General features: G+C 40.0%; 2 protein-coding genes across 2 annotated transcripts in view; both read right to left on the reverse strand.

The window, feature by feature from the left end:
• Positions 1-25,988: 25,988 nt before the first annotated feature.
• LOC125383467 (serine/threonine-protein kinase 26-like) lies at positions 25,989-55,621 on the reverse strand. Its single transcript, XM_048401647.1, has 12 exons — positions 55,099-55,621; positions 52,969-53,244; positions 51,720-51,820; positions 50,869-50,965; positions 49,025-49,132; positions 48,553-48,666; positions 46,675-47,274; positions 45,245-45,308; positions 35,661-35,719; positions 34,088-34,263; positions 28,289-28,373; positions 25,989-26,430 (listed from the first exon to the last, which is right to left on the reverse strand). Exons 1-12 carry the CDS (start codon positions 55,189-55,191, stop codon positions 26,350-26,352), a joined length of 1,854 nt encoding a protein of 617 aa, XP_048257604.1. The 5' UTR covers positions 55,192-55,621; the 3' UTR covers positions 25,989-26,349.
• A 12,769-nt stretch (positions 55,622-68,390) lies between these two features.
• The window catches only part of LOC124118664 (serine/threonine-protein kinase Nek6-like), an 11,527-nt gene continuing 7,828 nt past the window's right edge, over positions 68,391-72,089 (reverse strand). Inside the window, exons 8-11 of the mRNA XM_048401648.1 lie at positions 71,744-71,837; positions 71,199-71,244; positions 70,326-70,410; positions 68,391-70,078 (exon numbers count right to left, since the gene is read on the reverse strand). Coding sequence (XP_048257605.1) covers positions 69,962-70,078; positions 70,326-70,410; positions 71,199-71,244; positions 71,744-71,837 — 342 coding nt within the window. The 3' untranslated portion in view covers positions 68,391-69,961. The remainder of the gene's footprint in view (positions 70,079-70,325; positions 70,411-71,198; positions 71,245-71,743; positions 71,838-72,089) is intronic.

Below are 72,089 nucleotides of genomic sequence, written 5' to 3' on the forward strand. Positions count from 1 at the left end.
CACGTAAAATGCTTAACTTAAGTAATTATCAGAGCTACACTTCCCGTCCCGTATTTTAAGCAGACGTTATGTCCCGCGTAAAGGTGAATGCGAAGACAGCTTGCTGTCTGTATGCAAACAGGTATAGTGAGCAGTCACACAAGCTATAGACTACGAAACTGATGGTCAGAATTGAAGATATCGAGGACATCTTCTGACTTCAGAAAATGCGTGATTTCATAAAAACAACAACATGAACATGCCAAAATGTCAATTTAAAAATCAATAGCGTGTGTGTCCACCTCTGGTTGCGATGCAAGCAACACATCTTCGTCTCATGGAATGGACCAGGCGTCGCACAAAGTCCTGTGGGATATCTTTCCATATCTGCTGGAGCATGTTTCGACGTTCCTGGAGTGTATGTCATCCCACATGTGTTCGATTGGTGAGAGATCAGGGGAGCGAGCCGGCCAGGGGATCACGTTCACGTTGTTTTGTTGAATCCTGAACAAGTCGAGCAATATGAGGCCGGGCGTTGTCATGTTGAAAGGTAATGCCTGGGCCATGACGACGCAAAAACGGTAGAACAATAGGGCCGATGATCTCGTCGCGGTAGCGCGGTCCATTGAGATTTCCCTCTACCACTATCAAACGGGTGCGCTGTCTTGCTGTAAACCCGCCCCATACCATAACGCTGTCGTACCCGAACCGATCTTCTTCCATGACACAATGATTGACGTAACGTTCACCTCGACGTCGGTACACTCGAATCCGTCCATCGCTACGTCAAGCATAGTCGCCTTTATACAACTGTCGTAGTGTGTAACCATGTGAGTTACTGCAGTCCTAGGGGTACGGTCGCTTTGTGAATCGGGGCCCTGGTTTTAACATATGTCAGTGGGTCGTTTAAGGAGACGCATTATGATCGTTTGTTTGATCAGCATACTCAATCACTGAACATATCAGCAGCAAGATGGTAGTTTATATACATTTTAGGTCATATCTCAAAGCGGCTTCTTAGAGGCGAAGATTCAGTGGCGTCTGGGAACATTCAACTGCGAGAACTGATACAGCTGCTGTTTGAGATGCTCCTGTACATACCAATCAGGCTTTAAACTTCTGTCTAATTTACTCGACTCCTGCTTGAAGTATTTAATAATATCTGACAACCATTATCATGTCCAGGCGAAATAATAGCAAGCAGGATTTGTCAGCGCCTATTTAGATTTAGAAATGCTCTTCAAAGGGTTGACAATCTTATTACATATGTTATTTTAAATTATATGTGTTGGCCAATTGACTCGTCTGTGAAGATGAACTCTTTAATTTCTAGTAGAAATTGTACTTCGTTGTTTACAAAATGTGATGTGGTTTCAGGTAGAATTTTCCGAGGAATGAATAACTGTTCTCTATAACGTTAACAACCAATCCCTGGAGGCGCCAACATTCTTAAGGCAGCTCATGGAAACATAATTGATCATAACGTTAAAGAAGGCTGGAGAGCTCCTACACCCTGACACCCCTACCAGAGAAAGATGACCTATTTTCACTGAGAATTTCTTACAGATAGGAGTGGATACATTTGAAGTCCCCATCTGCATTGATACGATTGGACAAATACTCTGACACGAGGGGTCTACCTTTGGTCACTGGTCGCGAGAAAGATGAGATTAGGGGCGGTACGTATATTCCCCCAAGGTGGTGTGGCAAAAGCGTGGCCTCTAAAGGGCGAAAGGTCCCGTTCCATGGACAAAACGCTTTAAGCCGATTAGTGATGCCGAACCTGATTGATATGACTTACATATTGCTAAAACTGGCGTCACATCATTTTCACTCACTCACTCACTCACTCACTCACTAACTATTTGGAATCCTCAGCATACACATGGGCTCACTGCAATGTCTGGGTTTAAACATTTAATGAAGGATGTCCACCCGGCAAATTAATGTGACTTGGTCAGAAATGTTTATGTGTAAATGGTCGAGTGGTCGATGAGCTATTTTTCAGAACACCATAACAGTCACATATAGTTATATATATATATCTTCTATAATGATGTAACAACATCGTCCACTATATCTTTACAGACAAAGCTTTCATTTCAGCATCTGAAAGGTCATTATTAAGAATCGGGATCAAATTGCAAATGGTGGCGATGCTATTGCCGCCACTGATACTGATGTCAAACTATAGTCAATGTCAGTACTAATATATGGACTAAAACCTTATCTTAACTTTTAACAACCAATAACTTAATTAAGTCACGTACTTTTACCCTTGCCTGCGTTCATTTGTACCCAGGAGGTAATGTAAATTTAAGAGATAGATTAATGCAAATATTCCGCAAATCAATTTACATTTGGTAGCCTTAATATACTGAACAACAAAAGTTCCTGTGACATTGAATAAGATTTAATGCAAAGTTATGTTTTGTACCAAATCTGAAACAATTTCGGTTTGCAACAGATAAAAGCCTCCTGTAAGTGTTCAAATGGTTTAATTTGCCATACTGACTTAAGAAAATGCGTGATTTCATTACCAAAAACATGAACATGCCAAAATGTCAATTTACAAAACAATAGCGTGTGTGTCCACCTCTGGTTGCGATGCAAGCAACACATCTTCGTCTCATGGAATGGACCAGGCGTCGCACAAAGTCCTGTGGGATATCTGTCCATATCTGCTGGAGCATGTTTCGAAGTTCCTGGAGTGTCTGTGGAACACGTGGTTGACGTCGAAGGCGCCGATCCATCTCATCCCACATGTGCTCGATTGGTGCACTCGAATCTGTCCATCGCTGTGGCTGAGGTGAAATCGAGACTCGTCAGTGAATAGAACTTGTCCCCACTGCATGGCCGCCCAGCGTTGATGTTTTGCAACATCACGTTGACTCGATCCTGCTTCAAGCATAACAATGGCTCGCAGACGCTCATTTTCGGACAGGCGTGGCATTTCGTAATGTTGAATAATTGCGTAATTTTGTTGTTTTTCTGAGTGGTTGTTGTCAGCACGATGCTAAACAATGCATATAGAATCCCGTTAACGCACATGTTTTTATATCCATTCTTGGGTAGTGAAATGCATGGGGCTTGCATAAGTCAACTTTTGCATGGAATGCATGCTTTTCTGTAGCAGCTGCGTTTTTGTGACTTGATTCTATGCATGAACTACAATATTGAAAACCAAACTAGTAGTATAGGTAATAGGGGTTCTGGACCACTTCCACTGGAGCAGGATTCATATACCTATACTGCTACTACAGGAGGAATTTTTTATGCCAAAATGATGATGCGATTTAATGATAGTCATGAGATTAAGTTAAATTGGCTCTAGCTCACCAATACCTGGGGCCAATCATTGCTTTAGATGAGCCTAAATGGTAATAAAAATATTCTTCATTATTTTTATCGATAAAGCGATATTCAACATTTTTATTAAGTTCTTCGTACATTTTACTAGGAGACCAGACTATATAACTACACTCTTTTTGTAAATTGATAAGAAACAATTGATAACCGTATTTGGTTGGTTTGGCATCACTGATATAATAAAAACCTTGTGGTAATTCTTTCCATTGAATAGCTTTCTCCATTATTATATATTTATGTTAGCATTTGTCTAAATGTAATCACACGATAGTAAGCAATCTATTTTTAATCTCCAACCAGTTCTTTGGTTTTGGCACGGAATAATTGACGAGCTTGTTGCCCCCCCTCTTCTATGAACTTTTTTTTCTCGTCTTCGCTAATACCACTGGTCTTACGAGATTTTGATCGAATCTCCTGCTTCATTTCATTGTATTTGTTAAGCTCCGACAGCACTAAACGAAACTCATCCTCGGATATCTTACTATCGGCCATTGCTGTCGAAATATGATCCTCAATGCTGTTCAACTTTGCTTCGGCGAGTATCCGAATACTATCGTGTTTTAATGCTTTCTTTTGTAACCTACGAGAAATGAATTTTATCGCTATTCCTGCCAGTCCCGATACTCCAGCGGTTATTTCCATGCCGAGCACGATAGGCGCGGCGATTATAGTTGATAGTAAACCGATACCCGCTACACCGAGTCCCATGCCAGATACTATAAGAGCGGTGTGAACTCCGTCCAGAGCATTCACGGCTCTGCGATACCTTTTATACAATCCAAGTCTCAACTCCCTATCCTTCTCTATTCGATGTTTTATGTCGCTTATTTGATGTAATCGAAATCCATCAACAGTTTCCATCTTTTCAAATGCTTCATTGAGCGCCGGATATAAACTCATAGTGTATATAACGATCATATAATAGTCTTTAATTGGTCTTGCTTAAATGTTTTGAGACTATACATCAACCTTATTAAATGTATATTATACGGCAAGAATATCTTAGAAAGAGAAATACTACCACTTTTAATAATTTGGACCCCCTCGAGGGTTGCAACGGGCGATGCTCCGATATGAATAATACTGCAACGTTGACGCTCGTGATTCTTGAACCATTTAATCGATAGACCTGGTAATATTTCGAAGGCATCTACCGGTACATATCCGAACAAGACTTCAATAATAAGCGTAGAAATATTAGGTATTGCACTCAGGTTAACTTTAATATCTTCGAATTCAGTAACCAAATTTAAACTAATGTTTTTTAAGGACGGACGACTATATAACATATGACCTGGGTTTTCTGGCAGGGGAGTAACCAACACACTTTTTCGTTTTGACGGGATATAAGCCGCGAGTACGATGCCACTATTTATTATCTTAGTTAAATTATGTCCCTTACCCATCATCACATAAGGTGGGATAATGACGATATTCAGTAGCCACTCGATGTTTGCTTCGACCATAGTCCATTTATTATCATCGTTGCGAGTAATATTGTACGAAGTGTTTTTAAGGAGTCTACTAACATCGACATCGCTTAAATCTCCTAGATTACCCGTGAATGTGACTTCTTTCCGCTTGTATACATTATCGTGTAAGTGTAAAGCGTATAACTTACCATTGTAACCGGGTTTATCAAATCCTTCTGTGTCTCCGAGATCGGAAAGCGCAATTGTATTACATTGTCTTACTGTTCCAGGGCCTGATGCATCAACCATTATTTTTAATATGGAGTGTTACACTTAAGTATCCTATATGTACAGGTTGATGTTTTACATCTAATATAGAAATTTTGAGGTCTGAAATAATACCATGCTTCAATTTTTTATATTGTAATGACGAGAAAGATTCCGTTCTACCGCTATTATATTTTTCATTTTTCACTGGAACACTTCTGAGCAAAGTTGAAGGACTTTCTAGTTGAATATTATTTGTCGTACTGATTTGATCAAGATGGATACACAACTCTTTATAGGGAACTAAATCGGACAATGTCTCTCCATCAAATGTTGCCTTGAATATTGATAAAATTCCGCGTGTAAATCCAAGTGTAGCTGATAAGTTCCCTACAATCCGTACACCTTTTTCTCCAGTGTCAAATTTCAACATTCCATTGGACTCATTTTGTGTTAGACTAATTCTATTAGACTTAAAAATTTCATCATTGAGTGAGCATACGCTGTAATACCCATCAGGTATAATAATGAATTTTTCAATAATATTTTGTTCATCTAATATCCATATCTTATTATTACCTCTCGCAGCACTTATATTGGTCCACAGTGGGTAATATGTTACGTCGCATAGAGCGACTTCGAGTTGTCCATCCGAGTTATCGATAGTATGAAGCAGTTCAATAGACTGGCCATTTGTTATTCCCGGGAGTGTAACATACATATTAAATATACAATGATACTATATCATAACTTAAATATGGAATCAACCATTATATAATATGGAGTGTTACACTTAAGTATCCTATATGTACTGGTTGGTGTTTTACATCTAATACAGAAATTTTAAGGTCTGAAATAATACCCCGCTGCAATTTTTTATATTGTAATAACGAGAAAGATTCCGTTCTACCGCTATTATATTTTTCATTTTTCACTGGAACACTTCTGAGAAGAGTTGAAGGACTTTCTTGTTGAATATTATCCGTCGTGCTTATTTGATCAAGATGAATGAACAACTCTTTATAGGGAACTAAATAGGGTAATTCATAATTTCCAGCCACTGATGAGCCGCGTGATAATGTTACTCCCTTTCCCAATCCAATTGTGTATCCTAAGTTATCACTAATAATTATTTTTCCGTATCCATTGATGACTTTCACTTTCCCAGTCGCCTCATTTTGTGTGATACTAATTTTACCAGTATTATCAAATTCATCATCATCCTTAAAATAATCATTGAGTGAGCTTATGCTGTAATACCCATCAGGTATAGTAATAATATTATTAATTCTATCTTGGTCATCTAATATAAATATCTCATTATTATCTCTCGCAGCACTTATATTGGTCCACAGCGGGTAATACGTTACATCGCATAGTGCGACTTCGAGTTGTCCATCCCAGTTATCGATAGTATGAAGCAGTTCAATAGACTGACCATTTGTTATTCCAGGTAGTGTAACATACATATTAAATATACAATGATACTATATCATAACTTAAATATGAAATCGACTCACATTACTAATCAATCGATTATGGTAACTGCCTCCGGTGCTGAGTTTACCGTTAAATTCCACGATATCTTTGAAAAATACAGTTTCACGGCAACTAACGATACAATGGTGGACGATTGGTTTAACCGTCCGATGCAATTTTGGCAGAATCAGTTAAACTTTGCCGTATGGTGTGCCACAACGGGATGTGGTGTATCTGTTAATGCCCCAGGATTTAAACTATATAAGTCTGTTATATTATTTCACGTGTACTATCAGATTAGACGTATACTTAAAGAAATTAGTGCTCCATTACCGATGGATCCAGCATGGAATCATGCAAATAATCATTATAATAAGAGGGCCTTCGAACGTATTTGTAATGAATTTAATGTTTCTACGAGTAAAGATTGGCGCATTAGTGGACCTAGCCATGGTCTAGGTATTCCGTACAATGGACAAAGAACTATTAAAGATAAAAGCGATTATTTAATTAAAGCGGGTGTGATCCCTTCAGGCTTTGCTCTCTCGGATAAACAGTTTAGAGCAGATCGTATGAACTTTGAGAGTGGCATTCCTTATCTTATAACAAAGTTTGTGCATCCAAACGATACAACAGATGCTTGGAATGAATTTCTTAATGATAAAACGGAAAATAATTTTACTAACCCAGGATTTGAAAGAGTTAATGAATCGATAAGAACTTATGTATGGGCAATTCTCGGTGCACAATCGCAAACACGAACATCCATTATCGGTACTGGGACGGCGTTTGATGCGCAAAAACAGTTTGTCTCAAACGTGGAGGACGCCATTAATTCACCAGTTGACATACCATCGTCTATAAAGCGTTTTCAAGATGCATTACAGTACGCTCAATCAAAAGTGGACTTCGTTTATGCGCCGGGACTATACATGTCTCCGAGTAATATGGAACTTAAGATCGGTCAAGTGATAGGCTATAATAATAAAATTGTTATCACTACCGATCAACAAAAACCAGGTATAAATTCAGATATTAACGTTGAATTAATAACGCAAACGATCACGGGCGAAAAGGGAATAGTCAAGCCGCAAACACCAACTATCGCTCAACCATCTACTAATGCACAAGTACCACCGCATATTGAGGCTAAAAATCAACAACATATCGATGAAAAAACAGCGCTTGTAGTGGGTGGAGTCTCGGTTGGTTTACTCATGATTTGGTGGATAAATAGTTCTTAGCGAACACGTACAACAGCCCTGCAATTGCTACGATCAGCCCCCACAAGTTTTGACTAAGCCAAGTGGTGGTCTTAGCTAATAAATTCAATAGCCAGGAAACAACACTCCCTATTATACCGGGAAGTGCGGCCGCGGCTTTCTCAGCAAGCTTTCCCAGTGCTGAACCTAATGCTTTTAAATGCTTTTTTATCCACTCTTTTATACCATTTTTATCGTTAGGCGGTGATCCGCCACCAGTACTGTCACCTGTTAACGAGAGAGTCAAAGTCGATATAATAAATCCCAACGCGGTTAAAATACTGGCAATGGTTATTCCCTGTTCTCTGAACAATGTTTTAATTTTATCGGCCAGTGTAGTGTCATCGTTGAGGACTTGATCGATAGTTTCTCGAATACGACTGATTTGCGAACGAAGTGCCTTTCTATTACTGGAAGCTGCTTCGAGGCGGGCCGATCTTTCATCTTCTAAGTTACGCAATCTTTCCGCTACGCGGCGTCTACTGAACTCATCGCCCGCCTGTTCGAGTTTTGTTTTCTCTTGAGCTATATGCTTGTCGATTTCGGATATCTTGGCTGTATTATTGATGAGTTCTCCCCGCATTGTTCGCATTGCCTTGTCAAGACCTCGTAATTCCCTAATACTGAACTCTGAATATGGTGATACACTGACCGTGGAATTATCGTAATAGGTATCTAAGATTTCTCCGAGTCCGTTCGTGGCCACGTTAGAGGCTTCTTCCAAATCATCTGTATTACCGAGTTCAGTACGCACGGTTCGAAGAACTTTAGTAGTCTTTGCGGGAAGTTTTGCTCGTCCGTATTCTACAAAACCTAATTTATCACGAACAAACTCGCGACTATGTTTACCAGCTATAGTAGACAAGGCTAGGGGCTTACGAGTACTATAATGCATAAGATCAATATGCGGAGAGTCACGCAGTCGTAATATTCCTTTACTATCTAGCATAAACTTTGAATACTCACGACCTATTGGGATAACATAAATTTTATCATCTTTTAAGGCATCGTAATAATCATTGACGGTTGATTGTAAAATTTCATCGTTAAGATTCGTGCCACCAAAGTTGGTTTCATCAGTACCCTCTTCGTTTGGGTTATCAAAGTCATCAAATGTACTTAGATCTAAGTCATTATGTTCAAAATTAGCCATTTTTATATTAAACATAGGGTACATAATTTCAATATAAACAATGTCTTCGCAATACGGACGCAAGTTAAACCCACAACGTAGACTTCGAGATCCATTAGGGGTCAAAGCAATTCGTCAGTCTGTAACTATAACTAATAACCCTAGTACCATAGATCAGAATCAAACGCTTCTGGTTCGCTTTCCTAATCTCGGCGCACACGATGTGTTAGTTCCGGGAACTGTCCGACTAGCGTTTACGATTAGTTTGACTTCTACAGACGTTAACAGGGAGCCCGTTCAGAACATAGGTCGTGCTATCGTTAAGAAAATCGCCATTAAAATTAGCGGTAATGAGGTTTTGAGTATCGACGATAGCGATGTATACTATTGCTACATGGATCTCTGGAGAACGGATAAAGAGCGGGAAAACTTACAGTACCAAGGTATTTGTAATAAGAACACATTGAGACTGCGCGTGGGTGCTGAAAATGGTGTTGATACCAACGAAAAAGATAAGGCCGTTGCCGACGCATTAGGTAACCGATTCTATATTCCCCTAGACTTTGAATTACTAGATTCCCACATGCCCTTTTATCAAGCATCCCTAGGCGATAGGTTAGAATACGAACTCACTTTTAATGACTACGGTAGAGTAATCAGATCTGCTAATGATGATGCTAGCTATTCCATTGACAATATCTCGCTGGAGTACGATATGATAACGGATCCCGAATTAGCCAGACAAATTCGTAACCAGTATACCAGAAGTTTAGCCATTTTGTACGATCGCGTGCTGCGACACCGAAAGATCACGAGGGACAAAAAAGATACGATGTGGAATATCAATCTAAACGTCCCCACGAGGTCGCTGAAGGGTATTTTAATGTTGTTCGAGGACCCCTCCGATGCGTTTAAAAGAAATACCGAGAAGTTCTACAATCCCAAGATTACAAAAGTAGAATTGACTATCGAGGGCGTTCCTAATCAACTATATAGCCAAGGAATGCTAGCGTATCACCAGTGGGATGAGATTAAAAAACTTCCTTCTATAAAACGTTCTCCGGAAGTTAACGCGGTCGTGAAAGATCTGTCTCTCGGGAGTGTATCGATGGGTGAATACCTAACCACAAAGTACGCGCTATGGCTCGACATGCGAACAACGGACGATGACCAATTACACGGCAGTGGGAGGAGAATAGAAAATGCTAGCGAGGGTGCCACCATACAGATATCGAAGCTCCAGGAAGCAGCTGGTAAATTAAACATATATTTGTACGTGATTATGGATGCGCAACTTAATATACAGAATGGGAGATTCGTGCAAGCAATCTATTGATAATCTTTTACCTAAAGATCCGCACTGCGCTATCATATGCGGGCAAACGGGCTGCGGAAAAACAGCCTTTATTCTAGATATTTTAGAAAGTCATTATCGGGACGTTTTCGATCATATTATTATTCTGTGCCCGACTATAAGCGTTAATAAAACATACCTATCGAGAGATTGGGTAATGAATGACGACGGGGTACACAGAGTCGATCCGGGCGATCGTTTACAAGACTGCCTCCGAGTATGTCACGAAAAATACAAAGGAGAATCGACCCTTTTCGTAATAGACGACTGCAGCGCGAGTAAAGAACTAACAAAAAAGAAAGATATGCTTTCGTATTTAGCATTCTCCGGTCGGCATACTCAACATAGCGTTTGGGTACTTACACAAAAATACAACTCTGTCCTGAAAGATCTCAGAGAGCAGACCAAATGGGTAGCGCTTTTTCATTGCAAAGATCGAGATTCATTCGAGGAATGTTTACGCGAAAATGATGTCATTTATACCAAGGGCGAACGAGACAAAGTCAGAAAAGTGTTAGCGGCAACGAAGCACTGTAAACTCGTATTAAAAACCGATCAACCAGCTGCTTATGCAATTGCTTAGCAAATTATAGCAAATTGTAGCAAAATTATAGCAAAAATGTAGCAAATTATAGCAAAATGTAGCAAATTATAGCAAATTGAACATTAGCGGTTAATATTACATAAAAATGTGGTTCGAAATCCTCATTCTTTCACAACAGTTCATTATTACGGGATGTATTGGATATGTCATATTATATTATGTTAGACTTAAATATCTCCTTAGGTATTACATTATGGAATGCGACGAACTCATCGAACAAATGCTCAAAGAATCTGATGCAGATCAAAATGTAGATAAATCTTTAGATAAACATAGAGAAAGACTCGCCGCTTTGGTAGCCGGTGGAAAATGTTCCCAATATTTGGGAGAAAATTATACCATCGAAAAAATTGATAACATGACCGACGAAGAGATTAAAAAACTGTACGCGCGTTACGAGTCTAGACTGGGAGCTACCGTGACTAAAACGATAGGGTCTTCTATATTACAACTATACACAGCCGTAGCTAGTACGTTTCTCCCCATCCCGGCAGAACATCGCCTGTATTTATGCGAATCTCTAGAGAAAGACCCATTCATCGAACACGCTATAAGCGCAGTGAGCTGTGAGTTTTATCATAGATACGGAATGTTCTTAGCTCCGTTCACCACAGCTTTAATAACGGCTAGGTATTGTCAATTTAAACATACGTGCCCACTTAATAATATAAATGGAGACACAGGTGACACCACAGATTGTGAACGAGGAACCACAGATTGTGGAAACGCAACAGATTGCGGAACAACAAGTGAATGAGGAACCACCACCAGTGAATGTGAAAACAAAAAAACAACCCAGAGTTACTAAGAATCCTTTAAAAATAGCTGCAGGAAGAAAGGGTGGGCTGGCGCGCAAAGCGAAATTAATAAATAATTCAAATATTAATCCGATTAAAACATGGGCACTAGTAGGAGTTGCTGGTATAGCGGTTGTATGGTTCTTTTATAAGACCGGAGAAGAGAAATCGTCACCCCCGCCGCAACAACAAGTTCAATTAGAGGTTAGTCCTCATATAATGCTATAAGAAGCATGACTACTCCAGCTACAGACGGTAAAATGTTGGTAAACGCGACGTATCATTCAGCGGTGGTCACCGGCTTGGCCATTGGATATGCCCGTATGGCTAAAATGATTACTAAAGCCACACCTCCCAAGCTAGATTTTAATGGATATGACATACCAATGATGGTTCTGGATATTGGATTAGCTATGGCAACGAAGGATATGCTCATCAAACAAGGACTTATCCCGGAAGACATAATGAAGTAATTAAACATTTGAATATTTATATTCATATAAACATGGCATCAATTGCGATGATGGTCGGTGGAGCTGTTGTTAATGCTCTAGCTTTTTCGGGGAGTAATTTTTTATTTTCCAGTATGAGGGAATCAAACGCTAAAGAAGTTGAAGAGGAGCGTAAACGACATAACGAAGCTTTAGAACAATACCAAGCAGCCCAGTTACAATATACACAGCAGAGAATGAAGAGATTAGACTTTATTCATGAACAACTGATTAAGGAAGGACATTCAATTCAAACCTTTAAGGATGTCGAATCTGCCATGCACGAATACTTCCTCGTTTATGGGAAAAAACTAGACCCAATACCGAGACCAACAATGAGTCAGTTTTATACACCGTCAGAGGAACAAAAGAACCGAGAGATCACATTTATCATGTTGGGATTGACTTCTGTATTGATTTTCAGCTATACCATGCATAAGTCGGAGTGACAGCTGTGGCTATGCATAATCAATATCTCGCAGTGTAGCTGTGATTTGCATTTAGACAAATGATATGATAGATGTATATACCATGAATAACTGCAAGTTTACACTCATGGGAAAGACTACCCTTTGTAACCGGCGCTGTGTTGATTTTTTTTACTGCGGGATACACAACTATTACATCAGGCGCGGAAACATTAACTATAAGTGTTCTGTATGCGGGATAGGGGTCAAAGGTCGTTATTGTTTATGCAAGGAACACGGTGCTGATAGGGTCAGGAACCAGATTATTTATGCTAGGCAGAGAGATTACATCAATGAGAGGAATAGGTTGGGGAGAATATGTATTTAGATATATGAAAACAACCAATTAGACATTTGTCTCATTTTGCATATACCATTCAACCACAATGGTTTTTGTCAGAGAATTAAAAGCTATGGCAAAGCAAAGTGGACTGCTTGGATATTCTCGTATGAGAAAAGCTGAATTGATGGATTTACTCGGTTTGGAATACAACAGACCCCAGACTGTTAGAGAACTCAAAGTTCGAGCGAGAAACGGTGGGCTGAGAGGTTATTCTCGAATGAGAAGAGCTGAATTGATCGCTTTACTAGATAATAATCAACCTATTGATAATGTTGATAATGATAATGATGATAATGATAATCAACATCAAGAATTAATATTTGTACCCACATCCGCCGGCGTTGGTAAATATCTAAGAGGTTGGAAGATGGATATTAATTCCAACATGGATGTAAACGATATTAAGCCCATCATATCGAGTAAAATTAACGAGGAATTAGATGATTTACATAGTATAAAATACCAGCTGACGATTAAAATGACATTGAGTAAAAGTAACACAGACGATAGCACCGAATATACCGAACCATATTTCCGTAGCAATCAAGAAGTTATAACCGAATCCGATACTATAAACTCATCATTAGATACATCAATTCAGAGGATACAGGAAACTTTAGAACGCTGGACTAATAGAGGTTCGGGTTGGGGTGTTGATAAAATCGATAGTTTATATTTAGATATAGCAAATTATATGCCCTTCAAAGGTGGATCTTATATAGATTTACCTCCGTATTATAAGAAGAAAAAAGCCATAATTAACGTAAAAAATAAATCCGATGACTGTTTAAGAATGATGATAAGATCTGCATTGTTCCCCGTAGACAAGCATCCGGATAGACCTTCTAGCTATCCTCAAAACGATGGACTCAACTTCGATGGTATAGACGAACCTACGCCAATATCACAAATTGATAAGGTAGAAAAGCAAAATAATTTAGCTATAAATGTTTTTGGACATTCTAAAGGAATTGTTGTACACAGGATAAGCTCCGCTCCGGAAAATATACCCGGAATCAATTCATTTCTGATCGAAAAAGATGGTAAATATCATTATACGTGGATAAAGAGTTTAAACAGGCTGCTGTACGATCAAACTAAATATAAGGGAAAGAAATATTTCTGCGAAAGATGCCTGCATGGGTACAGCAGACAAGATCTATTAGAAGCGCATAAAGAAGACTGTAGAGGTGTTGGACAGAATGCTATCAGGATCGATATGCCTAAAGAGGGAAAAAATATATTAAAATTTGAACATTATTGTAATCAAATGCCAGTACCGTACGTAATTTACGCCGACTTCGAAGCGCTTATCAAACCCATAGAAAATACCAACCATAATAATCAAGATAATAGTTTTACGTACAAAACTCAAGAACATATTCCTTGTGGGTTTGGATATATAGTTGTAAGGTATGATGGGAAAACAAACACTCCCGTGATTTACAGAGGTCCCGATGCAGCGGGAAAGTTCCTAGAATATCTACAAAATGAAGAGAGAATAATCAGGGAAAAACTATCGTGTAAGATACCCATGCGTATGACGAGGGATGATTGGAGTGCCTATAAGAAGTCAACGAGTTGTCACGTTTGTAATAAACCCCTAGATGGGGATTCCGTAAGAGATCATTGTCACGTCACGGGTAATTATCGGGGAGCCGCTCATAACGAGTGTAACTTGAAACTAAAAATGAATGCTCAAACAATACCCATCCCCGTTGTGTTTCATAACCTTAGAGGATACGATTCACATCTCATTATGCAAGCTATCTCGAAGACCGACGGCGGTTTAACGTGCATTCCTAACAATATGGAAAAATACATATCGTTCTCGTTGACTAAACCTATACATTATAGGGACAAGGATGGGAAATCTAGAACAAAGCAAAGTAATGGGCTTAGATTCATAGACTCCGTACAGTTTCTGTTATCTTCCCTGGACAATTTAGCTAATGCGAACAATCCCGATGACTTCGCGATAACAAATAAATATACCGATAAGATAACTCGTCATTTGTTGCTGAGAAAAGGTGTATATCCTTACGAATATATGGATGATTGGTCTAGATTCGAAGAAACTGAATTACCAACCCTCGAATCATTCTATAGTAACTTAACAGAATCTAGAATAACAGATGCCGATTATGAACACGCTCTGACGGTGTGGGATAAATTAGGTTGTAAGAATTTAGGCGATTATCACGATCTGTACTTAAAAACAGATGTACTGTTACTCGCCGATATATTCGAGATATTTAGAAAAACATGTTTCAAACAATATGGCTTGGACCCGGCATGGTACTATTCCAGTCCCGGACTATCGTGGGATGCATTGTTGAAGAAGACCGGCGTAGAACTAAAACTACTCACAGATTACGATATGCACTTGTTTATTGAGAAAGGATTAAGAGGTGGTATAGCGATGGCAACTAAAAGGTATTCTAAGGCTAATAATAAATTAGTGGAAGGATACGATCCCAGTAAACCCGACACCCACATATTATATCTCGACGCTAACAATTTGTATGGATGGGCTATGAGTCAACCTTTACCCACGGGTGGTTTTGAATGGGTCGATGATATTAATGTGAATAATATCCATAATATCGAAGTGAATAAAGGGTACATACTAGAAGTTGACTTGGAATATCCAAGTTCGTTACATAAAGATCATAACAGTTATCCGCTAGCTCCCGAAAGATTAATGGTTAATAAAGATTGGATGTCGGAATATCAACGCTCCTTGATGGGTAATAGTAGGTTAGCTAACGTAGAAAAACTCGTACCAAATTTGATGGATAAAACAAAATATATAGTTCACTACAGAAATCTCCAGTTGTATATATCGTTAGGTATGAAACTTAAGAAAATACACAGAGTTCTAAAGTTTGATCAAAGCCCTTGGATGGAGCCCTATATAAGGTTGAACACAGATTTAAGAAAGATAGCTACCAGCGATTTCGAAAAGAATCTATATAAGCTCATGAATAACTCGGTATTTGGTAAAACTATGGAGAATCTAAGGAAGCGTGTTGATGTTAAATTAGTCAGATCTAATGAGGAAGAAAGACTCAGGAAACTTATAGCCAGTCCGGCTTTTAACAGAAGCAAGATATTTGATAACGACTTAGCCGCGTTGCATATGCAGAAGAGTAATATAAAATTCAACAGACCGGTGTACGTCGGTATGAGTATTCTCGACTTGTCAAAACATTTAATGTATGACTTTTATTACAACGAACTTAAGAAGCAATACGGCAATAGATGCGAGGTGTTATATACCGACACAGATTCTTTGTTGATGGAAATACAAACCGAGGATGTGTATAAAGATATGGCAGAAAAAATAGATATGTACGACACGAGCGATTATCCTAAAGATAATCCACTGCACAGCGTTGTAAATAAAAAGGTGTTAGGTAAGATGAAGGATGAATGTGCTGGGACCCCTATAGCGGAGTATGTGGGATTAAGACCTAAGATGTATTCTATAAAGAAGTCCGATAATGGGGAGATAAGAAAAGCTAAGGGCGTTAAGAAGTACGTTGTAAAAAAGCATATCAAACACGAACAGTATAAAGAATCATTATTCAACGGTAGAACGTTCAAACACGAGATGAACTCTTTAAGAAGTTACGATCATAGGATATATGGATTAAGAATGAACAAGACATCATTATCCCCCTTAGATACAAAGAGATGGATTGATAATGATGGTGTAACTACCTATGCTTATGGTTATGGTGGTAATACCGTAACGTCGGGAACTATGAACAACTCTTCTCGTACAAATGCCCTACCCGGTCCATCTTGAAGATAATAAAGAATGGGCTCTCCTTCTTCCGTAACCAATCTACTAATGTTATACGTCTTAAGGGACCATATGGGATCGGTTGCGCGACGTAGGCCTCCTTCGAGTTCACCGGGCTGGTATAAATATCTTACCCTTACTCTATCCGGAAGTTTTCGTTCTTTGCCTCTCCTCGGTGCTGAAGATTCGGAAGTCACGGATTTCATTTTAATCGCATCGGATGGTTTCTTCCCTATTAATCTCGTCACTTCATTATTCAGCGCTGATACAACGGCTGATAATCGTGTCACCCATTCGGTTGATCTCAATCGCTCGGATTTCATTTCGATCCCATACTGATAGCCAAACAAACGTTCCGCTAATGTCCTGTTAAATCTTTCGACGATAGCTTGACTGCGGTGGGCCTCTCTTTCACCACGGACGATTTTGACATCGTTCTTTGTTAACAGTTTAGTTACCGATCCCATAAACTCGCGACCGGGATCTACTTGAAATAGCTTAGGCCATTTTAGCGGTCCGCGTTTATATATGCGACTCAGTGCATTAGCTACCTCTGTTGATTCTTTCGAGGTTAATGGCTCAGCCTCTTTGTATCGACTAGCCACATCCACTACGGTTAAAGCGTATTTATACGTTTTGCGTTTTACCTTATCGTGGGGAAGAAACAAGAGGTCAGCCTGATGAACTTCATTCGTCGTAAAAATATCAAACTTCTTCCTCGGTATATAACGCGGTGCCGGTAAATATATCTGCCACATCGCTTGTTTCTTTAACCAATCCTTGGCCACATCTTTAGATACCTTAGCCGTGGTGGCTAATTTTTTTATTGCTCCTACACCTTTCCAATATCCTCGTGGGCTATAGTAAATTTTATCCATTATTAATTAATATTGATATTTCTTTTAAAACGACTTATGACTATCATTAAATCGCATCATCATTTTGGCATAAAAAATTCCTCCTGTAGTAGCAGTATAGGTATATGAATCCTGCTCCAGTGGAAGTGGTCCAGAACCCCTATTACCTATACTACTAAACTTTACCTGTTTGAAAAAAACACTAAAATATAAACTTTTGTTGTTGAGTATAATTTTGTTTAAATGAGATAGTTCTAGTTTTGTATTACGTATAAACTTTGGATGCAAGATTCCCGATAGAATTTATAAATGTTTAAACATTCAACGTGTTTCAAAACTGTATGTGTCCCTCTGCATTCCGCTCAATCCCAGGTATTCTTGGTAACTAAACAGGGTATTCACAAGGCCCAAAGAGTTGTCTCCCTTTATATAATTAGAGGGTGAGGTGAAATGGGGTTTAAAGGGTCACTGATCTAACGCAATTCCCCGGACTGGTTGTTGCTTTTGTTATTGTTTTTTCCCCCGTGAGTACCCGGATGATACGCAACGCAACTGAGCGTGACCAGAGACTGGGCTACCGTTTGCAAGGACAGCTAAAAAAACTTGGAGGTTGGAGGCAATATTTGTTTTACGCATTTTTGCATAAACACTGATTGGTTAACTGTGATCTATAAAGATTTCGACAAAGGGCGCATGTTAATTAATTTCTTCAGCCTAAACAAACAGACAAAAAGAGCAGCGGAGCTCATCGGATGTTGTCATTTGGAAATACCCCAGATGCCAGATGGTTACAGTTTAATACTAAAAAAAGTATCCATGCAGTGAAAGCATTTTCGGATTTCGGCTTGCGTCGATAATACGATTACTACTCCCTTGTTGTCATCCACGTTTTCTCGTATAACCCTACACTTGTGTATTTGTCGTCATTCACTTGATGCTCAGTTAATGAATTTATTACAGGTACAATTAGTGGTAGCACCACTTAGATTACCTGACAAAGGTTCCCATTTGGCATTTATTGTGTCTGGGGTAATTATTCAATCTAAATCCAGGTTTGAATTGAGGTGAAATATGTGTTATGTAATATGCACGTGGCAGCCCAGCAAGAGATGAATGATCAGTTGATTTACTTTCTTTTGTAAATCAACGGATCGTTCCTAGTCATCAAAGGATCAACAGAAAATACGTTGATTGATTAATCACTGTTATCTTGCACAGTGGATATGTCAAGAGTGAGTGTTTACATGTCTAGGTTTACTAAAACAAAGGGAATACACTCATATCATGGCGTGAAGTGCTGATGTAAAAACAACATACTTTGTTCAAAGGGTTAACTGATAATACGTTGATTGATTGATCATTGTTATCTATCACTCAATGGATTTTTTAGGAACCGTGAAAATAGTTGTCACGTGGGCTTTCTCAGCCGACCATTGAGACTTGACACCTATGTAAAACACCTGAAACAATCCAAGTGATCAGTTGAGAAACGAACACGGGTTATAATATGCCGAAACGATATATATCTTTTAAAATATTTGATTGTTACTGAGACACGTGACATCGAATAAGTTTCTTTGTACAGCTGCAGACGAGTGGGATATTGTTCCTTTGTGTGGATATTCACGGATACATTCCTCGAACAAGGAAGCTGCCTAAAATTTATACACATAAATTTGGTAGGTTGTAATTATGATATTTGCATTTTGTTTTCCTTCATTTGAACCGATTCGTTCTTGTTTCTCTACGTCTTGGTTCAATGAGCGATAGACGTTGTTTTCACAGGTCTTTTCCTTTGTAAGCGTGTTTATATTACCGTCAATTTGTAAAATGTGATTCTCTCAGGCAATTTATAAAATGTGTAAATATTTCAGTCATTTTGACTAAAAAATCTGTCCAGATTGATTAAGACGATCAAAATGGTCTACACACATCACAACAGATTATTATGTAGGATTAGAGGCCAAACAACATAGAAATGTACTTTTCAACGTCACATTTTCAGTCTCTTGGTGATGACATTAAACATCAAAATGTTTGGGATTCGTTATCATAATAATACAGATTGAAATGTTTTTCAGTCACTTTGTAAAATAACTGAATATTTAGACGTTTAATAAATTTGTTACACATTTGACAGTAAAAAAATATACACACTATAAAAAAAGCAATGCTCAGGTGAAATATTTACTTTGTGTTTCAAGTCAAAATAGTGTAAACGAAAATCGCAAAATTACCAAGCAAGTGACTTATCAAAACTTCGTCACCCTTACCGATGCTACCCATAAAGATACCTACATTTCCCTATTATCTCGAAAACTGTATTTCATTTTGTTTATCAATGTGACCATACGCCCTTATTACTACCCATAAAAGTGACTAATGCGCTTACGAATGGCGCAGCAGAGGTCGCGAACTAGTCTAGATTTCTGCTATACATCCGGGTACTCACTGGGAAAAAACAATAACAAAGGCAACAACCAGTCCCGGGGAATTGCGTTAGATCAGTGCCCCTTTAACGTCGCATCCATGATTATTTCACTTATATAGGGACGTGCATGCACGTGTGTATGTGTGTGACTGCTTGTACTAGTCCGGGCTGATGCCTATTTATAGTGCTAGCCTACTGAGATAACATGCCGCAGTTTTAACATGAAATCCCTACTCAGACACAGTATACTGACTCCGAGCCGACCAGTCCTTGTTTTAGCCCCCTAATGCCAGTGCACGACAGGGTAACAACAAGTACCATCTTATAACGTCTCTTCGAATGGCGCTCCCTGGGGTTGATGCTCTACCACTAGACCACGGAGGCGGTCTATATATAATTAAAACTCCCAAGTGGAAATGTTGAAGGCACCCAAACTATTTGCACAGGGCAACATCCTTGAGTGAGTAAGTTTCCATATTGCTGCCATTAAGTAAGGAAACATAATGATAAAATATAAAATTACAGTGTTACTTAATAAAAACAAACAAACAACTACAATATATAAATATGCCCCACTTTATTGTTTAGGAACAACATAAAATCAATACACTTTAGACACAAACATTTTAACATGTGATGATATCAACACGATATATTTTTCATTCCAACTTAAATTCCCTGAACATGACAATAACATTAACATTATACTCAACATGGACACCACAGCTCTCTGCAGCTAAATATCTTTTTTTTGTGTTTGTTACCACTTTATGTGGGTGGTATGTATTCTAATTTGTTTCAATTTCTAAACCACTGTACTAAATGAAAACAATTATGTGGAGAGGATCTTGTGTAGCTTTTAGAATTGTGTGGCTTTTAGAAATTAGTGGAGATAGGCTACATTAAAAAGAGAATCTTTGGAAAATAACTCTTAAAAATAACTGGAACCAAATTTAGCATTCTCAAAAAAAATCGAGGATATTTTTGGTATTGGTCCATGAGGACGAACACGATTTTGTTGTCAAGCCTAAAACAGTTTTCAACAGTATCTCAGTGTTTGAGTTTATTGGTGGAACAACTCTGGCTTCAAGTCTTGGAGGATTGGCAATTTTGTGAAAACCCACAAGCATGTATGGTGCCAGGAAACCGAGAATCATAATAGAGCAGATCTGAACCCGAATTCTTCACACTGAGGTCAAATTTACACATAAACTTGACTGGACAAGACATGTACACCATTACAATGTGTGGCAGATTCTACAAGATACTCCAATTCTGGCACTGATTGTGGCTGTGAACATGAAAAGCAGAAGCTGACGAAGTGTCAAACATTCTTATCCAACGTTTTGATGATGTCCAGTGGAGAGTTTTGTTTGTTTATTGTTGACAATCCTCTGCTGGAGATTATGAGAAAAATGCAGATATATCTGTGCAAATTGAGAGTGAGTTTACGCCGCTTTTACCAGAAATGGGCTTCACACATTGTAACAGTACCCATGTGGAGAATCGAACCTGAGTCTTCAACTTGATGAGTGAACGCTTACCAACTAGGCTACCCACTGCCAAATTTCTTTGTTTAAAACACAATTCTCGAACTATTGCTACAAGCAAACAAAATGAATGTCATTACCATGTTACACTGAAATGAAACAACAAAATACAGTCAAGTCCCGTTAATCCGACATTGTTGGTTGCATATGATTATGTCGGATTAGCGAGTATGTTGGATAAACGAAATAAGGTAGCATAAATGTTCGTGATCGAAAATTGGACAACTACGTATACATGATAGATAACGATACGAACACGTAGGAAAATGAAAAATGAAATATTCATATTGTTGTGTTACATTGTCAGCGGAATATGTTTTCTAATCATGCAACCACTAAAGTATAAATGTTATTTTGCATCATTGTGGTATAAAGAGCATATTTACTGTGTGCAGCATAGGCTGTTACAGAGATGAGGGTCAAGTGTCTCGATTCCAACGATTTATCTATTGCTCACCTTGATGTCAGACTTCTTGGTACTACCAAAACACCATTGAACATACCGTGGTAAGCCCTGACCAGCTTACAGATCAATCTGTCAGTATTTATAATATGCATACTTTGTTGTGTATCATAAATGTTTGTTAACAGAAAACAGAAGGTGTTATTTAATTGACTAGTAACTATTATTAAAAAAGTCACCTTCACAGATGTTTGTTAACAATCACTGACAATATTGACTAAACAAGGTAACTGATGTTAAAATACTCTTCCTTGTATGCAAAGTGTGTGGTGTGTATGCGTGTGTATGCTTGTGTGTGTGTGTGAGAGAGAGAGAGAGAGATAGAAAGAGAAATTCATAAGATATTTCATACACAATTTGATTATATTATCAAACATTTTCATAAATTTCCTCCAACGTGAACCAAACGATCTTTATTGTGTCTTCTTTAAGCTAGGAGCAATATTTCTGAGCATAAACACAGAAAAGACCCAAGTGACTTTACCAAACCTAGTTCTTATATGATTTGTGAATGTTATATGTTTCAGGAAAAGTGAGTGAGTATGGTTTTACACCGCTTTTAGCAATATTCCAGCAATATCACGACGGGGGACACCAGAAATGGGCTTCACACATTGTACCCATGTCGGCGTGACGAGCGAACGCTTTAACCACTAGGCTACCAGACCGTGCCGTTTCATGAAAAGACAACATTACTCAACATGAAGGAAATAGAGAATCGGTCAATGTCCTATGAAATATGAAACAAACAAACAAAATATATTACATTTGAGCAAATTATTCAGGACAATAAAACCATGTTAAAAATTCACATTCAGCATTTCAACCATATTAACAAGTGGATTAAAATACATGTACAATGAACAAGTACGAATAATGCCAATAGTGCTCATCAAGTAAGTTTAAAGAAACAAAATCCGGACATACATGAAGCCACAGTTTGAAATGTAAAATATATAATTTCGTATTAAAATACATAATTCTCAGCTATGTTATCTTCTCTAATGCCTTTGATATGTCTAAAGAAGGACTGGGGCGGGTAACTTGGGTACTTGGTGGGTCCTGAGTAGGACCAAGGTACCCACACAACTACCCGGACCAGTGGTTAGTCACATGATAAACTGTTAAATGACATTAACAATAAAACTCTATGATTACACTACAAATATAGCTAATTCACATTTTTATCTGACAACGCAAACATTCGTTCTGACTTCAATATGTTCAAGTAAGGATAAAGCGTCTATTAACTTCTGTGTATGCATGATCAGATCGTTTTATACGTGTTTGTAAAAAAATTTTGCCAGGGTTGCTGTAAAACAAATCCCATTTGGACATTTTGAGCCAAACTCTTGAGACCTATAGCGGGTTTTCCGGATAGGGACAGATAATAGGGTGTCGGGTACCCAGGTAGTAAATTTGGACTCGTCCCAGCACTCAGCACTCTGTGGTGATAACTCCCGTCTTATATTACACAGATGACGAGGAGAGAAATAATATCATCAGATTAACAGTCCAACACTCAAATATCAATGCAAGGTTTATACCCAGAAAATAAGGGCATCATCATGTTTGTGATTCTTTCCTTATAATACGACTCCATTGTTACTAATAGCTCAAAAAGTTTGAGAGTCATCCTGGAGAGCAGGTCAATGGTTCGAACCCCCAGCCGTGTCAAACCAAAAACTGTTAAAGGATGGTACTTCTTGTCACCTTGCCTGGCGCTCGGCATTAAGGGAATAAAACAATATATATTTATATATATATATATTGTTTTATTCCCTTGATGCCGAGCGCCAGGCAAGGTATTAAGGGAATAAAACAATATATATATATAATTAAATTTTCGTTGTGTTCATGGAAATTCCTGCATTCTGATTAGCTGAATTGGTCACGTGTTATTGCATTCATTTCCCAATGAATGTAATAAATTAAGCCACGCCCACCGCGGCGCACTACTTTTATCACTTCGGAATGTCGGGGAATCCCAATATTACAGTCGAGGGAATTCCCTTTCTGCTCACGTGTATCGTCATGCACAGGACATTTAGCGACTTTCATGCATATTCATTGTCCAAACTACCCTTTGAAACCGAAGGCCGAGAATGAATGAAACAGCAAACGTGCAGGCTCGCTCGCCTGTTTTTTTCCCGCTCACCCCGGGTCAACTTTCATGTCTTCGGGTTTCATTTATAACTAGCATTTCTCCTACTGTGATTTACCGTAATCAGGGAAGTAATGTTTGAATCACGCAGTAAATGACCATGTTATTTGAAACTGCCGCCTTCTCTCGGACATATTTCTTCCGGTTCGTTACAGTCTGATTGTTGCAGTTCTTTTCGCCTCTTGCCTTAATTGACAGGTCAAATGAACATTGTTTTAATCCCACTCTCCGTTGATTGGCTACTGACTGTGTAGGCGTGTCAAGTTATGTGCATAAATTAAACGATCACCTGATTCATGTCACGCCACTGTATGTATTCGTACACCTGGAATGTTTATCAATGTCGTCATTTTTGTCTGTTTTGATATATGCAACTGTTTTGGGTTAAACTATTGTAGATAAAACATGTTTTACGTTGTCGAATTTAATTATAAGCATTGACTGTGTATTTTTTTCGGTTCATTGAGGTATGAATCGAAAAGCCGATGTGCAAACTTTTGTAAGAATCCGCTACGCGGATTCATACAGTTTGCATATCGGCTTTTCGATTCATACCTCAATGAACCGAAAAAAATACACAGTCAATCCTTAAATATATATATATATATATATATATAGTTTTATTCCCTTAATGCCGAGCGTCAGGCAAGGTGACAACAAGTACCATATATATACAGAGATTAACACAAACAACAAACAAAAAGGGTGAAGAAGTGATGAGGGATGAAGAAGCAAAGGGATGAGGCCAGGAAGTGAGAGAGAGTTAGGGAAGTTGAAATCCAAACTCTGTCTGCACTGCTACCATGGCATTTAAAATACCTCTTCAAGAAAAAGTGTGTTTTTATTTGCCAATTAGCTACATTACCATGCCTACCCAGTTGTTGATCGCTGGCTTTCTACAGGTACTTGCAGCTGTACCGAAATTTGGCATTAAAGAATAAAAGAATTTCAAATCCACTTGTCAACTCTGTCTTTGTTAAAAATGTGATTACAGATCCATTCTGTGGTACAATCATTTTCATCAAAATCAATGACTTGAAAAGGATTTTATATATCTGAGGGTGACACCAACTGATGGAAAGTATTGCAGCAAAGGTTTTGAAAATATCCAATGTGTTACACAGAATTGTGGATTATATATTCTGAGTGAATGCTTGTGAATAGGAGATGTAAAAATATCAATCAAAATGGACAGGTATTTCAAAGCATCACAAAATGCAATACACCAGAAGTTGTTATCCACAAATTAACTTTCTTACTTACCAACTACTAGAATGCCAGGCTTGCTGACCTGGTTGATGCATATCATCGCATCCCAATGGCATGGATTGATGCTCATGATGTCAATCACTGGACTGTCTGGTCCATACCCGATTATTTACAGACCGCTGTCACATAGTTGGAATATTGCTGAGAGCGGCCTTAAACAACAAACAAACAAACATGAAATTTCTGAACTATTAACAACCTTTGCTGAAGTCAACATGTGCACTAAACTTTGTGATGTCATTAACAACAATGACATCATACAATATTGGCATTATAGTACACGTGAAACAGCCTCCTGCAAATGTTCAGTCCTGAAGTACCCGGTATTAAAATCAGCTATATTCATCCACATAACATTCATGAAAAGAAAATTCAAGGGGAAGAAATCACAAGTTTGGCAACAGTTGACACAGTTTCATCTTCAAAGTCACAAAATCCTGTGAATTTCTTCTGATTTCATTCCTGACTTTGACACACATCGATCTCCATAAAAGGTTTCAACAGTTGACACAGTTTCATCTTCAAAGTCACAAAATCCTGTGAATTTCTTCTGATTTCATTCCTGACTTTGACACACATCGATCTCCATAAAAGGTTTCCGTGAAGTTAAACTGTATCTTGCATCTCACATTTGACACACATCTCCATGGCAACATGATCATGATCATCCTCTCATCCACTTCATCCTTTAACTGGACACAACTGCTCTCCATAATGGCCATGGGGTTAGCTAGGAATCAAGCTTCTGTTGTTCAACATGGGATATCCACCTTGTCTGTATGTCGCCCTGCATAGGTCATTTCCATGACAACAATGTCCAGATATTAACCTACAGCAACATTCCTTGCCTATGATGTCCGTCCTTCACTGATGAGAAAGGCTCCAAATTTCTTGTAGTTTCGCCAACCAAGCAGGTCCTGCAGCTGGACCTGTGGACGGAGACAGTGGTTTAGAACATGCATGTTTCATCTGCACAGTTTAAGAAATTAGAAAACTTTGGATATCATTATGAAAGTTATCAGATATGTGAAACTAAATGTTTGTTTGTTGTTTAACACCACACTCAACAGTATTCCAGATATATAACTGTGGTCTGTAAATAATCAAGTCTGGACCAGACAATCCAGTGATTGACATCATGAGCATGTATCCACACAATTGGGATACAATGACATGCATCAACCAAGTCAGCGAGCCTGACCACCCGATCCTGTTAGTCGTCTCTTACAACAAGCATAGTAGCCTTTTACGGGAAGCAAGGGTTGCTGAAGACCTATTCTACCCCGGATCTTCACAGGTCTAAACTAAATGTAATTTTCTAACACTATTAACTATGAACATGACATAAACTTATTTTCTTAGGAGATGTGGGCAAAGACAGCACAAACATATGGTGAAAAGTTGATATTGGTTCATCTTAACGAAACTTCTGTCATTCAACATGTCATAAGTTCTAAGGTGGCAAGTGGCAGAGAGACAATATGCTAGTTTTCAACCATATGAACATCTCAGTTCAAATCAATCCATGATCTGAAAATGTAACATTTCCAGTGGACCAAAAATTATCTTTATCATTCCGAGTGATTCATGAATCTGCAGCCCCCAGCAAGCTGTGAGTGAGTGAATGTTGTTTTATACCAGTCATGAATATGCCAAATGTATCATATCGGCAAGTCTGGACCAGCCAGACCTACCAGTGAACATCTGGGCAAGAATCGGTCTTCAGCAATCTCTGACTTGGTTGAAGTATGTCATGGTATCCCAATTGCGTAGATTGATGCTCATGATATCAATCACCGGATTATCTGGTCTAGACTTGATTATTTACAGACCGCCATCATATAGCTGGAATATTTGGTGTTAAACAACAAACAAACAAACAAAAACCAGGCACACCAATGATTGACTATAAGCAACAACCCACACAATATAGGCAATATGCCAGGCACCAAGCTGATGCGACCTGATCCTTGGTGTCTGCTCTCACCACCAGTATGGGGTACCAGGGACCTACTCTGTGTTGTAGAAGGATATTCTATCATGCAGTCAATGCATGCAACAACCCTGAGTACAATATAGTGTCCAACTGATCAAAAACAATGGTTCTGCATTCAGTGTTTGCAGGCTGCCATCCGGACCGACAGACTTCAGACGCTGGAGCCCCTGACTAAACTCTTCAGACCCTCATTTCAGAAACTCAAGCTTATCGTGTCAAATAAATCGATATGTAAGTTTCCTGCAGGCCATATCGACCCATACAAGTTTGAAACTGCAGGTCCGACAAGAGATCTACCTGATATGGGCCTACAGGCAAGCGCTTATTTCGAACACCGTCTGTATTATTCATGCCAGGAAATTCCAAGGGATTCCCCAGGAATATGGAATATGGAACACAGTCTTGTGAAAAACATGAACGTCAAAATATGTTTCCCTGCTTTTGAACATCAGCTTCATGGTCATGTGACCGGCCTCTCATCCAATGGAAAAGCTGTATACCATGTAAACTTCACACTAAAACTTGTAAATATTTAAGTCTGATTAGTGGGGTGAGGTGAGGTGAAATTGGGTTTAACGTCGCGTCCAAGATTATTGCACTTATATAGCGAGTCTGATTAGGAAACATCTGACATTGTACGCAAGGGCAATTCACCAACCTTAGGCGTTTGATCTAACAGGTGTTTGAGCATGTTGAGAGAATTGCAAAACATGAGCATTAGGGAAAATAACACGTATGGTTCTGTGATGTCGATGAAATTATGTGTAACCATGGTAACCATCCCATCTTACTTGGAGCAGTCGTTCATCCTTCACAATTTCCACCAGCTGCTTTGCTCGTTTAAGCATGTCCTCGCCAAGGTCCGACTTGCACAAACTGAAATATTAATATGCATATACACAGCTGAAATGATTACCCACATGGACAAGTAGATTTTGTCCGTGTTCTCGAAGCATTGTGAATGAGGGAGTAGTTTATGGTTATGTCAAGGCGGACTTTAAATAATGGAGTCAGGGCCAGACAGGATGACACACATTCATCTCACATTGTGGCCACCCGATACTCATTAATCGCCTCTAATGACTAGCATCAGGTGAAGGCTAGTCACATTCCTTGAATCTGGAGGTTGGTTTTGTGAGTGAGTGAGTGAGGTTTTACACCGCATTTAGTAATATTGCAGCAATACCATGGCGGGGGAAACCAGAAATGGGCTTCACACATTGTATCCATGTTGGGAATTGAACCCGTGTCTTTGGCGTTACGAGCAACACTTTAACCACTAGGCTACCCGACCGCCCCAGAGGTAGGTTTGGGGGCGGCGGAGGTCTAAAGGATATATGGTTTTTCAACATGTTCAAAAGTATTCATATTTTTGTGTGAATTGTTTACAGTAAAGTTTTGATAGGTTCATAATAAATGGTTTATAAAAATGGTTCATGTTTTAATAAACATAACATGCACTAACTTAAAGTGCTGGAGCATTAAAGCGTCTGGGTGTTTTTGTTAGGTGTGATCTATTTTCCTAATCATCACTTTGAAAAACAAGCAAATGAAGATAACTGATTAGTTTTGATAATCGATTGATTGGATTGATCCAATTATCAAACAAGATATTACAATCAATTCCCTACACTTCTTTCCCTACACATTGTTTCAACAATGTGCTTCTGATATTTGAAAATATGTTGAAATCTGCCATTGTTTTCAACATTGGTTCAACACTATCCTTTATATATTTGAAAATATTATGTTGAAATCTTACGTTATTTTCAACATTGGTTCAACACTATCCTTTATATATTTGAAAATATGTTGAAATCTTACGTAATTTTCAACACTATTTAGCATTGGCCTTTCAATATTGAAAATAAGAAGAAATACGACATTCTTTTCAATATTGATTCCACATTGGGCTATTGTTATTGATAACATGTTTAATATTGACATAGTTTCAATATTGCAAAGTAATCTAAAATCAATAACATTTCATAAAAACAAATTCAGCGACTTTGTTTAAACTACATATTTTTATGGTTGATTGGAATCAATATATTAATAGACTATCGACCATATATGTTTATTACCAAGCAATAATGATTTAAACAATTACTTTATATCATAAATATATAGACATTTGGTATTTTGGGGCATGATATTTTGGGGCATTGTGATTTCAGATATATCTACCATAGAATACATGAATAGTTACACAAGTTTCTTAAAATCAGTATGATACACATGTGAGTGTTATAATTTCTTTATTGCCCATTATGTCTTAATCCTTTTGAGCTCCCCTTTTGAAACATGCACTGATCACCACCACCGTCCTAGAAAACCACAATTTGTCGAATGATGTCAACAATCTTCAGCTTTGATGTTTCAAGTGTGACGTCATTCCGACCTTACATCACAATCAGATTAAAATGATGTCAACAATGCCGTCCAAATGACTGCAACAATACAGTGGTGGCGAGAGTGATATTTGCACATATGCACATACGATATTTAGGAATGCAGTTATTTCTAACCCTATGAGTAAGAAGTATGATATGGCCATCATATGGGACTTGGGACTACACTGTCCCTCGACAACTGTTGCTGCACTGTGTTCCGCAATCTAGCTGTATTTGCCATGATATATGTTCATAATAATTTTATTCTTTAACTTCAGTTAATTCATCATCTCTGTCATCTTTATGTGTTAATAGGAGTTTTTCTTCCTCTTTTCAGATAGTCAACAGGACGAGGAGAGCAGACGTCTGATGAATCAAGGGAGATAATGCAGCCTTTGTCCCGTTGTGGGAAGACTGAGATTATTAATTCGGTGTGTTCAGAGCTCAACAACAGGAGACCATTTGAGGCATGTGCCAAAAGTCTAAATTGTGCCAAAACATGGATATACCAAAGACTGTAGGCATTTAGAATGGTGCTCACGGACACTTTTCCTATATTCGACTGTGAAATGGCTTGCACTTACTCAATTGAAGTCTTACTTTGAATCTTTCCATGTCAACGTGTTGCTCAAAGCTTGTGATTGTTTTTCAAGCAGTATCAAATAAAATTTCATTTGTTCGGACAATCGCTTGTCTGGTGTTTTGTATGGAAATGGTCCTCTTTACCGTTGACGAGAATGATGAGATATCGTGATTTCGAGAGAATGGAAACTACTAAAGTCTGGTAACTCTGCATAGAGGATGGAGATGATCCTGTGGGAACCTTACAGACCAACAGTGACATTGGACTCACTCAAAATGCAGCATTTCACCCTGAATAAACCATGTATGGTACGGGTCTCAGTGTTGTGAAACTGGCATGCCCTTGACACGAGAGGGACCCTGTACCTCAGTCAGCACATTCTACTATCTAAGAAGGTGCAACTCAGACTAAGAGTAGAGTTTGTGAGTCCATTTGAACTGATTATATACAGGACTGTATACATATCTATCAATGCATCCAATATTCAACCAATACACATCCAATATTCAACCAATACACATTCAACATTCAACCAATACACATCCAATATTCAACCAATACACATCCAAAATTCAACATTGATATCTAATATTGATTCATCGTCGACATTTCAATTTTCTAATCCAACCAAAATTCAACGTTATTTCAATATTGAAGCACAACATTGTTGCTACATTGATTCAACATTGTTGTGCCCGCAGGATGTATTAGTATTCCAAAAGCATTGATCAATGCTCATGATGTTAATCACTGGATTGTCTGGTGAACATTCCATTATTTACAGACCGCCCTCATATACCTGGAATACTACTGAGTGTAGCATTAAAATACAAACAAATAAATAAACAACTACAGAGGTGTAACATGAATTACCTCCCTTGCATTATATGTTCTACCACTCTGTGTACTACATTACAGGATCCTGTGTTCTGACATTGACTTGCTGACTGACAGTAAAGATGTCTCTCTGAACGAAAACAACCTTCTTAATCCTTGTATGATCAGTATGTAACAGAGCATGTGTCAAGCTTAAGTTGGCGTGGCACATTGACGAATGCCACAGCACGGTGCACATGCACACTCCACCGGTCCAATGTTTCAAAGACATGCATGCTTCCATACATGTTCAACACTTTCATTTCCAAAACAGTGTTCACACAGAAAGTTCTTTACTTTGTTTAGCAGTACAATCTCATTAAAATCAGATCTTAGTTTTCGTTACCGCTAAGCAAAAATCTGTGGACATCCCAGTACGGGTCTCATCAGAACGACTTTTGCGAATTTTGACCGACCAATGAAATGACTGACAAGAAATCGACATTTGCCAATCAGAAGGCAGCTTTCTCCAGCTTTACGACACTAGTTTCACACTGGCGACTATGCTTCGAAACATATTTTGACATATTCTCGTTTTAAAAAAATTAAAACTGATAAGAAGAACATTCTGGAATGGCTTAGTTATGGCCTAGATTGTATGTATATAATCATAAAACCCGTACCTGTCGTTCGGAATACCCCGTGTTAAATATTTCGTGGTTGCATCATTAGAAAACACATTCCGACAGTCACTTTCATGATCTTGTAAGCGACGCTCTGATTGGTTGGATGAAAGGTCGCTCTGACGTGACCCTTAATGGGATGTCCTCGAATCTTTGTTTAGCATAGTGAGAACTAAGATCTGATTTTAATGAGATTGTTTGGCAGTAGGTCACAGTATTCTCGTTTTCATACCTCAGACTCCCAAATCTTTTTCTGAGGGTCCCCTGGACTATTCACTGCTACCAAGGTAAACCCCTACAGTCACTCACCTCCCTATATTCACAATATCTGTGTCCCCTACAGTCACTCACCTCCCTATATTCACAATATCTGTGTCCCCTACAGTCACTCACCTCCCTATATTCACAATATCTGTGTCCCCTACAGTCACTCACCTCCCTATATTCACAATATCTGTGTCCCCTACAGTCACTCACCTCCCTATATTCACAATATCTGTGTCCCCTACAGTCACTCACCTCCCTATATTCACAATATCTGTGTCCCCTACAGTCACTCACCTCCCTATATTCACAATATCTGTGTCCCCTACAGTCACTCACCTCCCTATATTCACAATATCTGTGTCCCCTACAGTCACTCACCTCCCTATATTCACAATATCCGTGTCCCCTACAGTCACTCACCCCCCTATATTCACAATATCTGTGTCCCCTACAGTCACTCACCTCCCTATATTCACAATATCTGTGTCCCCTACAGTCACTCACCTCCCTATATTCACAATATCTGTGTCCCCTACAGTCACTCACCTCCCTATATTCACAATATCTGTGTCCCCTACAGTCACTCACCTCCCTATATTCACAATATCCGTGTCCCCTACAGTCACTCACCCCCCTATATTCACAATATCTGTGTCCCCTACAGTCACTCACCTCCCTATATTCACAATATCCATGTCCCCTACAGTCACTCACCTCCCTATATTCACAATATCCATGTCCCCTACAGTCACTCACCTCCCTATATTCACAATATCCATGTCCCCTACAGTCACTCACCTCCCTATATTCACAATATCTGTGTCCCCTACAGTCACTCACCTCCCTATATTCACAATATCTGTGTCCCCTACAGTCACTCACCTCCCTATATTCACAATATCTGTGTCCCCTACAGTCACTCACCTCCCTATATTCACAATATCTGTGTCCCCTACAGTCACTCACCTCCCTATATTCACAATATCTGTGTCCCCTACAGTCACTCACCTCCCTATATTCACAATATCTGTGTCCCCTACAGTCACTCACCTCCCTATATTCACAATATCTGTGTCCCCTACAGTCACTCACCTCCCTATATTCACAATATCTGTGTCCCCTACAGTCACTCACCTCCCTATATTCACAATATCCGTGTCCCCTACAGTCACTCACCCCCCTATATTCACAATATCTGTGTCCCCTACAGTCACTCACCTCCCTATATTCACAATATCCATGTCCCCTACAGTCACTCACCTCCCTATATTCACAATATCTGTGTCCCCTACAGTCACTCACCTCCCTATATTCACAATATCCATGTCCCCTACAGTCACTCACCTCCCTATATTCACAATATCTGTGTCCCCTACAGTCACTCACCTCCCTATATTCACAATATCTGTGTCCCCTACAGTCACTCACCTCCCTATATTCACAATATCTGTGTCCCCTACAGTCACTCACCTCCCTATATTCACAATATCTGTGTCCCCTACAGTCACTCACCTCCCTATATTCACAATATCCGTGTCCCCTACAGTCACTCACCTCCCTATATTCACAATATCTGTGTCCCCTACAGTCACTCACCTCCCTATATTCACAATATCCATGTCCCCTACAGTCACTCACCTCCCTATATTCACAATATCTGTGTCCCCTACAGTCACTCACCTCCCTATATTCACAATATCCATGTTCCCTACAGTCACTCACCTCCCTATATTCACAATATCTGTGTCCCCTACAGTCACTCACCTCCCTATATTCACAATATCCATGTCCCCTACAGTCACTCACCTCCCTATATTCACAATATCCATGTCCCCTACAGTCACTCACCTCCCTATATTCACAATATCCGTGTCCCCGTCCAGACTTTTAGACAACTCTCTCTCCATGGGGTCAGCGTCCCCTGCGAGGAACTCTTCCTTCCTGAAGACGACTTTCTGACTCCGAGTGAAGAGAGTAACAGTCTTTGGGCCATCAACAGACAGTGTCTTCTGTAGTGGCGGCTTCTACAAGAACAATGTTCAGTGGATAAAATAATGAAAGTGCCAATGGATAAAGAATGATATTATCCATACATACGAGGGGCGTTCAATAAGTTTTGCAACTTCAAGATAAGGCCAAGTCGCAGAATATCTTTTGCACTTTTATTTTTCAATATAATCTCCATTCACTTCAATTCACTTATTCCATTTGTCCTTCAAGCTTTTAATACCACTTTTATAGAAATCCGCAGACTGGCCCTCTAACCACGCCACAGTGGCAGCCTTTATGTCCTCGCCATCCTGGAAGTGTCTTCCACGTCATGCACGTAGGGCAGATTTCATTTGCCGAAACAGGAAATAGTCACTGGGGGCTAAGTCTGGTCTGTAGGGTGGGTGATTTAACTGTTCGAATCTACATTCACATATGGCGGCCAGTGCAATTCTCAACTTGTGAACCGGAGCATGTAAGGAACTTTATTACAGCGCGTTGTTCATGTTTGAGAGAATCCATGATTGTGACCACCCTTAGGTGAATGAAGCCATCACATCTAACTTATTGTTGTGTCTGGAACTTGTTATGACACGTGTCAATCTGATGTTATGACTACTGTCACACCTGCCACTAGTTGACATTGTTTATGTAAACACAAATGCCCAAGTTGCAAAACTTATTGAACGCCCCTCGTATATATCACACTTATCCACATTTAACCAGACATCTTGGCTCCTTCGTATGAAAGTGATTTACCTCTGCCTGTCTTTGTTGACACGCCCTTATCATCGTTTAAACCCCCAACGATTGCCTATGTTTTTGTGTCAGGGATGAATTTGCGAATCTTTACGTTATCTGATCGACTAGGTTGTCGCCTATGGTAGTCGCTATCTTCTTGAAGCTATACACGATAAGAACCTGGATCTGATTGGATATCGCATTTTCATTACAAGGCGCACAATTCGTGATCTATGCGAGGTGGCGCCAGGGTCGAGCCAAGAAAAGTGGCCTTGATGTGGCAAGGGTAGAACCAAGACTTTGATAAAAAGGCTAGTGGACGCCTGTGCCTTGGGAGTAGGTCTGTCACATGGGTGTATAGAGTTTGATAGACATATGTACTATCGTATCATGATATGTATGTTTAATGTGTGAGGAAAGTCCACAGTGACACATGTCATAGGTGTTTACCACACAGGTGAAACCAACTAGCACAGGTCGGTGTAGGCAGATCATGGATCACAATCAAGATGAATCTCAGGTCAGAATCTGCAATCAAGAGGATAACCAAGGGTCACAACTCTGCAAAGCTATTGTGCTGCCCTTCGCCACTAGGCAATTTGTGTACCCCCTTCTTCACATGAAATGGTGATGAAGGTTTGAGTTACATACTAGAATGGAGTTACGTACTCACACATGTTGTAAAACTAACCTGTCTTTGGGCAGATGGTTCCTTCTCTGACATCGAGGTTTTCTTCTTCTCAGAGACAGCTGAAAGAACAGAAAACATTTGTGACAAGTTCCATGGAATAATTGTCCAATCAAAATCTCGTAAAGAAATTGACATCGGGTTCGTAAATTGCCGTGCAGATTTAGTTCAATTGCAGGATTTGCAAAGCATGTGTACCGACAACTAAGCATGAACAGATATTTTCAAAAAATCTGGTTTCTGGGTTTGGAGCACTATAGCTGTGTTTCTGGGTTTGTCAGTATTACACCTGTGTTTCTAGGTTTGTCAGCACTACACCTGTGTTTCTGGGTTTGTCAGTATTACACCTGTGTTTCTAGGTTTGTCAGCACTATAGCTGTGTTTCTAGGTTTGTCAGCACTACACCTGTGTTTCTGGGTTTGTCAGCACTACACCTGTGTTTCTGGGTTTGTCAGCACTACACCTGTGTTTCTGGGTTTGTCAGCACTATAGCTGTGTTTCTGGGTTTGTCAGCACTACACCTGTGTTTCTGGGTTTGTCAGCACTATAGCTGTGTTTCTGGGTTTGTCAGCACTATAGCTGTGTTTCTGGGTTTGTCAGTATTACACCTGTGTTTCTGGGATTGTCAGCACTACACCTGTGTTTCTGGGTTTGTCAGTATTACACCTGTGTTTCTGGGTTTGTCAGTACTATAGCTGTGTTTCTTGGTTTGTCAGCACTACACCTGTGTTTCTGGGTTTGTCAGCACTATAGCTGTGTTTCTGGGTTTGTCAGCACTATAGCTGTGTTTCTGGGTTTGTCAGTATTACACCTGTGTTTCTAGGTTTGTCAGCACTACACCTGTGTTTCTGGGTTTGTCAGTATTACACCTGTGTTTCTAGGTTTGTCAGCACTATAGCTGTGTTTCTAGGTTTGTCAGCACTACACCTGTGTTTCTGGGTTTGTCAGCACTACACCTGTGTTTCTGGGTTTGTCAGCACTACACCTGTGTTTCTGGGTTTGTCAGCACTATAGCTGTGTTTCTGGGTTTGTCAGCACTACACCTGTGTTTCTGGGTTTGTCAGCACTATAGCTGTGTTTCTGGGTTTGTCAGCACTACACCTGTGTTTCTGGGTTTGTCAGCACTATAGCTGTGTTTCTTGGTTTGTCAGCACTACACCTGTGTTTCTGGGTTTGTCAGCACTACACCTGTGTTTCTTGGTTTGTCAGCACTACACCTGTGTTTCTGGGTTTGTCAGCACTACACCTGTGTTTCTGGGTTTGTCAGCACTATAGCTGTGTTTCTGGGTTTGTCAGCACTACACCTGTGTTTCTTGGTTTGTCAGCACTACACCTGTGTTTCTGGGTTTGTCAGCACTACACCTGTGTTTCTGGGTTTGGCAGCACTATAGCTGTGTTTCTAGGTTTGTCAGCACTACACCTGTGTTTCTGGGTTTGTCAGCACTACACCTGTGTTTCTGGGTTTGTCAGCACTACACCTGTGTTTCTGGGTTTGTCAGCACTATAGCTGTGTTTCTGGGTTTGTCAGCACTACACCTGTGTTTCTTGGTTTGTCAGCACTACACCTGTGTTTCTGGGTTTGTCAGCACTACACCTGTGTTTCTGGGTTTGGCAGCACTATAGCTGTGTTTCTAGGTTTGTCAGCACTACACCTGTGTTTCTGGGTTTGTCAGCACTACACCTGTGTTTCTGGGTTTGTCAGCACTACACCTGTGTTTCTGGGTTTGTCAGCACTATAGCTGTGTTTCTGGGTTTGTCAGCACTACACCTGTGTTTCTGGGTTTGTCAGCACTACACCTGTGTTTCTGGGTTTGGCAGCACTATAGCTGTGTTTCTAGGTTTGTCAGCACTACACCTGTGTTTCTGGGTTTGTCAGCACTACACCTGTGTTTCTGGGTTTGTCAGCACTACACCTGTGTTTCTGGGTTTGTCAGCACTATAGCTGTGTTTCTGGGTTTGTCAGCACTACACCTGTGTTTCTGGGTTTGTCAGCACTATAGCTGTGTTTCTGGGTTTGTCAGCACTACACCTGTGTTTCTGGGTTTGTCAGCACTATAGCTGTGTTTCTTGGTTTGTCAGCACTACACCTGTGTTTCTGGGTTTGTCAGCACTACACCTGTGTTTCTGGGTTTGGCAGCACTATAGCTGTGTTTCTGGGTTTGTCAGCACTACACCTGTGTTTTTGGGTTTGTCAGCACTACACCTGTGTTTCTGGGTTTGTCAGCACTATAGCTGTGTTTTTGGGTTTGTCAGCACTATAGCTGCGTTTCTTGGTTTGTCAGCACTACACCTGTGTTTCTGGGTTTGTCAGCACTACACCTGTGTTTCTGGGTTTGGCAGCACTATAGCTGTGTTTCTGGGTTTGTCAGCACTACACCTGTGTTTTTGGGTTTGTCAGCACTACACCTGTGTTTCTGGGTTTGTCAGCACTATAGCTGTGTTTTTGGGTTTGTCAGCACTATAGCTGCGTTTCTGGGTTTGTCAGCACTATAGCTGTGTTTCTGGGTTTGTCAGCAATATAGCTGTGTTTCTGGGTTTGTCAGCACTACACCTGTGTTTCTGGGTTTGTCAGCACTATAGCTGTGTTTCTGGGTTTGTCAGCACTACACCTGCGTTTCTGGGTTTGTCAGCACTATAGCTGTGTTTCTGGGTTTGTCAGCACTATAGCTGTGTTTCACGGTTTGTCAGTATTACACCTGTGTTTCTGGGTTTGTCAGCACTTTAGCTGTGTTTCTGGGTTTGTCAGCACTATAGCTGCGTTTCAAGGTTTGTCAGTATTACACCTGTGTTTCTGGGTTTGTCAGCACTTTAGCTGTGTTTCTGGGTTTGTCAGCACTATAGCTGTGTTTCTGGGTTTGTCAGCACTATAGCTGTGTTTCTGGGGTTGTCAGCACTATAGCTGTGTTTCTGGGTTTGTCAGCACTATAGCTGCGTTTCACGGTTTGTCAGTATTACACCTGTGTTTCTGGGTTTGTCAGCACTTTAGCTGTGTTTCTGGGTTTGTCAGCACTATAGCTGTGTTTCTGGGTTTGTCAGCACTATAGCTGTGTTTCTGGGTTTGTCAGCACTACACCTGCGTTTCTGGGTTTGTCAGCACTATAGCTGTGTTTCTGGGTTTGTCAGCACTATAGCTGTGTTTCACGGTTTGTCAGTATTACACCTGTGTTTCTGGGTTTGTCAGCACTTTAGCTGTGTTTCTGGGTTTGTCAGCACTATAGCTGTGTTTCTAGGTTTGTCAGTATTACACCTGTGTTTCTGGGTTTGTCAGCACTACACCTGTGTTTCTGGGGTTGTCAGCACTATAGCTGTATTTCTGGGTTTGTCAGCACTACACCTGTGTTTCTGGGTTTGTCAGCACTATAGCTGTGTTTCTGGGTTTGTCAGCACTATAGCTGTGTTTCTGGGTTTGTCAGCACTATAGCTGTGTTTCTGGGTTTGTCAGCACTATAGCTGTGTTTCTGGGTTTGTCAGCACTACACCTGTGTTTCTGGGTTTGTCAGCACTTTAGCTGTGTTTCTGGGTTTGTCAGCACTATAGCTGTGTTTCTGGGTTTGTCAGCACTATAGCTGTGTTTCTGGGTTTGTCAGCACTACACCTGTGTTTCTGGGTTTGTCAGCACTTTTGCTGTGTTTCTGGGTTTGTCAGCACTATAGCTGTGTTTCTGGGTTTGTCAGCACTACACCTGTGTTTCTGGGTTTGTCAGCACTACACCTGTGTTTCTGGGTTTGTCAGCACTATAGCTGTATTTCTAGGTTTGTCAGCACTACACCTGTGTTTCTGGGTTTGTCAGCACTACACTTGTGTTTCTGGGTTCGTCAGCACTACACCTGTGTTTCTGGGTTTGTCAGCACTACACCTGTGTTTCTGGGTTTGTCAGCACTACACCTGTGTTTCTGGGTTTGTCAGCACTACACCTGTGTTTCTGGGTTTGTCAGCACTACACCTGTGTTTCTGGGTTTGTCAGCACTATAGCTGTATTTCTAGGTTTGTCAGCACTACACCTGTGTTTCTGGGTTTGTCAGCACTACACTTGTGTTTCTGGGTTCGTCAGCACTACACCTGTGTTTCTGGGTTTGTCAGCAGTATAGCTGTGTTTCTGGGTTTGTCAGCACTACACCTGTGTTTCTGGGTTTGTCAGCACTATAGCTGTGTTTCTTGGTTTGTCAGCACTATAGCTGTGTTTCTGGGTTTGTCAGCACTACACCTGTGTTTCTGGGTTTGTCAGCACTACACCTGTGTTTCTGGGTTTGTCAGCACTACACCTGTGTTTCTGGGTTTGTCAACACTACACCTGTGTTTCTAGGTTTGTCAGCACTATAGCTGTGTTTCTAGGTTTGTCAGCACTACACCTGTGTTTCTGGGTTTGTCAGCACTACACCTGTGTTTCTGGGTTTGTCAGCACTACGCCTGTGTTTCTGGGTTTGTCAGCACTACACCTGTGTTTCTGGGTTTGTCAGCACTATAGCTGTGTTTCTGGGTTCGTCAGCACTACACCTGTGTTTCTGGGTTTGTCAGCACTATAGCTGTATTTCTAGGTTTGTCAGCACTACACCTGTGTTTCTGGGTTTGTCAGCACTACACTTGTGTTTCTGGGTTTGTCAGCACTACACCTGTGTTTCTGGGTTTGTCAGCAGTATAGCTGTGTTTCTGGGTTTGTCAGCACTACACCTGTGTTTCTGGGTTTGTCAGCACTACACCTGTGTTTCTGGGTTTGTCAGCACTACACCTGTGTTTCTGGGTTTGTCAGCACTATAGCTGTGTTTCTGGGTTTGTCAGCACTACACCTGTGTTTCTGGGTTTGTCAACACTATAGCTGTGTTTCTGGGTTTGTCAGCACTACACCTGTGTTTCTAGGTTTGTCAGCACTATAGCTGTGTTTCTAGGTTTGTCAGCACTACACCTGTGTTTCTGTGTTTGTCAGCACTACACCTGTGTTTCTGGGTTTGTCAGCACTATAGCTGTGTTTCTGGGTTTGTAAGCACTACACCTGTGTTTCTGGGTTTGTCAGCACTATAGCTGTGTTTCTGGGTTTGTCAGCACTATAGCTGTGTTTCTGGGTTTGAACACATTCTCCCACATCAAGCTGAAACGCTGTGATATGGACTGAAACACTTTTCAGTTATACTGTTCAAATTTAAGCGGCATTAAACCAAACTCACTCACTCACTATACAAAACATGATAAGGTCTGACACATGTCTTGAATGAGTCAATGTATTACATCAAATATATTACAACTAATTCATGCTGGCTTAATAATAACAAGTCTTATAAAGACAAACCAGTGACCGATAGCATGAGGAACAATCCATTGGAACATTTTAATGGTGCTGACTTCATTCAAAAAGTCAATAGTTCATTTAATTTGTAAGATATGTGTAGTTGCATAAGTTTTCATAGCTTTCAAAAAAATAAACCTAAACAAATGTTTTAATTTTCTGATTGGGTCTTTTTGCTCCGGTTCACGGCTCCAATCCATAAAACAAAAAGTTAAAAAGAGATTGTCTTGACGAGTCTGAACATGGAAATGCATCTCTGTTGTTACATTGTTACAGGAATGTAATTGCTACGTTACATGTATGTATATATATGTACTAGTGTTGGGAATTGTTTAAAAATTTGTTGCATGAAAAAGTAATAAATAATCAATAATGGACATGATAGCAACCCAAACATTCTGTCTCAGTAGTTCTCGTGTAAATAACAAGAAAGAAATAAAGCCAGACCAATTTTATTATTTGTTTTATAGTATCACTGAAACGCAGGAAACCATTAAACAAAGTCTGTAATAATAATCTTGTGATTATATAGAACTTACTATCCCTACAATGATGATTGGAAAATATGTGATTACAGATTTCAAGAATTAGTCCTTGGTGAGTGACAGAAGCTAATTGACAGATCTTATCATTGTATAAAAGTTAATAAAAAATGTTAATAAGTGAAAATAGTCTGATTCTATTATCATGATCATACCTTCTTTGTCATCATTGGAGATCCTTCACAAGAATTTTCAACTACTAAAATGACATATTTGGCCTATATATTCTTAAAATATAAATAATTCAAAATTTGACTATTTGGCAGTGATAGAAATATGTGTTTTTCAGATTAAAAACAATGTTTTATTGGTCTGTTTTCAGTCGTACAAATGGGTATCTCTCATACCCTCACGTCTAGTCGGACGTTAAAAGGAAGCCAGAAGCTGGAATGTAAACATTAAACTTGTTTCCGGTCCTGTTGCGCACGCACCTCCCTATGACATGTCACAAATCTTGAAGAATAAGTCATCAAGCAGGACTGGACTGGATTACTGCTCAGTGGGGATGACTGGGTGGGAACTACGACTGAAAACAGACCAATTAGTCTGTTTTCAGTCGTACAAATGGGTAGAATTCGACAGAACACTGGAAGGAAGGTTGGGAAAGTAATGTGGAAGTGACCTCTTTCACGTCGAATGTACCAAGTTCCTCACCCCTGTAGTGACAATAGAACATTCGACCAGATGCACGGACAAGACAAGTTGTTTATCACAACGCACAGCATGGTTAATGCTCTTCGACACACAACTAATTATCGATGCGACAGGACAACTGCACGCGTCAGTTGAACTGCGATTGAAGTGTGGTCGACGTATAGTTTAGTTACAGAGCAACTCGCAGTAAACAAGGTAACTAAAACAGCATGGTTAATGCTCTTCGACCCACAAGTAACTATCGATGCGACAGGACAACTGCACACGTCAGTTGAATTGCGATCGAAGTGTGGTTGGCGTATAATTTAGTTACAGAACAACTCGCCATAGACAAGGTAACTAAAAATAGCATGGCTAATGCTCTTCGACACACAACTAATTATTGATTCGACAGGACAACTGCACACGTCAGTTGAACTGCGATCGAAGTGTGGTCGGCGCATAATTTAGTTACAGAGCAACTCGCAGTATACAAGGTAACTAAAAAATACGAGCAGTACTATAAAGTATGGGAAGACGATGCAAACACCGAATAACCGTAATAAAAAAGCCAAAGTACTGCACACAACAAAAAACCATAAGAATGCATACATTCACCAACAGTTTTTATTGTACCCTGTTATCTGTCACAAAGTGTCGAGCAAAAAGTCGAAAATGAATAAAGCACAAATTCACTGTCTTTTCTGGGAGATCTGTTGTGCCACCACGAGTGGGCCAAACTGTTTAAGTCCTTCAACATCTTCTGTTGAGATATCTCTGAGATAATGCGAATCAAACACTGAAGTAGATCTCCAAAAGCAGCCCTCCATATAATAGCTTGCAGCGAACAATTACTGTGGAGTGCTAATGTTGAAGCTATGGCTGGAACTTCGTGCGGATGAGAGGAGGTGGGAGGTGCGAGTCCTTGCGCTTCGCAAGATCTGAGAATGACCTCTCAGAGAGAGTATTACGTGTAATCTCTTTCTTTGCATTGGTTGAGAGCGGTATGAACAGCCGTCGAAAATGTTGTCGTCGCTGTTCAGATCGCTACAGGTAAATATGAAGCGCATGAACTGGGCACAAGGTGAGATCAGCGTGATCATGAGGGCCCATAATGGCAGACAAGGAACGAATGTGGAACTTTCTCGAATCTTGGCCAGGAAGTTGATTTTTCGCTAAAAAATCCCATCTGAGACCAAGATGGACGTTGCCATGGTTACGCTGATCGAATGTAATCCGACCGACGTCAATGGCATGTATTTCCGATACTCTCGCTGCTATAGCCAGCGAGAGAAGGAAAACCGTTTTCTGAGACCATAAGTTGAACGCGACCTGATCTAGAGGCTCATAAGTCTGACTAGACAGGTTGTGCAGAACGACATCGAGGTCCCAGGCCGGCGGTCAGAATTTACGTGACTGATCTTCAACCATGAAGGCACGTACATTCTCGTTCTGTAACGTCGTCGTGGGGCGTTCGAAACCAGTGGCCGTCTGGACAGGTTGTATGAAGCCGAAATGATGTGTCACGCTCGGCTTACCTGGAGTTCTTGTCCAGAACTTCGTTGGTACGACCGTCAAACAACTGTTGCGATGACCACGGGGCCCGTTACAGTGTCCTGCCATGACGATCAGGTAGTTCAGTGCAGTGGATGTAACCATGGCGACATGCCGTAGTATTCTGGCCCGATACATATTTGGACTAGGCGAGGACATCCGAGAGGCTGTCGTCACAATCCATCGTCAACGTCGATTGTGGAGGCGTAGATGAAGGAGCTGGTGTACAGGTTGACAGTCCATGGACCCCCGACGCAGTCGAATCCTTCTTTGTCGACACCGTCGAGGCGAGGACCGCCGCCGGGATCTGGGCTATCAAAGCTCGGTCGTTATGAAAGTGAGACGAGGGCTTCGTTCTGTCATAATCTTCACTACGACGGTGAACTCCCAGAAATTCCCTGCGAGTACGTCGCACGTCCCCATGGGGAAGGGGGCTACGTTCTCTAACTGTAGAAGTACTACGATCACCATCGTAGTTATCGTCCGAATCGGACTCCCGACGACCACGAAGGCGATGAACGCCCTCTTGTCGTGTACTTATTTACTCGACGAGGAACTCGACCTGTCGTCCTGACTTGAACGGGAACGACTTCTGTGTCCACTGTTGTCCCGAACGACGTCCCTATCATCATTGGTAGAACGAGATACGGACCGACTGGGGACTGTAGTCCCCTCATGGTCCTCGTCAGCACCCGGTCCCGTCGTAACTGGGGAGGCTGAGTGACGCTCTCGATCAACCGATTGACGAAGATCAGTCGTGCGGGTAGTATCATCAGCAGGCGAACGGTCAAGTGTCTTGTCGAAAACAGAAGTTGTGAGGCGGGTCTTTATCAACTGATGCCATGGGTGTGGCCGACTAGCCACCCCCAGGGCCTGATGTGGAGGGTGCAGAGTCCAAGGATCCACCCGATGACCTTCTCTGCTTGTAGCGCTGGTCAGCAGTCCGCTTCGCCAACGCACGAAGATACAAGTTAAAGTTTATAGAAGACAAGTGCTCACATTCTTTACAACGTTTATCCCACGAACACGTTGAAACCCGTCCTTAATGATGCAGGAAGGACAATACTTGTGAGGGTCTACTTTAGACAGTTTTCTTAGATACGAGGCACCAATGCCAGACATGTTGCCACGTGTATAATCAAGTCAAACAGTGAAACACGTGTTGAACACAAACAATGGATTACCAAGGATTACATTCCAGGAGTCTACAGGGAAGACATATTTATTATTACTTTATTAGAACAACAACTGTAGACAAGCGATAAGTACTAGTAGAATACAAACTAGCAGTCTACCGCGAAAGCCTTTCTCGAGCGACCAGCTCAGAGGCGCGCTGAGAGATTTGTGGCATGTCATAGGGAGGTGCGTGCGCAACAGGACCGGAAACAAGTTTAATGTTTACATTCCAGCTTCTGGCTTCCTTCTAACGTGCGACTAGACGTGAGGGTATGAGAGATACCCACTTGTACGACTGAAAACAGACTAAAACATGCTTTTTTGAAATCTGGAATGAATAAAAGATAAAATTATGACCTAGAGTAAATCATAAGCAGTGTCCTTCAGGAAAGACCTACGTATACCTTTCAAGAAATTCTTCTTCTTTCTCGTCTTCATTTTTGCATCTGATGGTTCTCTTGACTTGACCTAAAGGCAACAACAAACAAGAGTCAGGATATCATGTTGCTATAAGTACTGGAGAAAACAATCACTTTGTTCTGTAGTTCCTGTTTCATAATCCTTCTGTAAGGCAAGACATAGTTCCACTGGTGTACAGAATCTGCCGACCCTAGTATATTTACATAAAGTGGGGAACAAATCTGAATTGTATGTCTTATTCCACTGAATGGAAAGTTAATGTTCAACACAAGATGTCATGCATACAATATAGGTTAAACTACGAAGCCAATGAAACCAGATAAACGAGTGGCGGCAGTGGCATGATCACAACATCTTCTGATGACTTTTGAAAAATATAACAATCTCTGAAACATACTTCAAGTTTACTTTAATCCCAATTACAAAAAAATTGAGATCACATTTGCATTTCTTGTCATAGCCCTTCGCCTATTTTACACCTTCTGATTAAGAAATATTTGGCTACACATTCAGTTTGTATGAAAATGTTTAGGACCACGAAGTAGGTTCAGTTCAATCATGTCAGTAGCCCCTCACTCACTCTCCCCCTCCGTCATTTAGTGATGCATGGCAATGACTAATTGTGTGTACACACGTTTGACCATTCTCCCAAGAAAACCACAACAACACAACAGTGCAGTCTTTATCATCTCTATTTGGAACTGCCTGTTTATGTTCTTTTTTAAAGATACAGAAATCAGATTTGCTGCTCTGAATGCTTTGCTTTCTCATATGGTAAGTTTAGGAGCCTCGGTGCTGATTGTCAAATCAGAAGGATCACCTGCCTTGACCTCTGATGGAGAGTTTGACAGCTCATCACACAAGGTCATACCATGTCAGAGCAATAGAACTGATTTTTAAGATATTATTCCCAATTCAAGCAGATTTTAGGAAAGCTTGATCCACAGGGGCAGTGGGGTAGCCTAGTAGTCAAGGTGTTGGCTCTTCACACCAAAGACCCAGGTTCCATTCCTCACATGGCTACAATGTGTTAAGTAAATAATAGTGTCCCCCTGCCGTAATGGGTAAGGGACCGACCATTTCATATTTGTGGGGGGGCTGGGTTTTTGTATGGAGACCAGCTATTTATTCAACGCAATGCATTTACAAAAAACAGCTTGCAGCAATGCATTTTCTTGTGGCTGACAATTTCTTTTTTTTTCAACAGTCAGAAGCACAATTACTTTTTTCAAGCATTTTGGGGAATATTAAATGGTTTGTCCCTAATAAAGATGGAATATTGCAAAAAGCGGCATAAAACTCTACTCCCTCACTTGAACCACAACACTGATATCCTGTACATTGTAAACAAAATAAACATGATTTCATGTAATAATATTTTTGTTTTAACCAATTAACTTGAGTTTTTGTTTACCTTATCAGTAGACATGTTGGAAGGAGGTTCAGCCGATGCCTTACAAGATGCCAGATTCTGCCTGGCCCATTGAATGACCTCGTCAGGGTCAGGCTGGTTGTCATGGAAACTATCGTCATACATTTCAACAGCTTCATAATAGTCTCTGAGCATGGATTTCTGTGAGGCAGTCTTATCAAGTTTCCTGGGACTCTTCTTCACAGTATCATGAAAGTCAGACGTCTCCCCATACCCAATATTGTCCACCATATCATCACTATGATGATCCTCCCCATTATGTAACCCTGTACCAAACTTTCTCACAAAATGAGTTGTCTCCTCCTGGCTAGGGCTACGGGTCCATATTGTTTTGACAGTTCTAGACAGAGCAGATTTAGTGGAGGACAGAACGCCAATTTCAAATCCGTTTCCTAGACCTGTTGCTGTGTTCTGCCTGAAGAACGTCATGAGAGAGTCGACGATGGCGTGTCGGTCTGACCGTAGTGATGGCGTGAGGTCGGGCATGTCTACTCGGCTGTCACTGCGAGCTGTTATTGACAGACGGCGTCTGCTCCGTGGTGAGATCTTCATGTCCCCAGAGCTGGGTCTCTCTTCATTTGACTGGGGAGAGATCAGTTATTACATTTATTACATCAAACATCATATCAATAAAGAATTGTATGTATTTGAAGTACCTTATTTCCTCGAATAAATGCTGGATATTATTTATGCATGGAATTCATGCCATTATTTTATCTTTGCAATTTAATGTCGAGGTAAAGAGGCATGTAATGGAGGTGATACGGTAAGTGAATGTTAATTCTGTAAAACATGGGCAATTGTTTTCCCCCATATCAATCTCATTAAAATCAGATCTTAGTTCTCGCTACCGCTAAACAAAGATCTGAGGACATCCCATTACGGGTCATGTCAGACCGACCTTGCGTGAACTTTGATTGACCAATGGAATGAGTGACGAGAAGTCGACATTAGCCAATCAGAAGGCAGCTTACTCGTGCTTTACGGCACTAATTTCAAATTGGCGACTACGCTTCGAAAAATATTTTGACATATTCTTGATTAAAAATTGGAAACCTGAACACAAGAACATTCTGGAATGGCTAACAGATGGTCTAGATTGTATGGATTCAGTCGTTAAACCCGTAACTATCGTTCGGAATACCCCGTATAAAAAGTTTTCGGGGTTGCATGATAAGAAATCACATTCCGACTGTCACTTTCATGATCTGGTAAGCGACGCTCTGATTGGTCGGATGAAAGGTCGTGACCCCAAATTGGATGTCCTCAGATCTTTGTTTAGTGGTAGCGAGAACTAAGATCTGATTTTAATTAGATTGCCCCCATGTTGACTATAATGTGCATCGTATTTTTGTACTATTACATATGAGTTATCTACATACTTCTGGGGTACTTCTTATGTATTAGGGTAAGAGCCTACTGGAAATGTCAAAGTTTAAAGTTTCATGTATTATTAAATGATTTCTAAATTTGCCACTTTCTTAAATTATGTAGTTCCTGTCAACAAGGGCTTTTATCGTACCTCATTCTTTGAAGCAAAACATGTATGGGGGAGTGCTGAGTCAAACTGACAGTTTAGTATGACTGCTGTGGTGTCGCCATTTCCAAAATGGGCTCAAATTCCTGTGAATTATTGACACTATTGTTGATCAGAAACACAAAATTTTAAGTTTAATAAATCCATTGAAAGAAATATCAATATTATAAAGTATTTATTATATCCAAAACTAAAAACATTGATGCATGTTATTGCACACAAAATTCTGCTACCGATACCTGTTTAAAAACAAATCAGAATCCTTAGATTCAGACTTCTTGGCTTCCTGAGAAGCTCACAGTTTGGTTATAAAGAAGCCCCACCTGTAGTTGTTTGACGATGTCGGCAGCATGGGGTCGGAGTTGTGGGTCCTTGTTGAGCATGCCGTTAGCCAGCCTCCCCAGGCTCTCGCTGTACATGTCCGGAACACTCGGGGCCTGCCAGAACACGGAACAGAACTGTCCAATACACCAGAACATCTCTACATTCACTGACACCAGTAGATCTAAACTTTATAGTACCTGCAAAAACTTTGCTGACAAGTAAATTCTTTATTTAAACACTCCAAAAAGCCTTTTAACATGTCTAAATGTGATGCACCATTGTATACTCCCCAGGGAGCTGAGAAAGAAGCTTAGTCACATACTGATCAAACGGCCAAAATATCATCATCATCATCATCATCATCATGGGGTTTAACCCATCCCCCAACTTGATCCGTTGAATGCAACATAAGTTTTGTTTTGTTATAACAGGAAATGTACAGATTCAAGATGGCAGCCAAAGATTTGTGACCTTGCCCTTGATGATCCTCTGCACCATCTTCTGCTGCGACGGTGACTCGAACGCGAAGCGCAGCGTCATCATCTCGTACACACAGCAGCCCATGCTCCAGATGTCTGCCTGCAGAGCACAACAAAGTTCACACACATCATGAATTGGCTTATCTATCATTGTTGAATATGTATTTCCATATAATCCTCTTTTTGGAAACAGAGGGATTCAAAGTAAGTTGGATATAACCCCACTTTTGAACAACAATATATTGGTTCTATCACAGTAGGTCAAAGTATGTGGAACAAAGCCTGAAGTGAAAAAGTAGATATATACCACTTTGGTTAAACCAACAAGCACTGGAATGGTGCTGACAATCCAAGGGTCATAATTTAAGTTGTCATCATTTAATGCAGATTTTTACCTTTAATCTTATTTCAATATTTGCCACTGAGATCAAAAACCAAGACCAGACCAGGAAGGATCTGGGGTTTTTTTATCTTCCGATAAAGGATCTGGGATTCAAACCCATGATCACGGGATGCCCATGTGACAATGAACTGTGTCACCGTACACAACTGGGCAACAAAGTGAGTGAGTGAGTTTGGTTTTACGCCACTTTAAGCAATATTCCATCACGGCAGGGGACACCGGAAAATGGGCTTCACACATTGTACCCATGTGGGGGATCAAACCCGGAACTTCAGCATGACGAGTCGACACTTTAACCACTAGGCTACCCCTGGGCCACAAGTTGACTATAATGCCAAAACATCATCCCAGATAACCAGTGTATTTAATCTTTATTCTGATAAGATAAATCCTTGGACCCATTTGCCAACGATGCCAGAGATAGATGCCCAATCAAATTACACTATTTGAATGCACAAGCAACGATATCACACATACACTGTTCAAATTTTTTTCTAACCATCTCAAAACAACTGGAACAAAAGTGAGCGTGGCTCACTAATACCCCTGACCCGCCTAGTGTGTCAGTAGTTTCAAATTAAATACCTAGGATAGGGTTAGGGTTTGAAAAATTCATAAAAAAAATGGAAAATTAATAAAAACATTTTTTTTCTTTTGACTGCACCCCTCCATATGACACAGATTTTATGTACTAAGTTTGAGATGAATCCACTGAATAGTTTAAGAGAAATCGCGGGGAGGACAGACGGACGGACTGACAGAACTTTGGTATAACTATATACCCCTGACCTATAAGAAAACGAAGTTGAGAGCAAGTCCAGGGTATTGATCATTAAGAAATGGAGAATTAATACGCTGGATAATATAGGATGGCACGACTGTTGAAACACTAATATTTCAACAAAGGTTTACAGTTGTAGGGGTCAAACGCAGGATGTCATTAAACGAGCAGTAAGTAATTTTGTTAACCTAGACCTATTGTCTTATATCGATACAGAAAAAACGTATCACATCGTCGCATAAAAACTCACGATCAATCGCTGCACCAATGTATTGTGTCTCCCCAAGTAATTACGACAATTAACGCACATGGCTCAGACACGTGTTATGCCTTGTGGCTGTAGGGTTGGAACTGAGGATATTGTAACTCCCATACTTTAAAATAGACTTAAGACTGTCTTAGTGCTACGACTGCTTTGAGAAAAGGGGCCTGGGTGTCATGGCACCAAACAACCTTACGTCTACGTCTGTCGTATGTCTATGTTGAAGTTAGGCATTAAGTTCATCTTAGCGCTAAGATCGCTTTGTACAACGACACCCTGGGCATTACTCTACAAAGTGATCTTAGTGCTGCAGCATCTGTAACTGTAAAATATGACATCTAAGACAGTTGTAGCTCTAAGATAGCCCTGTCAGTACTGGACGACCCTCACCTTGTAGCTGTAGGGCTGGAACTGGAATATCTCGGGGCTCATGTACAAGGGCGTTCCCAGGAACGTATCGGCCTGGGCCAGTGTGAAATCCAACTGTCTGCAAACAAACACTTGTTCAGTATTGTGTCTTCTTGACAACTAGGTCTAGACCAAACAGACTTCCCAAATACATATTTCCTACCACTGCATTAACTGTATTCTGAAGAAATTATGCAAATATTACAGAAAATTAGTATTTTAGTGCCAGTTTGGGGATTTAAGGATAACAAATTGCCATTATAATGCAATTATTCATTTGTTCATGTCACAACAAATTGAGTGAATGAATGTTGTTTTCAGCCATGTTCAAGCTGTGTCACAGCAGCCTGTCCATAATTTGATAATGAAATCTAGGTCAGATAAACCAGCTGTCAATAGCATGAACAACAATCCACACCATATTGCTACGATGACACTGGCAACCAGATCACACATTGCGACCATCAAAAAAAAACTACCCTACCAATTTCTTGAGGAGATGAAATATAAGTGCATGCATGAATAGATGAAATATTACTTTGACTCCTTGGCATGACAAATTTAGTCAAAAAGAACCCATTCATTTGTTAGTCTAAATAAAATCCATGATAAAAAATATTTGTTATATATTCCTTAATCATGTTAATAGAACAATTCTTTGGGTGATCTGAAAATCTAGAGTTGTTCACATTATTGGAATCACACTATAACATGTTTAAACCTATTTCTTTATTATCATTTTTGTTGTTTAATTAATATGACAAAGTGCTAACGAACTGAAATAATAGTTCTCTATAAACATGGAAAAGGCAGTGTCCTTTTCTCTTCCTCACTTGGCAATTCCGAGGTCTCCTATTTTCACAGTTAAGTCATCCATCAGGAAGATGTTCTTTGTCTTCAGGTCTCGGTGGAGAATTTTCCTTTCATGCAGATACTGAAATAAAAAAACATAAAAGTTTATGCAGTTTAGTATTTTACGGAAAAGTATGAAGGACATTATCATGATTATGTTGAACAATGTACTGCTTCTAAACCAGTTTTCTATATTGTATGTTGTATAGGTGAGAGGAAATTGGGTTTAACGTTGCATCCAAGATTATTGCATTTATATAGAGACGTGCATGCACGTGTATCTGTGGCTGCTTGTACTAGTCCAGACTGATGTTGATTTATAGTGCTAGCTCACTGAGATACCATGCCGCAGTTTAACTCAGACACAGTATACCCACTCCGAGGCGACCAGTCCTTGTTTTAGCCCCTTAATGCCGAGCGCCAGACAGTGTAATAGCAAGTATCATCTTTTAACGTCTTTTGGTATGATGCAGCTGGGGATTGAACTCCGGACCTTCCGCTCTCCGGGCGGACGCTCTACCTCTAGACCACGGAGGAGGTCTGTGTGATGTATAGAGGTTAACCAAACATTGTGCGTACAGTAATACTATACCATGATACAAGTATCATATTGTAATCATATGTACCGATACAAAACAATTCCAGTGTGTGAAGGATGACATGTAAGATAATATGATAATATATTTAAAATGCTACTTTCAAATACGTTTTGGCTTCTATGCATTCCCCTTGACCATATGACTCCTTGAATGACAAACATTTTCATTTATAAAATTGTGTATCGTATCATGACCATACCATCAAGAAATGTATCATATCTCAACAAAGTGAATTGTTATAGTATGTAAGCTTAAAACAATATCGAATTGTTAACACTAATTGAGTTAATGCCCACTAAAATCATATGTTTCATGAAATCCAGGTAAGAATTGGTCTTCAGCAACCTATGCCTGTCGTAAGAGGCGACTAACGGGATCGGGTGGTCAGGCTTACTGACTTGGTTGATGCATGTCATCGATCCCAATTGCATAGATTGAAGCTCCTGACACAATCATTGAATCGTCTGGCCCTCATTCAATTGTTTTCAAACCTCCGTCATATACATGTAGCTTGAATATTGGTGAGTGTGGCGTTAAACGATAAACAAAACAGGATGTTTCATTCCACTACAATATCTCAGCATGAAAATCTGTATCACTGTATATTGCATTTTACAAAAACGTAGCTCACCTGCAAAGCTTTAGCAATCTGCAGCACCCATCTGGAGATCCTGTTCTCTGATACAGGGTCTTGAGGTTTGGCATCGCGGCAGTCACCAAGGTAACAGTACATGTCGCCCCGGGGGCAGTATTCTGTCACCAGGACCAGGTGGTTCTCATACTCAAAGGCATCAAAACAGGCGACGACATTCTCATGCCTCAGTTTCCTCATCAGCTTGGCTTCCTGGATGCACTTGTCTCGTTCATCGTGGGAGAAGCGATCTTTGTCGATCACTTTCAAGGCATACTGTAAAACCAATGGATGGCACATATTGTTTGTATACTACTCAAAAGAAGTTAAGGATCGCCGATTCTTTCATATTGGTAATGTTAATCTGTCATGGCATGAGAGATTAACTATTGTAATATGAAAGAATCAGGTGATCCTTAACTTCTTTTGAGTAGTATTTTATTTCATCATATTTTATCAGTCAGGAGTTTATCATCAATCAGAGGACATAATCAGTTTCTTTTTACAAATCAGATCGAAAATACTTGTTCAGATATGTAATCAGGCAAGCAACAAGCTCCGACAAATGTTGTTCTATTTACATACTTTGTATATGATTAAACATTTGGTCTTCGTTTTCAATGTGATATTTCACTGGTCCATTTAGACAAACACTGGTCAGGTTTGACAAGTCATATTGGCCATTAAGACCAAATCAACTCATTCATTTTGGCATTGGTCTGTTTTGATATCATAAAATGTGAGTACTTCTTTCCTGTAAAAGACGACAACAGCAAATATTTCTTCCGACTATAAAATGGCCCATCTTTTATCAGAGACCCTGGGCAGTGGTTAAACTGTTTGCTCATCTTGCCAAAGACACAAGTTCGACTCCCCTCGGGGCACAATGTGTGAAGCCCATTTCTGGTGACCTCTTTGATATATTGCTGGAATATTACTAAGAGCAGCATAAAACTTTACACGCTCATTCACTATTAGACAGCAAGCCTCAAAACAGACCAATGCCAAAATGAATCAGTTGATTTGATCTTCATGGCCAATATGACTTGTCAATATGACTAGTCATAGTAATTTAGGAGTATTTACATGATTTCATATCTATACTGTTTTACAAGACCTGGGTCCACTTGCACAAAGCGATCTTAGCCCTAAGACTATTGTAAGCCTACGTTAAAGTATGGGAGTTATGATCATCTTAGCGCTAAGATTGCTTTGTGCAAGTGGGCCCTGCTGTGGTAGGACACCTGGCCTTCTTCCAGTGGATGTCAAAACCAAACAGTCTACAGAGTTGAGTAAGTGAGTGAAAGGTATTTAACACTACAGTCTGCAATATTCAAGTTCTATCACAGCTGATGGTAAATAAAAGCAATGTAAATTTTTTTTATCAAAATATTGAAAAAATATATGAGCAACAATCCATTCAGTCAGACACAAAATCTGACACGCAATATATTGTTACTACACAGTCATGATTTAGTCAGTTCTTAGGACAATCATGAATACTGGGGTTCTATATTCTGATCTGCAACCACAATAAACTGGATCAGTCTCTATTATATCGTAATAAAATAGAAACCCTTTTAGTTTTGGGTACAAAATCACTACATCCCATATCAAAAACATGTTTTAGGAGCACATATACAAAAAGCAAAAAAAACAAATAAAAATGGAAACATTGTCATGAAAAGTTAGGTTACCACAGGTTTTATGCATTCCTAATACGCTGCTTTTCTGTAGCTCTGTAACACGCCAGGGAAGAGGATAAAAAAATGTCTGTTTTGAATCAAAATTTTGAAACAGGGATTGCTTCAAGTCCCCACAGGTGAAATGCAGAAATTAATTTAAAATATATGTATAGTTTTGTCTGTTTTCTAACGCCACACGCAGCAATATTCCAGCTATATGACAGTGGTTTGCAAATAATCTCGAATGGACCAAACAAACCAGTGATTGACATCACGAGCATCAATCCATGCAATTCGGATACAAAGGTGTGCATCAACCAAGTCTGACCAGCTGATCCATTGTGACAAGAATTGGTTGCTGGGGACAAATATATTCTTACCTGGCATCCCCACGGGCCTAACATATGTATTAAGTGACAACAGTAATGAAACGTTGTTTACTTACATCTTGTCCCTCGTCCCTGTCCACTGAACACAGCTGAAACACTTTAGCAAAGCTCCCCTCGCCGAGTTTGCAAGTGACACTGTACGAAGTCATCCCTTCAGACAGCCCCGAGAATCACGGGCCACAGAAAAACACTGCTTTAACAGACAAACTGGACACTGTCTAAATTACATCCGTTTGCAGTCATGCAAAACAAACACACAAAATTAATGATTCATTCGTTCATTAATAATGTTGATGTGGTGTCTGTGGCATACTGTAAGTGATTTTTTTCCAAGACGCCGTGTTGTTTTTTTACCAAACTCATAGTCATAAATATCTGGCTAAAACAAACGTGAGACTTCTTGTAGAAGCAGTGAGTATTTAGATGCACATATAACATGTCAGCTGGCGATTACTTGCTGTAGGTTTCTTGGATGAGTCCATAATCAATGTTATCGAACGTGTATTCCCTGCAGATCGTAAACACGCAAAAAACATCAAGCGAAATTCCCCATGTTATGAAAATAGAGGTATGTTCCAATCCCGGATGTAGTATAAGAGTTACTTCCCTTTCAATTGTTCGCGTCTTGGTTGCCAGGTGATAGGGCACCTGCTGAGGATTTTACGTACGGCTCTTAAATTTACGTTTTAAATTTAAGATGTGCCTTGGGCGACGCGTCATATCTGAGTTAAATCTGAACCTAAATTTCAAATCAAATCAAATTAAAGTTGTTGTTATTGTTGTTGTTGTTGTTATCATCATTATTGTTATCCAGTACCTTCATCAATGTTTGACTCCACGAATTGTGCTGGCCACGTATATAGACTGAGGTAAGTGTTCTGTGAGACGTTGATATTAAGGTGTAGAATTTCTCACACGTCAGGATATCGATCAACGTACACTATTGTGCTCGTGTTGCATCTTTTTGTGTCCAGAATAAACCAATGTCACCAATACAGTTGTGTCTTATTTGTTTGTTTGTTTATTTGCTTGTTTGGTTGTTTGTGTGCTGTTTAACGCCGCACTCAGCCATATTCTGGCTACAGGACGGCGATCTGTAAATAATTGAGTCTGGACCAGACAATCCAATGATTGACATCATGAGCATCGATCTAGGCATTTGGGATACGATGACATGCATCAATCAAGTAAGCGATCCTAACAACCCATTCCTTGCACGGTACCGTTTGTTTGTTTATTTGTTGTTTAACGCCGCACTCAGCAATATTCCACCTATATCACGGCGGTCTGGAAATAATCGAGTCTGAACCAAACAATCAAGTGATTAACATCATGAGCATCGATCCAAGCAATTGGGATACGATGACATGCATCAACCAAGTCAGGGAGCCTGACCACCCGATCCCGATAGTCGCCTCTTACGACAAGCATAGTCGCCTTTTACGGCAAGCATGGGTTGCTGAAGACCAAATTCTACCTCGGATCTTCACGGGTTTGCACAGTACTGTATTGGGTAATGCATACAGTCATGTTTGGAGGGTCTTCATTGTTATCACTCATATTACATATACTACAAGATTTTTGAAAAATACACATACATTTTCTAAATGAATTACGAATAATTCTGATGTATTGTTTACTTCTTTTGACGATAGTATAATGTTATATGGAAGTTACAAGTCAAAGAGGTGTAGTCTTGATTGCGATCTCGACACATCTATATTTTGAAACAGAGGAAGAAAAAGTTTCATACTTTGACAGAACATGCACAAAAGTGTAATTATCACATTTTCAGCAACAGAAAATGAGAGCGGAAGGTACTGGGTTCGATCCACGGCCGCTTCACACCAAAAGAAGATAAAAGATGGTACTTGTTGTTACCCTGTCTGGCGCTCGGCATGTAGGGGCTAAGACAAGGACTGGTCGGCTCGGAGTCAGTATAGCCCGGACTAGTACAAGCAGCCACACACACACAAACACGTGCATCCACGTCGCAAAATAAGTGCAACAATCTTGGACGCCACGTCACATCTCATTTCACCTCACCTTTCACCAAAAATATCCACTTGAATTGCATTTTCATGTTTTTGAATCATTTACCTGACCTTGATTGATCCGAATTGACGCAAATGCTCGTGTAATGTGCACAGGGAACTGCGTGTTATTAATTCCTATAGTATAGCGATCCTATACCGTGTGGTTCCGTTAGTCGCCTCTTACGACAAGCCGGGCGGTCGGGTAGCCTAGTGATTAGAGCGTTCGTTCGTCACGCCGAAGACCCGGCCTCGATTCCCGACATGGGTACAATGTGTGAAGCCCATTTCTGGTGTCCCCCGCCGTGATATTGCTGGAATATTGCTAAAAGCGGCGTTAAACCATACTCACTCACTCACTCTTACGACAAGCATTACCCAATTCTAACCAGGATCGGGACACGGAAAATCCACGGTCAATGAAGCGACCATAAAATGACCCGGCCCCTGGACCGCGAAGTGAAAATGTCAGTATACTTTGTTTCGCGATACGACCATGAACGGCGTGGATGTATAATCAGGAAACTAGAAAGGTGCTTAGACAAGATATTCGAGATGTAAAGGTTTATCTGAAAACGGCACCTCGCAATCGTATTGCTACGGGAAACAAAGTACTTAATGGGTAACTAATTATGAGAGTATCGTATGAAAATCGATATTACGAAATTATGTCAGGAAAACATAAACGCTTTAGATTTTAGAAGAGACTCATAGAAAGGGATTCGTGACCAGCTCGTGTTATTCCGGGATATGTAGGTTACGGAGAGGGGCGAGTGGTGACGAATGATAGAAAGGGGTTGAATGAAAATCGACATTTTTATTCTTGACTGGACCTATGTTGACATTTCTCATTCACTTGATGAGATAAAAAAAAAAAGGATCTCGCAAGAAAGTATGAAGTCCTCCATTTATTATTAACATTAATAATTCAGGATACATTAATAATAATGAAAGAATATTACATGAATGAACGAGTGTTAGGCCGATTTTAGCAATGTCAGGGTATATATTTAGCAATATCTGAAATGGGCTTTACACATTGTACCCACGTGGGAGATTATTATAGGGTAGTGAATGTCGTACTGATTTTACGAAACGAGTGTTCGAATTGCGTATTTCCCGAACCAGCACGACCACATCATTCATGCAAAGTAAACTGTTTCAAAGCCGATTTGAATACAATGATAATATAAAATGTCATAATTTGGCCTTAAGTATTATTCCAGCAATATGACGATGGGAGACAAAAACACACCTTGTACTCATGTAAACAATCGAACCCGGTTTCTCCCTTGAAGAGACAACACTTTAACCACCGACAGAGTCGCTCTTAAAGTCGCTTCGTCGTTTTAAACTTTTAACATAAACAAATGTCAATTGTGGTTCGAAAAGTTGTAGATTTCACGCAGGTGTTCGCCAGGATAGTCACGCGATGTCATGGTTACGATTTCAACCAATCGGGGCTCACAATCCTTTGCACGAGTTTTGGATGCGCGTTAATTCCAGACGACATGAATGGACGCAGAAGGGGCGTTTATTTAAAACTGAACCGGATAATGTCAAATTATTCCCCAAAAGCCGGTAAGAATTCAGCTTAGATACATAGTTTTGTTGTTTCTACTATTCACGCGGTAAGGTAAACGTTCGTATTGAAATTTTGCTTTGTGATATGCATTATTAAGGCTATCAAACGCAGAAACATTTTTTCAACGGGATTCTTCCTCATCTGTGAATTTTGAGGAAACGATAAACATGATAATAAGGTAAGTGCAGGAATATATAATTAAATATGTTATATGATATAGTATTATTATTATCATCATTATTAAGTATGTTATAAGGGTTGTAACGCGATTCACTGGAGCATCCTTGTATAGCGATACTTGGTTTCCCAACGCGAGAGTGGTGTCGGGCTGTTATTTCGATCCACACAAAGTGTGAAAGACATATAACATTTTTCTAAAGGTATATAGAAGAGAGTTAGAGCCATTGTTCCTTCAACTTTGGCTTTGATTATGGAATATAGCTTAGGTTTTACATGTGTCGTATCGTATAATTATGATATCACGACCTTACTATCCCGATGTAGTGTGTGTTACAGGCTAAATCCAGAGGGGTGTGTGCAGGGGGTGCCTCCCCTATTTTCAAACAACCTGTCGCGTGTTTTTGTGCATTACGAGACTTCGCAGTGTGCCATGCATGTCCTCTGTTTCGTAACAGTCATAACATTAACAGAGGTTCTGATCCTGAATGAAACAAAAACTACTAGACCCGTGAAGATCCGGGGTAGAATAGGTCTTTAGCAATCCATGCTTGCCGTAAAAGGCGACTATGCTTGTCGTAAGAGGCGACTAACGGGATCGGGTGGTCAGGCTCCTTGACTTGGTCTATGTATGTCATCATATCCCAGTTGTGTTTATCAATGTTCATGATGTCAATCACCGGAATGATTGGTCCAGACTCGATTATTTCCAGACCGCCGTGATATAGCTGGAATATTGCTGAGTGCGGCATTAAGCAATAAACAAACAAAACAAAAAAATACTGGCAAATACAGAGAAACATATAAGTTTATTAACATAACCTACTGTACAGTCTTAACCGCCGATAATTGATATTACGACTCGTTTTACTGGTGTTTTTTGGCAGTGGAACGTACAGGGTACGGTTGAGTACTGATGAACCAGTTCTAACGAGTATTAAGTGAGGATAAGATCTATGGATCAGAGAGGTTAAACTGACGAGTCAATAATTATTTTAATGACACTGCTTGTGGTTGTTTACATCGCTGACAACATTGATGGCGTGTCTATAATAATACCCTGTTCACGTGCACCTCTTCACATATGTGTGTATATTTGCACACACGTGTAAATATACACACATGAGTAATCTTGTCATGTGAACGTTAATGCCAAGACCAGAGGACGATCTAATTGATACATCTGTTGATTTGCCAACACTAAACAGTTCTGTATTCAGGATACAGCAATACAAACTTTAATGTTGAAATAGAGAGAGGGGCTTACAGTGTTTTCTTTGGCTTTCAAAGAGTCAAACAGTTGTGTCCTGCAGCACAGGCTATGTATTTTTGGAAATATAGCTCAAATAGGTTTCAGAATTGTATTTGGGGAAAGAAATGACAGACAGATAGAAAGCAGTGACAGAACTGAAAGTGCATCATCGTGGTGTTTGATTTATACGAGTAGTTCGCGTGAATTCGTCACGTAACACCGCCTGCGCGTCTTTTCTAGAGTTGTTTTTGAGCAAGTTGATTATGGTGGGGGGGGGGTAAAAAAAAAATCCTCACAAGAGTCCGTTTTGTTCATCATTTTCGGATAAACATTTCTTTCTTCTGATGAAAACGAGCATACGTAAAATGAGATGCGATCACGTGCGCGTTATAACGGGGAGTTGGCGATAATTAGTCCTAGGCGATAACTTGTCGCTAGCCAGTACAGATAAAATCAAACACGTTGGTTCATGCGAAGAGTTTTTTAAGGTAATTCTCTTCTCATTCGACTTTGAGTGGAAGACAACCCTTTTATGTTGAAAGTCCTGAACAGACAGGAATATTTGTGCCTTACACCATTTACATACTATATTTACACACCCTAAGCCCCATTCACATGGACACTTTTACCTACGTCAGTATATATACTTACATAAGTAAATTTACTTATGGTGGCATGTGAACGCATTTGCTTACGTGAGTAAATATACTCAAGGAGTAAAGAGACATGAGTAAAAGTATATTTGCTACATCTGATGAGGTCTAGTAAAAGTATATTTACTCATAAGTATAAATGCTCCTGGAGTATTTCTGGTCATGAGAACAGATTTTCTATTTGCTTACGTAAGCATATTAAATGCAAGATACTGATAATCAGGAAAATACGGCTGTAGTTCCTTGCAAAGAACATAACATGTTCATGAAATGTTTCGCGTGTCATGCGAAAGTTATCGATCCACAGTTTATCATCAAATGATCGTTTCACCAGTGTTGAGAACGTTCTTTCTTCCACAGTTCTCTTTCCTGGCATAATCCTAAGACTAATCCCATACTAAGAAAGTATGGAAAGTATCTCTTTCGCCTCTGGTTGACTATCTTCGACACCGACATGGCCTCAAGTGATAAAAGTTCACAATTTATATATAATTAATGATGTGTACTTCTGCCTTGCATAAACTTCATGCGAACGCAATCTAAATATACTTTTGCTTACATGAGTAAATTTGCTTACATGAGTAAATTTTGTCCATGTGAATGGGGCTTTAGTTAATGTCCATGTGAAGGCATAGTAAATTTACTCACGCACACAAATGTATAGTTTACACATATGCAAAATTACGTACGTGAATAAATGTTGTGCATGTTAACGGGGTATATGACTAAAGCGTTCGTTGGGGCTAGCCCATTGCTAAAAGCAGAGTAAAACCATACCCACAGATAACAAACGTTTGGTGCACCGAATTTTGGGCCTGTATTTTGAACAAAATATAGACAGATTGTTTGTATACTCTATAGGTCCAATGGCTATAATAAAGTTATTGCCATTTCGTGAATATATAGGAACAGTATACATTATTCCTAAATAAATAATGTCCCTTGAAGAAACACGTTGAGACAAGCTTTATGATCCACATATAATATGTGGTCATACCTAATGCATGTTTGTAATAGGTATCTTAATGCAAAATGTAAATAACATATGAACTTTATTTATTCACTTGTTAATTTGACTAGCCTTATAACTGCCTCCGGTTTTCATGCCAATTTGTGTATTAATCCGTCAAACAATCTTTTTGAGCACTCAAGTATAACCAAGTATGTGATGAATAAAATCATACTGTTTCGCTCTTTCCTTTGAAGCGTCAAAAGTCAAGTACTATTTAATTTTGTCTACTTGTCATGTTTATGAACAATAACAATATTTTTATTTTCCCTCGTTTTAAAAAAAAATCAAACAGCATTTCATACACATAAACATGTATACAAACAAACTTGAAACGCTTCCTGTTTCACAGTTATCAAGCAGACATATCTATGAGCCATGCACATTCATTACTAGCATGCTTGAGTGGATCAGCGGTGATTGTATTTGTTCTAATTCTATTATTTCTCCTCTCTATTATAGTCCTTTTGCTGCAAAATCGTACCGATGAAATGCAAAAGAGATATAAATCCGAAAACAACAATTCGTCTTAAATGACGTGAACGTTATTTCTTTGTCCATACCAACTCGTCACCATATTTCAGACATTTACATGAAGTAGAGAACACGTTGTTTAACAAACTATCATGTAATTGTTGTGTTTCAATGCCTTTTGTTGTGGGGTGTGTGTGGTTATTTACATGTAAGGGATCGTTATTGATCGTGTGATAATTTACGTACGTCCACATATCTTCAAGTTGTTGTATTCTTACTAATTAGGTTTGACATTGCATGGATCACGTTCAAAGAATACGCATTAAAAGCTACTACTAATAATAATCTTTGTACCAATGTTCGCTTTTAGCTATACCCCAGCCACAATTCGGGGTAACCAAGAATGGAGTTCTTATAATACACGGCAAGCGAATGTATAATCACTAGACTACCAAACCATACTTGGGGCTTACAGTTTGTTACGAAGGAACGACTTAAAGCAATACTTTATATACCAGTATACACAGTATTTGCCAACAATATATGTAGAGAGGTTAAACATATAAAATACATCATCCAACAATGCTACAGATAATACTTTGAGCCTTTGAGCATTTACGCGTAATCATTCTCATTTGTAGCTTTTGGCATCTTCCCGAACTAAGAGTGTCCACTGCCTATATCAAAGTCTAGTTTTGAAAAGCGACTTTGATATAGGCTAGTGGACACTCTTGCCTCAGTAAAATGATCTTTGTGTATTCAATATATTGTACCCTATTGGTTCCAGTTTATTGTGTATTTTGAAACCAGTGAGTAGACATCTGCTGAAACAATGTTGTTTCGGGTGTCACATAAGCTCGCTACAGCGATATATGCCGGTGTGTGGCCTGCCTATACAGTCGAAGGGCACTTCTTGATGTTGAGGTCGGCAATGATGATTTTTACCACAGCTTCTTCCTTTTCGCTACTGCCACACTTAGAACTTAACTTGGCAAGTTCTTGACTTGCCCGCCATGATCACATCTAGGAAGATGCAGACCAAACGATTTTATCCAGGTACTGACAAACTCAGTTTGCATAATCTCAAACTCAGTATGTTTCTTAAGTGAAGAAATTGTACCCAAAGCAGGGGCCCAACTTTGGTAATTGTCCCCCACCGTGCGATAGCGCGAAGCCGGGATACATAGTATTCACGACCGTCCTTCCGTACGTCCGAAAAAAAGTGTTGGCGCGACATCTCAAGAATCAGTTGGTACATTTCATTCATATTTGGCACCAAGGTGTTTATGGTGGATGTCCAGATTTTGGTGTCATTTTCAAGGTCATTACAATAATTTAAAGATTTGCACTTCGTATTCCTTGTAGTTGCGATATCCGGAGAACAGGTTCGTTCATTAATTTCATATATGGCACCAAGGTGTATATGGAGGATGTCCAGATGCCAGTTGACATTTTCAAGGTCGTTACGATAATTTGGTCTTTGCGATATCTCAAGAACCAAGGGGGTACCTTTCATTCAGACCATGTTAATGAAGAATTGCGAGCTAGAAGAGGAAATCCTCCACACCTGAAGGAAACAACTCCTATTCGGGCTGTTACAGTCAAATCTTTCATTGCCAGTGGAAAGAAAACAGTATCCTGGTGTTCTTAGATAGGCTGTTACTGATCACAAGTCACAAGGCCAATTATGCAAGGACGTGTGTGCATAATGGTAAGTAGGGTTACCTCAAGACAAGGGCTACATCTAGTTGGCTTTGATCCCCAGTCAATAAAGATGCTCTTAAGGACATGGGGTGACTGAAAGAGGGTGGTTTGTTCTCTTGGAAGTCTTCCCTGCTGAGCATTCCACAAGATTCACTTCTGATTGGACATCTCAATGTGCGTGGACTCTAAACACATTACGATCACCTCCTGTATTCACCAATACAATGTCAATGGTATGCCTCACATAAATCCATCTCCAAGTTGAGGAAATACACCAATACAATCGTCTCCCATCTCGTTCATTCCGACACAAGGCATCTGATCACGGAGTAGCAATGCTAGTTAAGAAAGAGATGAGTTACACACATCTTCATTGTCCGACATCTCTGGAGCTGATGGCAGTTATGGTTACACATTCAGATACATCGGTATTGGTTGTAGTCGTATACCGACCTACAGGCCCACTCAGCAACTTTCTGTGTCTTTTGGTTGAAACTGTATCTTCACTTCCAACATGGGGGAAACAGTTCTGACACACACACACATCAAGGGTGGAGAACTTGATCTGATATTCACCACTGTCAAACAGTCCCTGTCTTCTTCACTGACCACTTCCTGGTGTGGGTGAAGATGCAGCAGGTTTGTAAACTCATGAAGCATAACTTTACTTACTTGACAGACAAAGGTTACTAGTAGACTACAAATAGGCTATTTGTTTGTCATAAATCCGTATGGGGATGTCATGATGATCTAAAGGTGCCTTATAAAGTGCGTAAAGATTCCGATTTCAAGTTAGACAATAAATATCATGTTCGATCGTGTAGAGTTTGATTTAATACAGTACTGAATAGATTGTAAATTGTGGTTTACTTATTTAAAGAAAATGTGCCTAAACAGGTGTAAGCAATTGCTTTTCTGCTATAATGGTAGTTTCACCCCTGCAAAGGAAGTTATCTGTACATATGACATCATAGGGATTAACCACGGAATACGAGACGAATTCCATGTCATAGAATAAACTGCAGAGATAAACTTTCTTAACAATAAACAATTACTGCTTTAAACAGATGTAAATCACATGCTTAGAGTACCTCAATCTCATTAAAATCGGATACAAGTTCTCGCTGAGGACATCCCATTACAGGTAACGTCCTTTCGCGAACTTTGTCCTTTCGACTTCTGTGAATAAGATTTTAAACTCATACACGCAACTGTCCATTTCATGAAATGGGCAAGCTGTATGGGCAGGTGCACAGATTTGGTGTAACATATACACTGATAAGGCCTAAATGTGTAAGTTGTCATATGAACAAATTATTGTCGTATAATGTTCCAACCGATGCCAACTTTCGATAAACTTTAGCTGTCTGGTGAGCATTTCCAAGCATTAACATCTGGTAAAAACATAAATAATACGAGCTCCCTGAATAGATAAATTCCTGATCCGAAGAGTCACAATAGCAAGGCTGGGTCTTAACACCAACTGGAATATCAGGCTAGTTGCGTGAATCTTTTGAAATTTTGTATTTGTAATCTCGCGATATAATTATCATTACTTAATAAATACAGCTTTTTATTGTCTCCACAGAACTGTGGTGTATAATCGGCACCATCGTAATGCAATTTATATTCGATTCACTTCGTTTAATATGAACATGTCTTACCCGAGTAAGTTATACCCAGACGACCAAGGTGCCTGGACATGGGTTTACACACTACAACTGTCCGTGGTCACGTGGGCTCCACTCTGAGAAAGCCATGTTATGCTGGACTTTCCCTGTGAAGAATGTGGTCAGTAGATATAGGGGTGTATTTTGCTGGTCAGAATGTTCCGAGTAGCTGGGAAAGTATAACCTTCCGCATTCATGGTGAAGTGTAAGAATGAGTTGCGGGTGCTGTCCACACCCAATGATACCCCAGTTACCGTAGAAAGGCAGTTTTGTGCCAGCTGAGGTCGTCTGGAAGCCTCATCATGTCTTCAAATATTTTTAGATGCTGTATAGCTCTTTGCTGGAGTGTAGAGAATGTTGGTTAGACCATTCCGGTTTTCCTGACAAGTCTCCATAGTAGTCATAGCTAAGATAACGAAATCTCGTTAACTCGTACTTAATTAGCCTAAAATAATATGGTTTAAGACAAAATGACGTCATTACAACTCATCTGGATATGCAGTCAATAGTTTGGAATGTCAACGAAGACACCCACTTAATAGCTGATATTCATATATTTTCGGCATAAATACTAAACTCTAATGTGTTTTTAACAAAATATGATGTCCATCAGAAGGAGAAAAGTCCGTTTTTTACTTCATTGAGAAGATGTTTACAGACGCCGACGCCGAACCATTGAACATTGACACGAGCTTTCAATGAGGTGTAATAAGGACACCCTTTAGGAGCACGTTGCCAGGATCATGGGCTGCTTCAAGTCACAAGCAAACTGGCAGTACTGCAGACAGGCCGAGGAGTGGATTACCCAAGGTCACGACCCCACATTAAGACCGGTATTTACGGGTTCTTCACCTAAGGTCCAGATTCATAACTGTGACGTCATCATCCGTACACAGTCTTGGTCATCCAGTCAGTAGAAGGACCGTTGCTCGACGACTCCGCCTGTATGGTCTCCTTGCCTATCGACCTTTCAAGGGCATGACGTTAACGTTTCTACACCGACGTCACAGACTGAGATGGGCCAGAACTGCACAGCAGTGGCAGCAGAGAAATTGGCGAAGAGTGCTCTTCAGCGACGAGAGTAGGTGCCAGCTCTTCAAGTCTGATGGGCTTGTTCGAATCTACCGACGTGTTGAAGTGGGGCCTTATAGTCATACCAACTTAGACGCAGGATTCGGAAACCTCAACAGCCGCCATTGACGAGGTATGTTTTGGCAATTGCCCGGCAGGAGGAATGGCGTAAGATCCCTAATCAGGATGTCAGGAGACTCGTGTACTCAGTTCGACGTGGTGTTATGGCCTGTATCGTTGCTGGAGGGGGACACATCCGAAACTGAGCAATGTGTGTAGCACGGGACTTTAAAAGAGATCGACGTCGGTTCTGCGGATTCTGTGATCGAATATTGGACAGTGCACCCAGCATGATAATCGTGTCTGCAGAACTTGGTACATGGTTTTTGATCTTGTCATTTTCAAATACCGTTTTTGAATAATTGTTTTTTCGTATAATAAAACATCAACTGTTACTAAATTTTGCGTCTGTTTTGTTTTAGACCAGAAAATTGTTTGGTGGCGTTACTTTTGCCCACTAGTTTGTGTATTACTAAATAATTAAATGCGACTATGGAAACTATTGTTATGCAAACTATTGGCATCTTTAATTCACATCGATATAGTACTATTGTAGGGCAAACAATTGCGATAGTTTGATATATGGTAACACTCCTTAACAAACCGCATTTTGATGTTTGATTTGATAAAAGCCAATTTATTGTTTACCATTATTTAACAAGAATCGTTTGTAACTTTGATAAGGAAGTATGTGGCATGAGGTATTTTGATGTTTTGCCATGCAATGTCCTTTGAACATAACCCCGTTTATTAAAGTTACTGCATGTTTACATCTCCAAAACCTCTTGGTTTATGAGTCTGAAGTTATGTGTATATGATCCTATACCAATGGCGTCTCTGAAGGTAGATGGATAACAGTATCCCTAATCTACTCCTGTTAAACTCTCATTTCTGGAATGGCATAAAATCAGCGAGACTTTCATGAAGTATTCTAAATATACATCAACGTCAGTATCTCTTTACCTTGGCAACCTAGTTTGTCCAGCGCGTACGTTGAGGTTTAGACTCAATCAAAAATGCTACATAATGATTCTGCTTATCACGAACAATATACGTGGCTTGCTTTGCTCGACCGGTGACGATGTGCACAATGTAACTCATTTTAGACATCCCATCCTCTTACTTCCGTTCGTACTAAAGTGTTGATTACTAGGGTCTTATAACCTATTCCGCCCTTGAATAAAAGTTACCTTCGTTGCCACGTAATGTCGTATAATTGTTGCGACAGATAAAGTGTGGATGTAGTGTACACGTTCTGAAAGAATACCTTCTTCTCTTGGATACTCCATTTAAATACCTAATCTTACGATTGCATTTTCCCGTCGACATGTACATGGAACTTGACATAATATGTCATCCTTAATCCATCGTCAATACTACCGCAGTGATTACATTATCCTGAAGACCCGTGAAGATCCGGGTTGGAATAGGTTTTCAACCCATGCTTATCGTAAGAGGCGACCAGCGGGATCGGATGGTCAGGCTCACTGACTTGGTTTAATGCATGTCATCGTATCCCAATTACTTAGATCGAAGCTCATAATCATGGGATTGTTAATCACGGGATTGCCTGCTCCAGAGTCGATTATTTATAGACCGCCGTCATCTTCCTTGAATTGTGCCGAGTGCGACGTTAGACAACAAACAAACAAACATAACCTGAACGTACAAGATTTGTAAATTCACATTTGTTTGTGTGGATACATTCATGAGTAAGAAACGAACGGTTTACACACTGAAAGCAGTACCGCGACAGTATCAGGTAAAAGAAGATCAAGAATGGGTTTCACGTATTGTGTCATTACCTCGTGGTGGTTTGTTAGTTACTTGTCGTGACGCCGCACTTAGCAATATCTCAGCTGTATGACGGAGCCTGTAGATAATCGAGTCATGTCAGAAAAACCCGGTAACAATGTTATGAGTAACGGTCCACGCCGCCTGGGTACGATGACCTATTCTCACCCAAATCAACGAGCCAGGCCACCTGATCCATTAATTCGCCTCGTACGACAAGCATAGGTTGGTGGGGACCTATTAACACCAGACATCGTCAAGGGGTCTAGTACCCGGTGGAGTATCCTTCCAAAGTCTTATGTGTGCCCAGTCGTCTGATGCTCCCCAAGTCGCTGTGCAAGATCCTTTCATCTTGGGTTCGAATCCCAATTCGCCGTAATTGTCAGCCGTGTGCTTGTCTTTCACATTAAACATCTATGAACTGAATGACATCAGACATTCGTCCCACATTCAGCTGACGAGCTTTCATATAACTGACTCAGAGCTATTCACTGACAATACTTAATTCTGTTCAGAGCGGTGTTGAACCCAATTCACTCACCACAATCTTCCCATCTGAGTAATTGTGTGTTTATTTCACATGGGATCAAGACATCCCACTGAATCAATGGCAATCACATTTATAATATAATGTCTGGATGACACATTTTCAGTACTTACTATAAGACATTCTTTTATCACATTGATATGGAATAACACACACGTGAACAACAAAGCACAATATATGGCAAATATTCTATATATACTTGAGACCAATGATATAATAATGATAAGAATATTCGATAAGAAAACATACTTCTTGCACAAAAGCCGTAGTATATGAGGACTGGTACCTTGTTCCCATGTTTCGGAAACAAAGTCCACCGTTATCACAGGTAATGAATACTTGTGCGCCGAAGTCAAATACCTTCTGGGCTTTCATTAGAATAATTACGGTTATGTATATCTCGCACTATGACCTTCAAATGACTGGCATAAGACAAACGGAGAATACACTCGCAGTTATACTGGGCCGGTTTTACTCCCGCTAAGCCCGCACATAACGGTAATTTAACCATGCTACTGCTTCTGTACAAGCATGGGGATCAGCGATGGTCCAGAAGCGATATTTCAAATAAGAATTTAACAAAGACAGACATTTTCTATTTAGTTTCAGTTTAGCTGGTGAAGACACATTCTGTTTGCATTGTAAATTGTTACATCAAAATAATAAGAGTATTCACGATGCCCCAGTCGCCCGAGTCGGTGCCACGTGCCTCCTGTGTCACGAGTGTTTGTGAATAATACCCGCAGCTTTCCGTCACCAGTGTTTGTGAATACTACCCGCAGCATTCCGTCACGAGAGGTCGTACGTACAGTTGACCGGTTGGCAGAGTTCCTATGCTCCTCATGTCCGTTGTCATCAGTTGTACTGAACTTTTATTATTCTATAAGGAGTTACTTTCCCATCTGAGATTGGACCTTGTCTAATCCGACTTCGAACAGACGCAAGTACATGATCTTCTCGCCATATTGCCGGAACTTATCCTCCCCAATCAACTTCACGAGGCGGGCCTGCAAACACAAAACAATGCAGAAGTTATCATCTTTTTTCCCCTCAATATTTTAAAGAAGCCAATGCGCTTGGTAGTCATTGGACAAGTGAAAAAGGTACGTTGTGTCTGTCTGGCCCTTATGACACAAAATAGAAAGCATAATTATTTATTACCATGTTTAACCTAAAAGCCCAGACATGAGACCACATTGGTCGGATACACTTTTCATGTGATCCATCCAACAACACTACTGGTTATAAGCATACCTTCAGTTGGCCAGCGTCGGTCACCGACTCCAGGATGGAGTAAGCATTCGTCAAGGTACTCTGCCCCAACCCTTCGGCACAGTGTCTGAGGAGCACAACCAATCACATCAAAACACAAACATAGCATTGCTGGCATAGCTGACATCTAACCTCAGTTTGATCTCAGTCGTTTCCAACCGAATTAATGGCATTTGAATTGTTACCAATCTAGTTAAAGTAAGCCTTATTGTGCATAACTTTAAGGCTGAGGTGAAATGGGGTTCAAGACTATGCATTATTATCAGAACTTTATAAACACACAAGGCAGAAACGGAAAACATTTTTTATTTAAATACAAAAGCTAGTGGACACATTTGTTCCACTTCAATCACGGTTTATCAATTATATGGCAAGCGTCTCTTTAACATGCGTCAATAATTAAACCAACAAAAGACCTCTGTCTGCCATATCTAATCCCATTTCGATGGTAGTGTCGAGCTATCACACTTCAAAGGTAATTAATCATCTTTTGTGTTTGCTGTAGACTAAATCCGATATCTAAGTTGAAACCGGATATACCGAATAGTTGGATGAGGCAAACCATATACAGTCCCGATTTGAACCTTTTCTATCTTTTATAAGCAAATTATCTCAATGCAGGCCGTCCCTTTTTTATCCCTGTGAAGACAGAGCCCATTTCAAACTTTGAAAATTTGATTTTATGACAAATGTTCCGTTCCACAATTACGGTAAGCGTAACTCCCATGACTTAACATAGACTTACGACAGTCGTAGCGCTAAGATTGCTTTGTGGAACTCGGCCTTGGTATACATATATCAACTGACGTTTTATGCTTACTCAAGAAACATGGGTCACTGAATAATAATACTTACCTCTGCAACACCTGTATTTGTCGCATGAGGAATTGAGCCTCTATTGCTGAAACCATGAATAAGAGTCGATGAGTTCTCCAAATACAATAGCATTACCTGCCTTATCACGTGTCATCGCGCCCGGACGGGTGCTAACAACTGGTTCACCCGTCTCGGGTGCTAACAACAACTGATTCACCCGTCTCGGGCGCTAACAACGACTGGTTCACCCGTCTCGGGTATTTACAGGACACCCTTAACACAGCATTCATTCAAACGTTGAAGTTACGCGCGCAAAATTAAACATGCAGGCCCGCTAAGGTGGCTTTTTTTGTGATAGTTTCGAGAGAACATTTTCAAACCCGATTTTTGAAGCCTTTGATCTTGCCCTTGAGAAATTGAAATTGTCTGATTTGTTGCAAATAAATACAAACTCCTGGACAGTAACGAACCATTTTACAGGAGAATTTGATTGTAGGATCTTCTCATAAAAAAGCTAAATCAAAACCGTTGCTATTTCGCTAATCGAGCTAGTAGTTATGTCATGATTTTATAGAAAGTAGGACCTTTCTTGTCGGTGGCTCCTTTACTGGCGCCAAGTGTGGTGTCCATGTCCGATTCTGAAGAAGACGAGCTCGAGAAAGAATCGCGGACTGTTCTCTGAAACAAGAACTATCTTCATCAGTAACCTCGGAATGGTAATGGTTCAAGTGGCAATGTCACACAGTACTCGTTCGATAATGGGTTAGATTTCGCTTTCTTGTGCGACCTTGGTTAGAATTGGTCCCTAACACCACCCTCATTTCTTTACTCATAATGACGTTTAACCACTGCATATTTTTAGTTATGGTGTCTTTAGTTGCCATATACGGTGTCATATTAGGTTACTGACGGTATACGGTCTCATATTAA

Source organism: Haliotis rufescens, unplaced genomic scaffold, assembly GCF_023055435.1.
Source record: "Haliotis rufescens isolate VD_foot unplaced genomic scaffold, xgHalRufe1.0.p SCAF_23, whole genome shotgun sequence".
In the NCBI taxonomy this organism is placed as follows: domain Eukaryota; kingdom Metazoa; phylum Mollusca; class Gastropoda; order Lepetellida; family Haliotidae; genus Haliotis; species Haliotis rufescens.

Excerpts from the sequence above, each read along its gene's own strand:
- LOC125383467 (XM_048401647.1), bottom strand. The coding sequence starts at position 55,191 with ATGACTTCGTACAGTGTCACTTGCAAACTCGGCGAGGGGAGCTTTGCT. Across the intron at positions 51,821-52,968 it reads AGATTGCTAAAGCTTTGCAG|TATCTGCATGAAAGGAAAAT; the intron begins GTGAGCTACGTT and ends TTTTTATTTCAG. Across the intron at positions 45,309-46,674 it reads CCAACATGTCTACTGATAAG|GTCAAGTCAAGAGAACCATC; the intron begins GTAAACAAAAAC and ends TGTTGCCTTTAG.